Source organism: Arachis hypogaea, chromosome 19 (genome assembly GCF_003086295.3).
Source record: "Arachis hypogaea cultivar Tifrunner chromosome 19, arahy.Tifrunner.gnm2.J5K5, whole genome shotgun sequence".
Classification (NCBI taxonomy): Eukaryota; Viridiplantae; Streptophyta; class Magnoliopsida; order Fabales; family Fabaceae; genus Arachis; species Arachis hypogaea.
Window position 1 is genome coordinate 143,965,411 of NC_092054.1, and position 72,089 is coordinate 144,037,499.

Consider the following 72,089-nt stretch of genomic DNA (forward strand, 5'->3'; position numbering starts at 1 on the left):
GATGATATCTATCTAATGGGTAGGAATGTGTAGAATATGCAGTGTCATGTACTCAACCTATTAAACTATTATAATAATTATTTATATTATCAGAGTTTTTTTTAGATAAAACCTTTAGTTTCTCACAAATTCCCAATCAGTTGATTACCTTTCTTAAGGTCTATAAATCTATTCCAGTTTGTTACAATTCAATATGTAACACTTTAAAAGAACTTCCTCCAACTTACATTAAGTTATTCTTGAATGCATATTTTACTTATTGTTATCTTCATTGCTATTTTTTTACTTCATATATTCTTTTGCATCAAGTATTCATCATAACTACATTAGTCAGTTTGTTTCTTGATTGCATAGTGTATCAATGGCTAACACCAATCTTTCACATATCAAAGATATGGAGGTTAGAGTATTCTACCTAAATATTGATCCACTTTTCGGTAGGTGAATTTCCTTTAATGACACATTTCAATATTTTAGTTCTACATATATATTAGTTATATCTATCATTATTACTTATTCCCTTTGGTTTTTAATCTTTCTTTATGGTGTTTGTTCTTTTGTAGTCACTGCATGGAATTCCATCTCTATTTTATAGGAAGTTGAAGAACTGAAGATTGATGGTTTAGAGGTTATAGCAAACTCTTGTTGTAAATATAGTTACTAAACTAAGCAATCAATCTTTCTTACAAACGTTTTGGTTGTTACAAGTAACAAACCCCTTTTAAATTGATAACCGAGTATTTAAACCTCGGGTCGTCTTCTCAAGGAATTGCAGGGGGGTGTTCTTATTATTGGTTATGAGTTGTAAATTGGGGGTTTTGGATTAAGGTAAAAAGTTAGTCGAATGACAAGAAAGATAAAATAATAATAATAATAAACTCTTGGCAAGGTATGAAGAACTGGAAGTCCTATCCTAGTTATCCTTATCAATTGTGATGAGAATTGGATTTTTCTCCCACTTTGTTAACCTCTAACTATGAAGGTAAGTTAAGTGGATGAATTAATCCTAAATTCCTCAGGTCCTAGTCTTTCCTTGGGAAAGGCTAGAGTTAGTGGAACTCAAATTAATTCTTGAAGAATTTCAATTTTCAGTCAACACCTCGAGTCTGATAACTCAAGAGTCTCCAATTATTTAACCAAAGCCAAAATGGAAGATATCTAAATTAAATTAAAAACATTTATAAATGAAGCAAAGCAAAATTAAATCTGAAAATACCTCGAATTGCATTCACAAAAGAACTTAAATCTGACATGAACATTCATAAATTAAATTAGGAAAATAAATAAAAAGAACATTGAACCTGGGATTGAGAGTCACTCCTAAAACTAAGAGAAGTCCTAAATCCTAATCCTAAGAGAGAGGAGAGAACCTCTCTCTCTAAAAACTACATCTACTCCTAAAATTGTGAATGTGAAAGCTTGTTGATAAATGGATGCATTCCTCCACTTTATAGCCTCTAATCTGTATTTTTTGGGCCGAGAACTGGGTCAGAAACAGCCCAGAATTTGCTGGTTGCGAATTCAAACACGCTTATTTTCGTCACTGCGACGCGGTCGCATGGAGCACGCGGTCGCGTTGCCTAGCGTCAGGGAAACTATAGCATATTATATATCAAATCGAAGCCCCGAACGTTAGCTTTCCAACGCAACTGGAACCGCGTCTTTTGAACCTCTGTAGCTAAAGTTATAGCCGTTTGAGTGTAGAGAGGTCAGGCTGGACAGCTTAGCAATTTTTCCAACTTCTTGTATTCCTTCCACTTTTGCATGCTTCCTTTCCATCCTCTAAGTCATTCCTGCCCTATAATCTCTGAAAACACTTAACACACATATCAAGGCATCTAATGGTAATAAGAGAGGATTAAACATAGGAAACTTAAGGCCAAAGAAGCATGTTTTCAATCAAAGCACATAATTACGAAGGCAAATGTAAAACCATGCAAATAATATGAATAAGTGGGTAAAGAGTTGATAAAATCCACTCAATTAAGCACAAGATAAACCATGAAATAGTGGTTTATCAACTTCCTCACATTTAAACATTAGCATGTCCTCATGCTAAACTCAAGAGAAGCTAAAAAGATGAAGTATCTATATGAATGCAACTACATGCAAAATGTTTCTACCTACTTGGTTAAAAATAACTAAATTCTCCAAGACAAATATAAATCAGATTCCACTAATTCAAATCATACAAAATAAGGTACAAGTAAACTTGTAAGAAGATAGCTCATGAAAGCAAGGAACATAGAATTTAGCACTGAACCCTTACTGGTAGTGTATATCACTCTAACTCTCAAGTGTTTAGGGTCAATCACTCTATCCTTCTCTAATCATGCTTTCTAAACTTTGTTCTTCATCTAACCAATCAACATTATTTAATGTACCAATGCAAACATCATGAGGTCTTTTCAAGGTTGTAATGGGGCTAAGGTAAAGGTAAGGATATATGTATGGCCAAGTGAGCTATAATATGAATCTTTAATTAACCTAAATTTTTACCTAACATACATATACTCTATATAATTCTAATTCATGCCTAGCTACCCAAGATTCCCACTTTTACATCACATACTCATGTATCAACTTTTTCTTTTTAATTTATCACATGTGCATTGATTTTTTTCATTAACTCAATATTGGGGTAATTTTGTCTCCTTATTTATTTATTTATATTATATATATATTTTTTTTTCTTTTTCTCATTTTTTTAATCATAAAAGCAAACATAACTTATCAATGCACATGGATTTTTCATTATTTTTCTATTTTGGTTTTTCATGAGTAGGTTCCCAAATTTCCCATATTCAAATAAATTAAAACATGATACATTCCCTTATCAACCCATGTTCCCACAATTTCCCCACACTTAATTGATACACAATCTCTATCTTAAGCTAACCAAAGATTCAATTGGGATAATTAATTTGTTTTCTGCTTAAGGCTAGTGATGTGGTAAAATATAGAACAAATGGGGATTAAAAGGCTCAAAGTGGCTGACAATGGTGATTTAAAGGGTAGGCTTATTTGGGATAAGTGAGCTAAAATCAAACAATGGCCTCAATCATGTGCAAGCATGTAAATATACTAAATAATGGATATATAGAATGGAACAAAGCAAAGATTGCAATTATAGAGAAGAAAACACACAAGAATAAAATATTTATGGTTAAATAATATAACCATATAAATAAGCTCAAAATCTCACAGGTTGTGTGTTCTTTGGCTCAAAAACCATGTTCCACATACAACTTCAAACAAGTTTTAACATAAAAAATTTTTTTAATTTAAATTAGTGAAATTTTTCAAAGATAGGGTCTTAAAAAGAATTTTATTACTTTAACCAAGTAGTAACTAAATGCATAAAATCAAACAAATATGCAATCAAACATGCAAATGCAACAATGAACAAACAAATAAAATAAAAAATTTGGTGTTGAGTCAGAAAATAACTAACCCATGGAGATCGGTATCGACCTCCCCACACTTAAAGATTGCACCGTCCTCGGTGCATGCTGAGATGTGCAGGTGGATGGGTTGCTTCAACTGATGCTTTTCTTTATAGATTGTGCAGATTGACTTGCCTGTCTCCCCATGTAAACGTCTTCCGGTTCTCTTCCGGGTGGCCGTCCTGAAAGAAAAAGGGAAGAAGAGTAACCCAGAAATAAAGATAGGAAAATAAATACAGTATGGGTGGGTTAATGCCAAATAATAAGGGTCTCAATTACATGGTAGCTACAACATGCAAGTGAGAAAATAATAGAAGTCATGGCATGCCAGTGGTACAAAATGTACAACAATGGGGAAGAGAGTGGAAAAGGAGAAATAATATAAATTCATGTCAATGCAAAAGTAATACAGATATAAAAGATTGGCATTGATTTAAATAATATTACTCAATCAGAATTGAACAAGTCATTAAGCACCAAGAAAATACCAGAAAAGATGTAACAGTTGAATAAGAACATTTGAACACCAATGGTAAAATAATAAATTTTAGAAAAATGAAAGTATGCAAATAAATAAAATAAAATAAAAGATAAGAAGAATGAGAAGGGAAAGAAATAAAGTAAGAAAGAAAGAAGAAAGAAGAAAAGATAGAAGAAATTAGGATTAGAGAAGAAAAGATAAGAAAATTGGCACTAATCTGGATAGGTTGTGTGACGCTGGCAACGCGGTCGCGTGGTGCGCAATAAGGTCAGGCGACGCGGACGCGTGGGGCACGCGGTCGCGTGACTTGATTTGTGCTAGTGGCGCGAGTGCAGCCTCGCGGTCGCACAACTCTCTATTCGAAACTTGGTATTGCCAAAATCCAGGGTGACGCGGTCGCGTGGTCGACGCGATTGCGTGAGTGGCCATCATGGGATATGACGCGGACGCGTGAGCCATACGTCCGCGTGGTAAGGCGTGTGCGGTCAGCACCAGTCTAGCACCACTCTCGCACAACTTTCGGTCGTGCACCCTTCGTACGTCGATTTCCAGGTCACGCGGCCGCGTGAGTGACGCGGTCGCGTGGAAGCCATTTTTCCCACATGACGCGGACGCGTCAGCGACGCTGCCGCATCGCGTGCTTCTCTTTTTTTTTATGCATGAAAAATACAAAATGCAGTGTTAATATGAATGTGATGCAAAACTCCAGGTTCAATATAATAAAGTAAAATAAAACTCAAAAACAAATAAAACTAACTAAAAATAGAAAAGGAACGATCATATCATGGTGGGTTGTCTCCCACCTAGCACTTTTAGTTAAAGTCCTTAAGTTGGACATTTGATGAGCTTCCTGTTATGGTGGCTTGTGTTTGAACTCATCCAGGAATCTCCACCAATGTTTGTAATTCCAATAGCCTCCGGGATCCCAAACTAGGCACGTAAAGCCTTTGAGCAACTTCAAACAGATTCTTAGGCTCCCGGGTGTTGGATGTCAGAACAGATTCCAGGATCCCAAATCTTGCTTTTACACCCGTCTTCAAGTTGATTATCTTGATTCCATCTGGGTGGTTCAGCTTTAGAATTCTCACTGAAGCGTCCAAACAACTTCCTAGACCCATTCAATTGAGCTTTACACCAACCCTTGCGTTTAAACTTAAAGCTTCCAACCATAATGAACCTTGCAGGACAATTCTTACCACTGGCCATCTTCCTCTTACTCTGAATGTTACAAAGAGCTCTAAGTTGACCATCCGTCTCCAGTAGCCCATATTCAAGTGGAATTAGAAAGCTAAGGGATATGAATTTTACCCACTTGAATGTTGTGAAGGATGATAGCAACTTAGGGGGAGGTATTTTTAATGAAATTGCAAGCTCTACTCCCTTGTGCTCTTCTCTGATAATTACCACCTCTTTGCAAGCTTCTTCAATTTCAACATCTTCCTCTTGGTAGCTTTCTTCCAATTCAATTTCCTCTTCATTGCTTTCCAAGGGCATGGGAGGTTGTGCTTCTTCTTCTTGAATCTCCATCTCTTGATCAACCTCTTCCAAGTCTTCAACTGTGATATGCCTTGGAGGTTGTACACCCTCCTCAGCATCAATTTCAAACGTCTTGGAAGGGGGTTCTATGACTGGACTTTCCCATGGAGGTTCTGCATCTCCTAAGTCTTCAACCACTTCTTCTTCTTCAATAATTCCGGCTTCCTCCACTTGTTCCAGTACAAAGTCATGCTCCGTACTGTTCACTGGAGTTTCTAGTATCTCCTTCATGCTACGTTCTTCATTAGATTGCCCACATGAAGCCATGAGGGTTCCTTGAGTGTCCGAACGTCGGGAAGCTAATTGATTTATCGCTTGTTCCAATTGACGAATGGTTGCCTGAAATCGATCCACTGTTTCCTTGAAACGATCTTTTGTCTCTTGATGCACTCGGCTTTCATAAATAGGATCATAGTGCTCTTGGATTGATGGATATGGAGATGGTGAATATTGAAGTGGTGGTTCTTGTGAGTAATTGGGTTGGAATTGGGGTGGTTCTATATATGGTTTATATGGCTCATAAGGTGATTGGTATGGTGGTTGAGGGTTAGGGTCATATGGAGGTGAATGGCGGAAAGGGGCTTGTGAGTTTGGTGGTTCAAAGGTATGTTGGGGAGGTGGTTCATAAGCATATGATGGTGGTTGTTGATAGTCCATTGGAGGTGATTGTTGCCATGAGGGTCGATCAAATCCTTGTGGCTCCTCCCATCTTTGATTGTTCCAACCTTGATGCATGTTCTCATTGTAATTTCCTCTTCCTGCAACATAATTGTAACCAGACTCATAGCCAAAGGGGTGAGAGTTCATAGTAGTAAATAAAAATGAAAATAAAAGCAAATTCTAAATTAAAAGGTTATTTAAATTTTGAATTTGAAAATTAAATTTTGAAATTTGAAATTTGAAATTTTGAATTTGAAATTTGAATTTTGAAATTTGAATTTTAAATTTTTGAAATTTGGATTTTGAATTTTGAGATTTGAAATTTGAAAAATTTTTTAAAATTGAATTTTGAAAATTTTTAAATTTGAATTTTGAAATTTGATTTTTAAATTTTGAATTTTTTTAATTAAATAAGGAAAGAGAAAAATAATAAAATGACAACAAACTTAAAAATTTTTAGATCAAAACGAAGAAAACAACTAAGAACAACTTGAAGATCAAGATGAACACCAAGAAACATTTTTTTTGAAAAATTTTTAATAACTAAATAAAAACCAATAACCTCTTAATTTATGAAAAAAGCAAAAATAAAAATAAAAATAAAAATAAATAAACAAGCAAAAAGCAAATATTTACAATAACTAATAATAAGGCACATGTTTGCAATTCCCCGGCAACGGCGCCATTTTGAAGAACTGAAGATTGATGGTTTAGAGGTTATAGCAAACTCTCGTTGTAAGTATAGTTACTAAACCAAGCAATCAACCTTTCTTACAAACGTTTTGGTTGTCACAAGTAACAAACCCCTTTTAAATTGATAACCGAGTATTTATACCTCGGGTCGTCTTCTCAAGGAATTGCAGGGAGGTGTTCTTATTATTGGTTATGAGTTGTAAATTGGGGGTTTTGGATTAAGGTAAAAAGTTAGTCGAATGACAAGAAAGATAAAATAATAATAAAAATAAACTCTTGGCAAGGTATGAAGAACTGGAAGTCCTATCCTAGTTATCCTTATCAATTGTGATGAGAATTGGATTTTTCTCCCACTTTGTTAACCTCTAACTATGAAGGTAAGTTAAGTGGATGAATTAATCCTAAATTCCTCAGGTCCTAGTCTTTCCTTGGGAAAGGCTAGAGTTAGTGGAACTCGAATTAATTCTTGAAGAATTCCAATTTTCAGTCAACACCTCGAGTCTGATAACTCAAGAGTCTCCAATTATTTAACCAAAGCCAAAAGGGAAGATATCTAAATTAAATTAAAAACATTTATAAATGAAGCAAAGCAAAATTAAATATGAAAATACCTCGAATTGCATTCACAAAAGAACTTAAATCTGACATGAACATTCATAAACTAAATTAGGAAAATAAATAAAAAGAACATTGAACCTAGGATTGAGAGTCACTCCTAAAACTAAGAGAAGTCCTAAATCCTAATCCTAAGAGAGAGGAGAGAACCTCTCTCTCTAAAAACTACATCTACTCCTAAAATTGTGAATGTGAAAGCTTGTTGATGAATGGATGCATTCCTCCACTTTATAGCCTCTAATCTGTATTTTCTGAGCCGAGAACTGGGTCAGAAACAGCCCAGAATTCACTGGTTGCGAATTCAAACACGCTGATTTTCGTCACTGCGACGCGGCCGCATGGAGCATGCGGTCGCGTCGCCTAGCGTCAGGGAAACTATGGTATATTATATATCAAATCGAAGCCCTGGACGTTAGCTTTCCAATGCAACTGGAACCGCGTCGTTTGGACCTCTGTAGCTAAAGTTATAACCGTTTGAGTGCAGAGAGGTCAGACTGGACAGCTTAGCAATTTTTCTAACTTCTTGTATTCCTTCCACTTTTGCATGCTTCCTTTCCATCCTCTGAGCCATTCCTGCCCTGTAATCTCTGAAAACACTTAACACACATATCAAGGCATCTAATGGTGATAAGAGAGGATTAAACATAGGGAACTTAAGGCCAAAGAAGCATGTTTTCAATCAAAGCACATAATTAAAAAGGCAAATGTAAAACTATGCAAATAGTATGAATAAGTGGGTAAAGAGTTGATAAAATCCACTCAATTAAGCACAAGATAAACCATGAAATAGTGGTTTATCAGAAGTACAAGGATTTCTTTGGGGATATCATATTGCTATTTGATGAGAATGACAATCAAATTGAGTTGCGTATTATTAGAGGAGAATCAATTGCATATATTATTGATGGGATGCATAATATTATTAAACTATATGGTATTAAAAGTGGCGGTTCTTTGAAAATTGAATATATTACCCAAAAGTTCTTTTATGTTCTTAGGGTGAGGGATGACTTTGCCTTAAGAATGTTACCGTTAAAACGTAGTTACAAGTTTTCTTTGCATGTTACTGTATCTCTTAAGGCCATCGTTATTATTTTTTATGATGAAGAACAATTTTTTAAGCAGAATGATATAGCTGCTCACAAGAAAAAAAATCTGACAAGGATGGTAGTTCTTCTCAAGTGCCAACTCCCATTAAGGATAATGTATTAGAGCAGAACACACATTATATTCATGATCCGAATCATTCAAGTAACATTGGTAGCACTATGAAGCAAGCTTTTGAGTTTACTCCACTCTGCACCAATGATCCAGCTCATTCTATTGAGTCTTTGATTCCAATCAAATTTCATGATTTTTTTTTCCAAAGATTCTAATGATCGGGTTGTTTATCTCCCTAACCATCCTATATCTCATGCTGCATTGAACCGCCCTACATCTTTTGAGTTTCTCCCAAATCTCCAGCAATCCCAGTCGTTCGTTGTACAATTTATTGCTATACTTGATGTAAACGATATCCGTTTTGCCTCACTGGTAAGTTTTCATGCATTTTGTATATCAATATTTTTTTTTATCTCACTAAACATGTTGTTTGGTTAACATGTATTATTCTTTTCATCAGGCTTTACCTTCTGATTTTGCAAAGAATGCATTTCCTTCTCAATTTGATTATGTACGTTTACTTCAGAAGGGTGGATATGCTTACAATATGGTGCTGAGATGGTTTAAGGAAAAGGCTTATTATGAAGTTTTAATGACAAGGGCTTGGCGTGCATTCGTTAGGAACAACTTACTTAGTGTAGGTAGTGAAGTTAGATTCATTGTATCAACAGGGGATGAGAGAGTAATTTATGCAGAGATTTTAAAAAATTAAATTAGTAATTAGCATTAAGTCTTCTATTTAATTCCTAGATAGGTCTATTGTATTTATGCATGATTTCCTGTATTTAGTTTATGGCAAGTGGTTTAATCATGCACAAGTTTTATATTTTGATTAGATATGTAAGTACCATGTTAAGATGTTCATGGTACCTTAGTATCTAAAGATTGCTTTATTTTGTTGTAATCTACGACAACTATCTATCTCAACTTATAAATCCACCAATTTAGTATTTATGCTCATCTTCGGTATTTTATGAGTTTAGATGGTGTAATTTATAACTTTTTTATTATTAGTTTAGCTTTGAATCAGGTCCAGCTGCCTAATAATAATAGTATCTAATTAAAAAATGTTTTAATTGCAAATTTCCTTTGATAAGTTGTTGTCTTAATTTAGTTAATAAATCTGTGTCGATATTAAATTTTTCTTATGAAACCACACCTTAATTTGTTCTTTCGGATTCCTAATATAATTTCTTATTTTGGTTTTATTTAAGTAATAAATAACTGTACCATTTTTACTATGTGTCATACTTTGCAACTGCATAGCTTTAATATTTCTATATATCTTAATACTTTTTTTAATAATAATTTATTCATTTTTTATTTAAAATTAATTCCAATATTCTAAGAAATGGTTAGTCACATTTATGTTTCATTGTATTAACGAAATGCATCATGATTATGCTTTTTTATTTCTATGCACTAACTATTAGGTATGTGTTTGAATTAAAGTGTGCAAATTATAATTTGTATAAAATTAATTTTATAAACTTGATTTTGATAATTAGTGTTAACATGATTTATATTTGATAATTTTGTATCAAAATGGATTATAATAAAATGAATGTTGTTTGGATTATATTATTCAAAATTATGTTTAGACAAATTATTAAAGAAGACATAAATTTTATATCATTCAAATCTATATTATTTTAACACTCTTTAGCTATAATTTCTTTTGAAAAGAATTTAAATTTATGTATTGAAATGTAGTACTCTTTTGGTTATAATTTTTTAGTACTCTTCTTTAGTACTCTTATTGTATTTAATTATATCTTTTAAATAGAATTTATATTATAAAAGTTAACAATAATAAATAAAATATATACTAATTTAAGAACACAGTAAAAAATATACAAAGTCAAATAAAAAAAGGTTTTATCAAAAAAATATATTAATAAAAATGATGAAAAAAATTTATATATTGTATTTCATGTTCATTCCATCATGCATACATTTATACATGCCAAGGGAACTATATCTCCCTCTATGTAGTTCACTTTTTTTTTGCCACCTATATCTGTATTTACTTAGTTACACACGAAACTCATCTGCTGTATTTATTTGGCCATTTTTTTTTTTTTGGTTTCCCACGGTATCCCCCAACCCGACAGGCCAAGGACTAATCCGTCGCGGTACTGAGCTCCATTTAAGGGTTTGCCGCTGGCCAATGAGTTGCTGCATGCACAAGGCGGGATTCGAACCCCCGACACTTGCTTAAGCGGACTAGTGAGCTAACCACTAGACCAACCCAACTTGGTTATTTGGCCATTTTTTTCAGCAGTCAAAAGCAATCATTGTTTTAGTTACAACAAATCAGTGCCTCTATTTTCATCAGATATTCATGCATGCTTTTCGATTTCATCAACTTCCTAGTTTCAGTTTGATTTCCTCGATATTTTTAATTTGAATATAAATCTCAAGATTATGTTTGGCCAGTTTTATTTATTTAACTTATTTATTTTAATTTATTTTTTTATATGTTTATCCCGATGGGGCCAGCAGAATTTGTGATGTTTAGCCATCAATTAGCCATCATCAATATTTTTAATGGTGTGAGATGAAATCTAATGGTGTAGGATTAATCATTTTTTCTTTGATGGTTAAGTGCTGGCCAAATTTCAACAAAAGTGCTGGCCCTCTAGACTTTCTCTTCTATAAATTGTGCAATGCTATATCGTTTTCTGCATTCTTCACTATATTTCCATTCCAAAAGGTTGCATTCCTATTCACTAATAGTTGGTAATTCTTCTCATCACATGGCTCTTACTTCTGAGATAACTCAAGGGAGGTCATTTTTCCTGGAGGTATCATCTGAGATGGTAAGAATATGTGATCATAAACTATTATCATATTTATTAATTTGTTTATGTCTTATTCAATGTAGATCTTTTTTTGTTCAACCCCTTATATCACCACACTTTGTTGCTAATTTATGCTAACAGGACATGAGTGAGCTTCCAGTCACTTTCTACAGAAGATTTCAAGATGAGTTATCATCTTTATTATCTTTCACTGACTGTGCTGGGAACGAGTTGGAAGTTTTGATTGAAAAAGGCCCCCGCATTGGAATTATTGTTAATGGTTATCGTAATTTTTCTTCCTTTTATGGCCTTAAACTTGGCGGTTGGCTTAAGATTTCATATGTAGGCTCTAACCAATTCATAATAAATGAGGCCCTTGATCACAACATGAAGGTTAAGAATTTTTCATATCCTCTATTCAAGGTTTTTCTAGATGTTAAACCAACTATAGGTTCTGATCATGTCATTGATATAACTGTTGATTCTTCTCATGTTAACTCTGTTCAGGTTAGAGACACATCCTACAAAACTCACACTCCATCCTCTAATCAAGTATCCATTTTTGGTGATAGCACCATCTCTGATTTTTCCGTTGATAATCAAAGGCATGTTCCATTAGAACTTTATCAACAAGTTCTTAATACATCACATGTTGTTAACTCATCTCAAGTTCATTCATCTTTTAATGACAACTTGTGCGACAGAGCTAACTACATTTTCAATCAAACACATTCCCATAAAGATTCTACTCAGGTTTCCTTTTTTTTGTAATGATAGGTAACCTAGCTCTTCTCATGATTTATTTAGGACTAGATGTCATAGTGTATTGAGAACCATACCTTTTTCTATGGAGGATTCTACCATGTCTCTTGGGAATGAGCTATCTAACTCATTCAATCAATGCCTGTCTGTGCATAATATGAATCCAGCTAATCATTCCCCCAGTCCCACCTCCTCCCTCACGAATTCCACCTCCTCCCTCACAAAGTTCATCTGTTGTTTATTCAATAGTTAAGGTCATATCTTCTTATCAAGCCCACCATTATACAATGGTTAGTTTCTTTACTTCATCTAAATACTTTACATTCATTAATTTCCTGCTTTGGCTGATTTTATAGTTGATCACTAATTTTAAATCTTTGTTCATCGTCCAGTTGCTTCCTGCTAGGTTTGCTAAAAGAGCATTTCCCAAGAAGTTTGATTTTGTTAATGTTGTTCAACCCTCTGGACACTCGATAAGGATGAAACTTCGATGGCATGATATTAGGCCCAACGAGGTGTTCCTCACAAAAGGATGGCACAGGTTTTCCAAGAACCATAAGCTGGTAGAAGGCAACGTGTTGCGTTTTAGTGTTTCCTCAATAGATGAGACAACCATGTCAATTAATATATTAAGTCTTTGAAGTACAATAGATGCTCAGTTAGTGGATTGGGTTTACTCTTAGTAATTTATTTGCAGTTATGCAATGTTATTGTTCAGTTAATATTATGTTATTGTATTCGCATTTAATTTCAGTCCATGTTATTTTAGAGAGCCTTTGTTAATTCTGTGTATGGATTTTGGTCATGTTAGTTGTTTATCTAATGGATATTTTGAATATAAATTTATATTAACGCTAGCATGTTCTACTATTTTGGTTTATATACTCATCCTAATTTATTTTGCTATAATTGTCTGTATAAACCATTTTATCCCTGAAGATCCAGTAGTTAATTCCATGACTAATATTAATTATTATTAGTCATAATCTTTAACCTTTTGTACCAATTTTATAATATTATTTTCAGTATAGTTCACAACTTAATTTTATTTATCTGCACAGCAATTAAACTGATTTGATTTCAATTTTTGAATTAGATTTCCTAAGTAAAAATGATTTTAAAATTATACATGCTTATCTATCATTTGTATAGTCTTGATTTGATTGTATATCAATCCTTAATATTTGCTGTTATTTTTTCTTATGCAAACACTTTAGATTAGTTAAATCTGTCAGTGTTTTAATCTTTTAACAACTTTTACTCTTATTATATTTACACCACAAAGTTAATTTTTATATGCTTTATCCACTTACATGTTTATTATGTTGTTTGATAGATATTCTATTTTTTTCTCTCTTTTTTTTTTTTTCATTTATGCACATTATCTTGGTTACAGGAGTGGTATTAGTTTTTGCTTTATGTCAATTAAACTCCATTTTACTTTTTCCTTTGATCTTACCCATTTCCTGCCACATGTCACATCTTTCTACCGTTTTATTTTTTATTCATAGCTCTATAAGTGTTTTTTAGTTTTATACTTATATACCTTTTGAGACCAATATTTTTGTAGCCATATATGATTTCGCATTCAAATTCATTACATATGTATTAACCTGTGTTTTGCACCGTTATAGTAAAATACATTTTGTTACGTGTCTTCTTACATATGTTATAAATTTTCTTCCCTGCTTTAATTTTATTGGTTAATGGCATGCGCATAACAGCCTTTTTTTTTTCAAGGTAGTAGTATACTCAGAAAAAAATGCTCCTGTTTTAGTTCTTTTTAATATAATTTATATTATAAAAGTTAACAATAGTATATAAAATATATACTAATTTAAGAACACAGTAAAAAAATATACAAAGTAAAATAAAAAAAGGTTTTATAAAAAAATGTATTAATAAGAATTTTTAAAAAAATTTATATCAACATTGAGTACTAAAAATTCTATTAAAATAATACAATAATATACATCAGTGAATATAAAAAAAAATCTGAACAAAAATATTCATACTATTAATATGAAAAATAAATAAAAATAGATAAAAAATCAAAATTTAACAAAGAGTACATACAATAATATTAAAAAACTATTTATTTGTAAAGCATAACCATGTAAAAAAAAAGAGTTCTATGTGATCTTATTTAGTTTCACTTCATTAGCAAATACCCTGTTGCTTAGGCGGATGTGATTTTCTCATATTCGTGTTATTTGACTGCTTACTTTAATTTAATGATACACTAGATGTCTTTTTTTAGCTCTATAGTCCATAACATGTGTATTCTTCTTTTCTTCACTTCATCTTATGATTGTTGTTGATTTTATTTATTAAGATTTTCAATTTATCATCTCCTTTAGTTATCTTCCTACTTAACTTTCCTAACTATATTGATATATAATGTTGAAGCTAGTTAACGTAAAAGTTATCGATCTCATTAGAAATGGAAGAAGGAGATTACCAGATATCACCAAAGCTTGCAAGGGCAAATAGAATTTTTATAAGAAGGCAGAAGAGGGAATCAAATGTGGTATTTCAAGGTTATATAATCTACCTCTTATAAATTGTATCAAAAAACTGCATAGTAATTTTGATATTTTATATATTGTCCAAAATATACATCCATTGAATGCTATTTTTTTGATGTACAGAAGTTTCAAATAGAAGTATGTTACCACTCAAGAGACCTTCTGTCAATGGAAATGGATCTATGATGTCCCAAAATGAAAACATTCTACAAATGAGTAATGTATGTGCCAATGCATCAAGTTCAAATTTTTAGAATGCAACAACAACTCATGGTCTTGCGGTTTCTATCAATACTATAGAACACCACTGTCTAATATATCTAATGGTCAGCCTCTTTAAATTTCCATTTAAGTAGTTTTTAATGAAGGTCTTATTTTAAGTTTTTTATGCATTTAATTTTTATTACCTTCCCACATGTATACATTTTGCTAGCTCAACAAATTCATCCATCGAACAAGAGATCTGGTGTTCAAATTCATGAAAAGGAGAATACTATGTTGGATCAGATTGTTGTTTCCAATGATAGAGAAAAGGCGAAGCTTATTTCAAATTCATCTAGCAGTGATCCAGTTTCAGACATATGTGGTTTTAAATCTTCCTCTAAATTTAAGTATGGAACCAATGCAGAACCACGTTATAGGTATTTTGATGAATCTGATTTGTTTTTTTCTTAGTTCTTTTATGCTTTTACTTCCACGTTCTTCTTTAAATTTGTATTTTTTTTTGTCACTGCTCATTCACAACGCTATTGATTTAGGATTCATGTTTCTATTCATGCTTTAATTTATTAGGAATAAGTGTCCGTTGAACCCCTCGACAGAAACTTTGAAATCTGTTGCGTGTAGTACATGCAACATGTTTAATGAATCTCAATTAAACATTCATCATTCATCATCTAATTCAGTGGATATTTCTTCTATTCAAGAATATTCTAATGGTGAAGAATATGAAGGTCAAACATTATTTTTTTTATTTATTTACTTATATGGTATTTCTTTTTGGACATTTTACATATTAGTGAAATTTTTTTGTGTGCAGTAATCGATGGTTATGATGATATTGCCTTAGATGAGGATTTCGCCATAGAATCAGATGAGATGGATGTCAATAGTAAGTGATGGTTGGTTTCATTAGTGGCATTTATTATTGTATTATATATTTCAATTTAATTTCCTTCTTATATAGTTTAATCTATCTACCTATTTATTTGTCAGACCATTTTTACCAACATTTTGAGCAGGATGTTGTTGTCGTGCATGAGGAAGGTATGAAGATTAAATCTTAGAATTTTTTGACAGCTATGTGTGGCACCTTTTACATTTTTTCGTATTAATTTGTTTTTTGTTGTTGTGAAATTTCTATTCTATGTCGGTATAGAATACTGGGATGCTGGTGATCCTATTTATACATGTGTATTTTGCAATGCCAACATGTGGGATAAAAGAGGCTTAGTAGGACTAATGGCCATGCTAGACTGCATTTTGGTCTATGTTGTATGGATGGAAAGGTTGAATTGCCTGTTCTAAAGTTAGCACCTGAGATTTTACAAGATCTTCACTTTAAGGATGATGACATGTCGCAATACTTTAAGAAGAACATTCGATTATTCAACTCTATGTTTTCATTCACATCTATGGTTGGTAGAATAAACAATAGCATAAATAATGGAATTGCGCCACCCACATTCTTACTAAGTGGTCAGAATTACCATTGTGTCGGGAGTTTATTCCCTTCAGTGAATAATAGCCCAAAGTTTACACAGCTATATATTTATGATACAGATAATGAAGTAGAAAATTGAATTAATGCTGTTCGGTAAGTTTGCTTTTTTATTTTATTTTAAATTAAAAGTTGGAGGTTTATGCCACAAACATTTTTGTTTTGGTTTGTTGTTAATTTTTTATCTTTGTTGCAAAATTTTTTAAAAGGCAATCTGATTCTAGCAATGGTCTTGAAAGGGTCATTGTTGCTGAGCTAAAGAGTATGCTTGATCTCCATAATCCCTTGGCCAGTACATTTCGATATGCTCAAAAATGGTTTAAAGAATGCAATTCCCCTGATATAAGAATAAAGTTGATTAGGAGAAGAGATACTGATGGTAGGCGTTATAATCTACCAACTGCATCCGAGGTTGCGGTAATAGTCATTGGTGATATTGATGAGTCCTGTTTGGATAGGGATATAATAATTGAGTCACGCTCTAGCCAGCTTAAAAGAATTGATGTTCTTCACCCGCAGTACCTTACATTGCAGTATCCTTTACTGTTTCCGTATGCAGAAGATGGATACAAAATTGGAATTGAAACTTCCTATCAATATAATACTGATGGTTTGAAGAAGAGAAAAACTATTAGCATGAGGGAGTTTTTTTCATATCGGCTACAAATGCAGTCTCTCGATTCTCCTATTTTGTTGCATTCTGGTAGACTGTTTCAACAATTCTTAGTGGATGTATATACGATGGTTGAGGCTGAACAATTGAACTTTATAAGATTTAACCAACCAAAGTTAAGAGTTGAAAGGTATAAAGTCCTTCATGAGTCTTTGGTAAGCGGAGAAGCTGATGCTGTTGCAACTGGCCAGCGTATTATTCTGCCAAGCACTTTTACTGGTGGTCCAAGATACATGTTTAATAATTGCAAGGATGCATTTGCTATTTGCAAGTATGCTGGATATCCTAGCTTTTTTATAACAATTACTAGCAACGCTGAATGGGATGAGGTCAAGAGATTGCTTTCTGGAACAGGATTATCACCTCAGGATCGTCCTGATGTTGTTTCAAGGATATTCAAAATCAAGCTTAATAATCTAATCAGTGAATTTAAAAGTGGCATTCCTTTTGGCAAAATTGTTGGATGTAAGTATATTTTGTTTTTTATATGTTTTTGTTATTCATTAGTTAACATTCATGCTTCTTGAATCTATTATTTTTCATATTTTTGTAGATGTTTGCACGGTTGAATTTCAGAAGAGAGGATTACCTCATGCACACATATTGTTATTCATGCATCCTACAAACAAGCCAAAGTCTCCATCAGATATTGACAGGTTTATTTCTGCTGAGATACCTGATAGGCTCCGTAGACCAAGGTTATATGCCGCCGTAGAGAGATTCATGGTTCATGGGCCTTGCAGTCGACATAACAAAAATAGTCCGTGCATGGTAGATGGTCATTGTTCAAAATATTTTCCTAAGAAATTTAGGTCACGTACTGTTATTGATGAAGCTAGATTTCCAAAGTACAAGAGACCAGACAATGGTCGCACGATAACTAAGAGGAATGTTACCATTGATAATTCCTTCATTGTTCCATACAATCCGTATTTGTTGTTGGCATATGGTTGTCATATAAATGTCGAGCATACATGCCAAACTTCTGCCATCAAGTATCTGTTTAAATATGTGCACAAGGGCAATGATCGAGTAACTGCTTCTTTCTATCAGTCTTCTGTTGACTCATTCGCTGGACAGGTTGTGGATGAGATACGAAATTATTATGATTGCCATTATATATCATCATGTGAGGTAGCTTGGAGGATATTTGGTTATGATATTCAGATAAAGGAACCTGCAGCTATTAGGTTACCCTTTCACCTTCTTGAAGAGCATGCTGTTATCTTTAGAGATAATGACAATATTCAAGATATTCTCAATCGTGTAGATGGCAAGTTGACAAAATTATTAGCATGGTTCCTTGCTAATAGTTTATATCCTTTTGCCAGGTTGTTGACTTATAGTGAGTTCCCTAACAAGTTTGTATGGAGGGATGATGTTTGTATGTGGGTGCCACGAAAGCAAGGCTTTTCTATTGGTCGATTGACTCAAGTCCCGCGGGAAAATGGTGAAGATTATTACTTGAGACTTTTGCTTAACATACAGAAAGGATACACAAGTTTTGTTGACCTTAGAACTGTTGATGATGTTGTCTATGATACATTCAAGGAAGCATGTTATGCACTAGGAATTCTCCAAGATGACAAGGAATTTGTTGATGCTATATTGGAAGCAAGTTTGTGGGCATCAGGGTCTTATATTCGTGACCTTTTTGTTATTCTTCTTCTATCAAATAACTTTTCTCGTCCTGAATTTGTTTGGCAGTCATGTTACCAACAATTATCTGAAGACATCCTATATATTCATAGAAGAAATCACCGTTGTGAAGGTTGTTGTCATATTTCTCTCACTAAAGAGTGCATAATTATTTTTTTGCTATTGCATTTCTTATTTCATTTTAAGTAACTTCCATTACTTAGTTGTTTTATTTGTTGTTTGTAGAGCTACAATTATCAGATGAGCAGATATTGAATTTGACATTGGTTAACATTGAGAAAAGACTACAAGCAAATGGAAGATCTCTTAGAGAATTCTCTACACTGCCGTATCCTGATATGCAAAACATTGATGGTATTGATGATTGATTCTTAATGGATGAGATGAATTTTGATAGGAAATTACTACGTCAAGAGTTTAAGGATTCTTTGAAATATATTACTCACGAACAGAGGAATGCATATGATCGGATATTGAATGCTGTCACCATGGACCTTGGTGGATTTTACTTTGTTTATGGTTACAGTGGTATTGGGAAGACTTTTCTCTATCGCACGTTATCTACATCATTAAGGTGTAGTGGAAAAATAGTGCTAAATGTTGCATCAAGTGGTATTGCTTCACTATTACTCCCTAATGGACGCACTGTTCATTCTAGATTCAAGATTCCACTAAACATAAATTAGGATTCGGTTTGTAACATTAAACAAAGTTCTTCCCTTACTAAGCTTCTTGCTAGAGCCAGTTTGATTATATGGGATGAAGCTCTGATGCTTAACAAACACTGTTACGAGGCTTTAGACAAGTTATTGAAGGATATTCTTAGATTTGAGCAATCCTACAAACCTGACATGCCATTTGGAGGAAAGGTTGTTGTCCTAGGTGGTGACTTTAGGAAGATCCTTCCAGTCATACCTATGGGATCACGACAGGATATCGTGCAATTAGTTCATCATATCTATGGGATTACTGTAATGTACTAAAGCTACGCAGGAATATGCGTTTATCTTCTTCATCATGTTCTCAAGACAATTGCGAACATTTGGATTTTGCTAATTGGCTTATTCATATTGGAGATGGATTGGCTGGCGATTCTATAGATGGTGAGTCTGAAGTTTTGATCCCGAATGAGATTCTCATTGATGATACTGACACTGGTTTTGAAGAGTTCATACAGTTTGTCTATCCCATGTTGATATAACTTGACCAACACAGATTATTTCAAGGAACGATCAATTCTTGCTCCCACTCTAGAAGTTGTTAACGAGGTGAATAACAGTATAATGAGTCTTTTACCTGGCGATCAGAGGGTATATCTTAGTTCTGACTCTTTGTGTGTTGAAGAAGGTAACATGGAGTCTCAGTTAGACACATTTTCACCTGATGTGTTGAATGCTATTAATTGTTCAGGATTACCTAAGCACCAGCTATGCTTGAAAGAAGGTGTACCGGTCATGTTGCTAAAGAATATTGACCAATCTAGTGGTTTGTGTAATGGTATCAGGTTGCAGGTACGTCGTTTAGGTAATCATGTAATTGAGTGCATTGTATTGACTGGAGACAAAGCAGGTGGAGTTGTGCTTATTCCACGCATGAACATGATACCAAACAATGACACTCTGCCTTTTAGATTCCAAAGGAGGCAGTTTCCGTTAATTGTATCTTTTGCAATGACCATGAACAAGTCACAGGGTCAAACACTGGGCGTGGTTGGGTTGTATCTACCGACAACTCTATGTTGCTCTATCTAGAGTGAAATCAAAAAAATGTCTTAGAGTTCTAATTCAGAACAACGGTTCCATGCCCAGGGGTAATACTATAAATGTTGTATTTAGGGAAGTTTTTAACAATATAACTTGAATGGTATATCATATTTAGTGAGAATATTCTAGTTGTTTCATGCAACGACTTTAGTGAAAAGTGCTATATTTGATGTTGTAAAATAATTCGCATTCTTCGACATTTGTTTTCTTCTTCACCGACATTTCTTTTCTTCTTCAACTTCTTTTGTTAATCTATTCCCGTGCGTAGCACGGGTCCTTCCCTAGTCATGATGTATAGCCGAGTTATAACGGCGATATTACAAACTTTATTCAATCTAACAATCACTTCCCATTGAAGAAAAATATTAGTAGTCTTTGATTAATTATCTAGTTTGAGATTGGAATTAGGATGGCAGTAAAATTAGGTATATTTTTTTCTGTTATTTTATATATTATTAAGTTTTTTAAATTAAGATATATGATAAATATTGATGCCATTATATTGAAAATTTTAATTTTTCAAATTCCAAATTTCAAACAATTATAAATTCCTATATCTTCTTTGAGAAATTGGGTAATTTTGCTGATATTACCGTATGGTTTTAACTTTTAAGCGTTCCAATAATCCAATAACATAAGGTGTTATAAGCACTCACAAGCTATTCAGATCTACCACCGACAACAAAACTGGCCGATTGTTTTACCAACCCATGATTCCCATAGCAGACAAAGTTGACCCATGCTTAAATTCACACGTGAGTGAAACACTTGTGAGATCCTATATACTTATACCCTAATCCAAAGCAACCACATTGTCCAGCAAAAAGTTGAATTCACCAGCTTGATTCCCCCCAAATGGTGACCAACTCAAATAGCATGACTTGTTAAATTTCATGGTTAGCTTGACTTGTTTTTATCATGTGATTTTATTTCCTCTTTTTTTTTTTTGGCATTTCCTTTTATTTTTTATAAATTATTATATGAAATTGAAGCATGCATGCTTACTAACTGAATAAAAAAATTGTAATGTTTCTCGCATATTGGTTGCATGCATATTATCCATTTTTAAATTAAAATAATTAAATCGTTCTCAATGTATAAATAGTGACACATATCTAATTAATTTATAAATCTTGCTAATTTTGTGTTCTAAAATTATATTTTAAGAAGATCATAAAAAAATTATTTAATTAAAAGTTATTGAAAAGATTTCTTTTTTTTACATTTTAATACATTAAATATATAAAAGTTTTATGAAAATTTATTATTATACTCTTAAAATATATTTTTTAAAACATAAAATAATCAAATCCCTTGTATATCCACTTCAGAAGAAAAAGAAAAGGAAAGAAAAAGTGATATTTATTAGTAATACAAGTAGGAGAAGGAAACAAAATATGTGGTTCTTACAAGTTGGAAGTTGAATCTGTTGCTTCATTTGGACCACAAAAGGACCAAAAGGCCCTTGAGTTTACTTTGTAACCTTATCCAAGTTGCTCTATTGAAGTTTGGTTGGTGGCGGGTATTCTAGTCAAAGTAACATCACACAGTTGACAAGTTACACCCAATAACAACAATCATAAAAACCAAATCCAAATACCAAACTCTAAAATGATTCTAATTTATCCAATTAAATTAAAATATTTTATCCTCACAATAATTAATTTGAAAAATTATTTCCATAATATAGTTATAAGAAATTTCCAACAAAATTTCACAGGGAAATTAATAATACAGTATAAAAAAATTATTCAAATTTCAAAAAAGGAAAGAAAAACAAAGAAAAATCATATATTTTTTTTATTTATAATATTTTTTGTTTTTGGTCTGTTTCTAAGACAAAGTAGCGACTCGCCACAGACACACATGTCCAAAACAAAAACCCCAAGAAATTTCGAAAAAAAAAAAGGGAAACAGAAGAGAGGAGAGAAAATGACACCTTTTGTTAGTTCTTGAAGGTGAATGCTTGTTTTAATTCATACCCATTTTCCAAAATCGTAACTTTGAGTTCTCTGCTACGTTTGCTCCTTCGGTTGATCTCTTTTTTCAGCTATCTCCAGCTACCATGAGCTAAAGCACGATAAGGGTATTGCTTAAATCCTTTTTAATTCTTTGTCTTTATTTATTTATTTTAATGTAGATATCAGAGAAAATTGCGAATTTTTTGGTTTGAACTTGGTAGTATTTTCTATTTGGGTTCAGATCTCAATTGGGTTTGTGATTTTGCACTTGTTTTGCTGGATGCATTGTTCAGTGATGAGGAAATGTTAATATGTTTTGTTTTTGTTTTGTCTCTTACTTGGAATTATTGGGATTCTCATTTGTGCTATGTTTTTATGTTCTTATGTTCGTGCCCGTTAGTTTTTATTGTATTCTTGATGAAGCTGTGTTATCTTTGATTATAAGTTTGAAAACCAACACAATTATTGAACTGTGTAGTACTGTAATGATGTGAATATTGATTTATCAGCAGGAGATATTAGCCCGAACAAGGGTTTTTGATAGGTTTAAATTCTTTTCTCTTTATATATATAAACAATGTTGAGTAGTTAGTTCAAGTGAGTAAGATTTAGGTTATTAATGAGTAATGTTTATGTGTTCATCTCAGTGAGTTTCTCTCAGATCTGGAAGAGAAGCAGGTTGAGAAGTCCCATGTTTATCATTTATATTTCTTGTATTGAAATATCGATCAATGGATGCGATTTCATTAATTCATTTATGGTCAACAGTTTTTCAGTTAGGAATAGTACTTTTTCTAGGATTTAGATTAATAGGACATCTTCGATTGTTAGATCCAGATTGGTTTGATTGCTTTAGCAACAAGGATTTCTCATGGGAACGCTTAATTCTAGTTGAAAATGAACTCTGTTTGGACAAGTATGTATAAGGTTTTTTACTTTTTTACATTTATCAGATGCAGTTTAGAAGATGTAAGAGGTAGCTTCAATATAATTCTCTTCTCTTAGTGTAGAAGTTGGCATCCCTTTATTTGAACTAACTGGAATTGAATGACAATATGCATTTGTTAAGCCAAAAGTTTGAGCTTGCAAGGTCCCGAACTTGAACACATAGTAGGTACATGGTGAGGTCTTGTCCATGTTAACTTGTTAAAAACTTGTCATATACAGGTTGTGTCACCGACATATTCGATAATACTAAAGTTTGAGATCATAATCTTTAGATAAATGATATCACATCTCTCATTTGCCGACATTTGAATGAATGTTGGTGAGAATAGTTGGTGAATTAATTGTTCATTTTACTTTACTATTGATGCTTTATTCCTAGTTTATTGTTGTGAACAAATACAAAGTACATTTCTGTTTTCATGCAGAAGCAGTAAATGTGCGAAAGTATTTTCCAGATCCTCTGACATTCACACGGCAATAACTGTAAGGAAACTTGGAGGTACTTATAGTCTTTACAAGGAAGCAGTTATTAGTGTATTTATTGTATAATTATTGTGGGGAATGGTCGTTCCCTTCGGATGTGATGGAGGTCTGCATTGAAAGTTCCCATTCCAATGGGAAACAAATCTTGAAGCATTCTAAATCTGCAGATGAAGCAAAAAGATCCGGTGATAAGGCCAGCTTAAGTTCTCATTCCAATGGGAAGCAATCTTCCACTTTCATTAATCATGGTAAGTTTGTCATTGCAATTAGAACAATATTGAACTTAATTGGTTATTTTCCCTTTAGGTATTGGATTTCAAGTGTGAGTCCCACGTCAGTTACGGCTGGATTAAGTGGGCTCGATTAGTGTAAGTCCCTCCGTGTTCCTCCCGAACATTATGTAAATCAGATAGAATATTGTTCAAATACCTAACTCATTGAGAAATAGTTAGAGGGAAGAAACAAGAAAAGAAATAGTAGTAGCCTTGTCATAATTTTCTGTTTTCTTTTTCCAATTTCAATTTTCTGAACCTTTCACCAATGATTTTATTTATGTTTATATTTAATTCCTCTAAATTTTTACTTAAAACCTACTGTTGATTGATATATTATGCAGCTGCAATTGCTTGGCATGAGAATAGAAGGAAGTGGATTGGTGATAAGTCTCAAAATCAACCAAGAATAGCTAAGGAACCCGTTATTAGGTATACCTTATAGCCAATTCCTTTTTTCTTTTGTGTTAACAATTGGATCAACCATTCTTATCATAGATATGATCAAAAGCTTTTGAAGAGTTTCATATGCTAATGGTTTTTAGCTAACATATTACTTTGGTGTAGCTTATTGAGACAACTGTTGAGTTATTTTAAATATCTTCATTGCAGTTGGTCAACATCATACGAAGAGCTGCTTTCCACTAACGAACCTTTTTCAGAGCCGATACCCTTACCGGTATGAATCTAGGCAAAGCATGAAAAATTGAAAATGTGTACCTATGCATTCATATGGATGTCAAAATGACTAGGGAAAAGTATACTAAATGTCCCCAACGTTTGCCCCGAGTTTCGATTTTGTTAAAATTTGACACATTTATTTTTCCAAAGGAAAAGTATAGGTAAACAATGAAAATATTAAACAACATGAACAATGGATATATCGGATGTTCAATTCACTATGTGTACGGATGGTTATTCTAATATTAAGATTTAGGTGAGTAATTTGGAAATGTAGTGTGTTTTACTTGAATTGGACTAATTTTAGAATCCATTGTTCATGTTGTTCAAGAAAATCATTGGTTACCTAGTATAACCCTTTTCCAAATTTGCCGATTTGCTTCTCATCCTCCGAATCGCTCTCTCGTCCTCCGGCCAACCATTGCCACCACCAATAACAACCACACAATGACACCAAGCTTCAGTAAATGAAAATATACTGAAGAAAGAGATGCTACAATCTTACTGTTTCGACGCATAGTGGTAGAATTGAAACCATATATATGATTAGATAATAGCAAGTAGCAACCTATATATACAAAGGAATGATTCAATTGTCTCGCTCATGCAGGAGATGGTAGATTTCTTGGTTGATGTTTGGCTTGATGAGGAAGGCTTCTTTGACTAGATTGTTGGCAACTTCTTAGATACATGAATGATTGGCGACTCAGAAAAAGAAACTGTGTAAAGCCTTTCTAACCTGTGTTCTCACTTCACTTACTGATCAATGATCATGATATGTTTTAGAGAGGGAAGGAGCTAGTTCTTGAGGATCTTTATAGTTTCACTCTTGAGGGTTGATGGGTTATTATTATTTTCCCCAATTGATCTAATACCAATTCCATTGTTTGATGATGGGAAATGAGTAAATATATATTCACATCATGTATCTATTCAGTTTATTTGTGTCTGATGAGCCATTAGCTAACATACAAAACATGTTCATGATGATATTAAATCCATTTTGTAATCAATACTTCTTAAACATGCTACCTTTTTCTTTTGCTTTTTATTTATTTATCTTTTTTTTATATAAATATTTCTATATAAATATCTACTAATTATTATAAACTTTTGATAAAATAGAAAAGTAAAATAATGACATATTGAAAAAGACATGCTAAAGTGCTCATCGAACCTGATCAAGCTCTAACCTAGAGTTTTATTGTCCTTGTGAGTAAGAATCTAAATTCTTAGATGAAGTACAAGGGAAGGAAGGTGATGAAGATAAAGCTTGCAAGACTCATACTATATTAGCTTAAACGTGCAAACTAATGATCATTAATTCATTATCAGTTTTAGCTAACTTTTGCAGTTGCACGTTTCAAGTGTGTTGCATGCATTTTATGCTAAACTATTTAACCTCTCATAGTTTCACAAACTAGTACATCAATCTATTTTTTAGAAACTTAACTCTATTTACCTATCCACTATACCTAAAAAGAAAATTGAAATTAGCATAAAAATGTAAAAGAAATTATGATATTCATACTTATGATAGATATTCAGACTTCAGAGTTTAATCCTGATTTATTAATAATATCATGATTTTTTTTAATTTAAACAAGGAACTTAATACGATTTTGTTAAGCAAACAAAATTCCTTCTCTCTTAAGCAACCCCCCATGATAGCTTAGTTATACTATATATTCGTCATTCGATATTCTATTAGTAATGTTTTTCCTTTTAAAATTTATTAAATACAATATTTTAGTGAAAAGAATATAAATTTAAATTTTGATACACTATTAACTACCTTTATCATTAAGTGTACCAGATTTAATATCACATCAACAAAAATAACTAATAACTATCTTTAACATTATCCAAAAAACGAATATAAACGCATCAATATTAATCGGTAAATTCTTTATAACTAATAGTACTTTAGAATAATTTGATATTTTGATGCATTACGGAGGGAATAATGTTCAAGGACGTCAATGGCTGAATGTCAATGAAAATTTCACAGTGCATGAATGCATGATGATGATAATGATGATGGCATACATGCTTCTTAACTGTAACTAACAGTCCATCCTCTCTCTTTCTCTCTCTCTCTCTCTCTGGTTCACAAAACCTCACTCCCACGCAACGTAGCAACACTCTTCCTTTATAATCAGCTTCCCACAAACGCGCTGTTTTCTCTCACACACACACTTGTCTGTCTCTCTCTCTCTGAAAAATGGTAACCGTCACGCGCCCTCTCTTCCTCCTCGCAGTCGCTGCCGTTCTGCTGCTCCTCTCTCCCTCCGCCGCCAACATCGCCGACGATCTCCGCCTCGCTGGCGACTCCAATTTCCCCTCCAATCAGGCCAAGAAGCTCATCAGAGATCTCAACCTCTTCCCTCGTGAAGATGCCAACATCATTCAAAAAGAATCTCCTAACAGGGACAGAAATGCGAAGATCGTCGAGAAGCCGTTGAGGTTCCCTAATTTTGTGTCAGGAGGGATCTCCGTCGACGATTTGGGCCACCGTGCTGGCTATTACCCCCTTCAGCATTCTTATGCAGCAAAGTAAACTTCGCTTTCCTCTTCAATTTTCAATATATCGTCTACGACGTAATTTTATTTGAACTTTTTTTTTTGGCGATTAACTTAGTTAATGTTATATTTGGTTTTTCCTTCACTGTACCCTATGTTTTTTATGCTGACATATGATCCCTAGGGCCCAGTTTATTCGTTGTTATTTTGTGTTTGGCCTTATGTTATGTTTGGGGTTTAGACAATAAGAATTAACAATATAAAAGGGCATATGAACGTGTTCAGAATTTGAAACACACTCTTATTTGAATGAATTAAACAAATGATTAAATGAACATCGAAGTAAAGGAAGAAGGAAAACTCATAAATTGAAGATTTACTGCTTATGTAAATTCGTAATCTTCTCCATGTTTCTGTTAATGGAATACACTGGTAACAGGGTATAGAGAATAAATGTTGAAAACTAGTGATCACATATTGTGGAATTCTATATTCTGTAATGTATTCTTCTAATAATCCTTCTAATTGCTAAATAATAAAAATATTGAACGCTTTGTATTTTGTAAATGTGCTTAATAATGTGAGACCATAGAAGATAAAATTAACGAAGAAAAGATATTTTCCTTGTTTAAAAGTTAGGAGGATGATTTGTTTTAAGAGGATATAGCTAAAACAATATTCGTTACTATGTTTCTGCTAGTTTATTTGACAATTTTGGATGTCACAGGATGTTCTACTTTTTCTTCGAATCACGGAACAACAAGAAGGATCCTGTGGTGATTTGGTTGACTGGTGGACCTGGCTGCAGTAGTGAGCTGGCTCTGTTTTTTGAAAATGGTCCCTTCAAAATTGCTGACAACATGTCCCTTGAGTGGAATGAATATGGTTGGGACAAGGTATCACATGTTTTGATGTTTGTTGTCTTTCAACTGCTATCTATGGTGTTCTGTACATGTGATCACTAGCTTGAGAATCGAACCCTGACTAATTGCTTGCTTGATAACCTTGCAGGTATCAAACCTTTTGTATGTTGACCAGCCAACTGGGACTGGGTTTAGTTACAGCAGTGATAGTCGTGACATTCGTCATGATGAAGATGGCGTGAGCAATGACCTGTATGACTTTTTACAGGTACTTGTGGTTACTCTTTAAGTATTAATTAATGCAAAGTTCCTTGAGCTGTTGTGGGGAATACATTTCATTAGTTCTGGGACGGTGGTAGTGTTTCTGAACTCCTTTTAGCGTCACATAGTTTCTGTTCTGAGAAAAAGAAAAATTTGCTAAGTTGCTGCCGAATTTGTATGACTTATGAATACCTGGCTTGTTCTGGCTTTGGTTCACCAATCATATTCTGAGCATGTTTACAATCTTTTCCTTGTAGGCCTTCTTTGCAGAACATCCAGAGTATGCAGAAAATAACTTTTATATCACAGGTGAATCATATGCTGGGCATTATATTCCAGCTTTTGCAGCTCGTGTCCACAAGGGAAACAAAGCTAAAGAAGGAACTCATATTAACCTGAAGGTTCGTAACATTAAATAATGAGCTATTATTACTATCAAACGGTAAGAAGAATCGCTTATCTTATTTGAAGTGGTTAAACAGGGATTTGCCATCGGCAATGGGCTTACTGATCCTGGAATTCAGTATAAAGCTTACACAGATTATGCACTGGACATGGGCTTAATTCGGCAGGCTGACTATGATCGTATAAATAAAGTGATGGTTCCAGCCTGCGAATTGGCAATAAAGCTTTGTGGTAATTTTACATGTGACATACTTCCATTCTCCTCTTTAACGGAGCATTGTTTCTTCTCATGTTTATATGTTAAAGGTCAGGGTTTGCTTGGGTCTAATGGAATATAAATTGCTTTTAGACTTAATTTAAAACGATAAAACTACATTGTTTTTATAATTAGCATGTGGTGGGGAAATACTTTCTGTGATCATGCTATGTAGTCCTATGAATCAATAAAATGTGCACAGCCACAGCCTATGTAAATTATATAATTTTGTCTCTTAAAAGTTTGTATTATTATAATTTATATACTGCAATCATTTAATCTTCAGACATAAATATTTGTGGTAGTACTTTATAACTATCTTAGCGAAATCATCTTACTTTGTTTATATTATAAATTGATATTCTATAATAAGAGCTTTGATTTTTCATTTAAGATTCAAAGACCAATTTCATTCCCTCAATCTTATTGTAAACCTATGGCTTGTTTAGTTGTTTCTACTACCTTTTTGCTTAATATTTGTTTTAATCCTTTCAGGAACTGATGGAAAAATCGCATGCACAGCCTCCTATTTTGTATGCAATACAATATTCAGTTCCATCTTGGCACGTGTTGGTGATATCAATGTGGGTAACACAGTTGCTTCCTGTTCAATATGGCTTAGATTTCAAAAGTATTTTATATTGTTTACTTGATAAACCTAAAATGTATTTTATATGGCCGTCTTGAACAGACTTTTTATAGTTATTTTCTATGTTGCTTCTGCAGTACTATGACATTAGAAAGAAATGTGAGGGGAACCTTTGCTATGATTTTTCTCCCATGGAAAAGTTCCTGAACCTAAAAGCTGTCCGAGATGCACTTGGGGTTGGGGATATTGATTTTGTATCTTGCAGTACTACAGTTTATCAGGCTATGCTGGTGGATTGGATGAGGAATCTTGAAGTTGGAATTCCCACTCTTCTTGAGGATGGAATTGATTTGCTTGTTTATGCTGGAGAATATGATCTCATCTGCAACTGGCTCGGTGTGTGCCCATATGTAACCGCATTTTAAATCTGTCCTGAAGTGTAATATTTCATTTTTTAAGACATTTTTTCAATGTCTTGTACTGATTGGACTTCTCTCGGTCTTATGAATTCAATGAGCAGGTAATTCAAAGTGGGTTCATGCAATGGAATGGTCTGGCCAGAAAGAATTTGTAAACTCGCCCGAAGTTCCCTTCACTGTTGATGGCTCAGAAGCTGGAATATTGAAGAATCATGGAGCTTTAAGCTTCCTTAAGGTATGTCTCACTGAGATAGTTGTGTTGTGAAACTCTCAATAATTATCTAGGACAATCTCACATACTATATGAAATACATGTACAAATGCAAATGCTGATTCAATCAACTTTGATATTATGTGTAACAAAACAAACAGGTGCACGATGCGGGTCATATGGTTCCAATGGACCAACCAAAGGCTGCATTAGAAATGCTGAAGAGGTGGACTGAGGGAACCCTCTCTAAATCCGGAGATGATGCGCCAAAAATGGTTGCTGATATGTAATATCTTTTTCATTGCAATCAGTGTAGCAAAAGGGTAGATTAATGACCATCAACTATTTGTATATGCTGCTTTGGATGTTAAGCCTTTTCTCATGCCATAACTTCATAAGGAAAAAGCACCCATTTCTGTGTATAATCCTTAATTTGTTTCAATTTTTTTTTTGGTGTCTTCGAAAGAAACTAGAACACGGGAGCCAAAAGAAAATACAAAACAAGAATCAAATAGGCACTACTAAGTCCCTACGGAGAACGTCTCCTGATGTCAAGGCTCCAGCCACTCCACCAAATCAATCCTATCCCCAAGTCCCTTTTTTATCTAGCAGGTCAGCAACTAAATTTGCTTTCCTTCTTACCAGGCGAAGATGAACTTTCCAATTCAAAGCCAGCAACTCTTTAACTTTCAATACTAGATCATCATCAGTGTTAGTCGGCGGATCAGAATCAAATTGAAGTCTTAGATCTCCATTGAGTCAGTTTCGATTATGACCGACTTGAACCCACACTCCCAAGTAAGAACCAAATCCCTCCAAAGAGCAAAAAGTTCACACCTGAAAATTTTCCAATTAGGGAGACATCCTGAGCAACCTTTTTTCCAAGTTCCATTTTTATCCCGAAGAAGACAACCAAATCCCGCAAAATTGTGCTCATGGAAATTGTTAGCATCACAATTTATTTTGACCATATCTTTTGGAGGAGGAGACCAAACCACACTATCCTCAGGTTCATGAAGGAGGCGGTTTGAGCGGCTAAAATTTTCCAGCTCCTGAGCAAGTCTCCTGGCAGAGAAGACAATCTTATGATCAGACCACTCCTCTTCGCGATTAAAAATTTGCTGATTTCTATGACGCGAAATCCACCATATACCAGCGAAGAAAGTGAAATCACCTAGCACAATCCGGCGCCGAAAAATATCCAAAGGGTTCACTAAACCAGTCATAGATCTGCCAATGCCAAACAAGGACACACCCAGAATGGACCACACGTTTCTAGCTCGATAACACTCAAAAAGCAGTGAAAAGCCGACTCTTTCTGACCATTGCAGCGAGGGCAGAGATCCGACATCGCCATCCCGCGCCGAAATCGAAAGATGTTGTGCCCAAGGCTTCCTAGATGCAGAGCCAAACAAGAACCTTCAACTTTTCTGGAATTTTTAGCGCCACAACCAGTTCCAATTTATGTGGGTATCCCAATGATATCTCCTTTGCAAGAGCCAAATATATCCCTCTTTTGTCCAGTATGTTTTGGTGGAGGATGAATACCACCACCATCCAGGGTTACCACCAAATGTGAGGAGTCAAACCAAGAAAGAAATTTTTAATATCTAGGGAAAGAGGAGTGACCAATGAATCCAAATGTCAGATAAAATTAAAACAAATATCCTCTAACTTACTATGAATATATGAAATGTGGACATAAGGGTAGGGGTGGAAACGAGGCCAGGTTTTGCTCTTAACAGGTCTGGCCTGTCATACAGTTGATTGGCCTGAGCCTGGCCTGCAGCTAAATACTAGGTCTGGCCTGTTATTTAGCCTGGCCTGGCCTGAAACCTGTTAAAAGGTCTAATAATTTTTTTTTTTTTACAAAAATAAAAATATTATTTAAAAAAATTATTTTTTAATAAAAATAGTTATATGTAATATGTCATATATTTAATATTTATAAAAAATTTTAAACTTTTAACATATTTAAAATATACACAAATATTTATAATAAAATATAATAAATTTAAAATATCTCATAATTTTATTAATAATAAATAATTATTTATATATTTAATTATATTTTAACAGGCCCAGGCAGGCCTGATAGGCCTATAAGGCTAATTAGTGACCCTGCGCCTGGCCTATTAATGTATTAAGGCTTTTAAAAGAGCCTGGGCCTGTACCTATTTTAAAACAGGCCAGGCTGCAGGTCCCTGGCAGGCCGCCTGGCCTTTTTCCACCCCTACATAAGGGAGAAGTTATCCAATATAACCAAGAGGACTCCAGGAATCATGCCAAACAGATTGATGAAGGGAGCCTATGCACCAAGAAAAACCATCCTTCAAAAAATTAAGCGCTAAAGCGATACTACGCCAATAGTTAGAAGCATTTTTGGGAATCTTAAAATCCAAGCTATAACAACGCTTTAGGTATTTTTTTGAAAGGAGTTTGACCCATAATTTATCCTTACAGAAAAGAACTTGTCAGACCAACTTACCTAACAAAGTCAAATTCACATAGTGAGCATCCCTTAAACCAAGGCCACCAGCTTTCTTGGGAGCAATTAAGAGTTTTTCATTTAACTAAAGGAAGTTCCTTACCATTGCTCTGACCTTTCCATAAGAATTATCGAGTTATAAAATTAATTTTCTCGCAAGCATAAGAAGGGAAGAGGGATATTTGCATCTGATAAATGCGAATAGAAGTAATAACAGATTTAATTAAACAAATCCTACTAGTTTTATTCAAAAGCCGACTTTTCTAACTCGCAAGTCTACTTCGAATCATTTCAATAGCATCATATGCCCCTCTTCTAAAGCCATGAGAATGATTAAGATCAACTTCAAGATACTTTTTCAAATTCTTAGTAAATTTGATATTAGAGATGCTAGTAAACATGCACTTGCAAATAGATGAGATATTCTTTGAACAGAGAACCTTTGATTTGTGGAGGTTAACTTTCATGCCGGAAGCCTTGTAGAAAGTGTTGAGAACATCCATAATCAATTCAACTTGAAACTTTGTGGCCTTGCAAAAGAAGAGGAGGTCATCAGCAAACATAAGGTAAGAGATAGACGGTCCCCTCGAGAAACAGCTACCAGAGACCAAATTTCATTTGAAACTTTAAGAGCAATTAAGCAAGCTAACTGCTCTATCCAAATCAGAAAAAGGTAAGAAGACATGGGGTCTCCTTGCCTTAAACCACACTTAATGCAAAAATTTGTAAGCACTACAAGAAAAGCGCTAAATACCGTCGGATTCATCAAATAAATCCACTGGTAATAAAGTTACCGTCGTCCTAAAGTTAACAATATAAATGTCGCCGAAAAACTACTTATCGGTGGATTTTTTTTGTCCGATGCTAATCACCGGCGAATTTTCCGTCGATTTTTTCAATAAATTTGTCGAGACTGAGTTGATGATTAAAATCCGACGGTAACTTTGACGCCATTTCACGTGTTTAGGCGCCATCCGACAGTAAATCCTATAAAAATATTTTTTTTATTTTTTATTTTTTTGGCACAGTTAAGCCATAATTATAGTCAAATTAAAACTCTTGTTAACAAAATTGTTAGCATAAATCTAAATTTAGCAAAAATTAACAAATTATTTTATTAAAAATAAATGGTCTGAATACAATAAAATGTCACATAAGTAGAATACAATGAAGTAGACAAAAAAAAAATGAAATCCCTATAGATCCCGGTAATCGTCATCGTCATCGTGGTGGTCCCCCTGCTAAGGTAGTGGAGTAGGCGCTAACGTCGGTGCTCCACCAGCAGCGTTGCTATTGGAACCAGCAGTGAAGCTGCCTCCAGCACGCATCTGCTAGTTGTACTCCTCCATCTGCTCTCGTAACCGATCGAGTTGCTCCATCTTCTCCGCCATGTCCGAACTGATGGCACAGCTCCTCCCACGCGTGCAAGAAGGTCGTTGTACCTCTGCTCAGACTACTCCGCTTGCTGGTGAAGCTCCTGTGTTAGTTTCTGCACCTCCTCCCTCAAGTCAACAACTTTCTAGGGATCGGCAAGGCTGGTGGCAGAGGCAGAGGAAGCCGCCAACATGGAGGAGCAGAGGCCACTGGTAAAGAACGAACCAACCCGAAGCGGCAATTATTGTGGGTTCAGAGGTGGTCTCGCGCCAAATCCTATCAGGATCTACCATTGAGGTCTCGGAGCCGGCTTCATCGTTCCCACTAGGCAGCTGAGATTGCTGGGTCGCAGCCTCCAACCTCTGCGTGTAATCCTCCTGTGTCACACACATCGTGATTAGGATAACAATTAAATAATTGACTTTAAGCCAAATAAATTTGAAACTTAGGATTAATTTAAACTCACATAATAGGCCGCTTGACGTTAGGATTTTTGCCAGTAAAGAATTTCATAAAAACAGTCGCGTTGTAGATATAGTCTCTAAACCGACAGAAATTCCTTCGTACAAACATTTTGGTTGTCACAAGTAACAAACCCCTTTTAAAATTGATAACCGAGTATTTAACCTCGGGTCGTCTTCTCAAGGAATTGCTGGGAGGTATGTTCTTATTATTGGTTATGAGTTTGTAAATTGGGGTTTTGGAAGTAAGGAGGGAATATGTTATATGACAAGTAAAATAAAATAATAATAATAAAATCTCTTGGCAAGGTATGAGAAATTGGAATTCCTATCCTAGTTATTCTTATCAGGTGTGAAGAGAATTGGGTTTTAATCCCACTTGGTCAGCCTTTATTAAACAAAGGAAAGTTAAGTGGACTGATTAGCTTGATTATCAAGTCCTAATCAACTCCTGTGGAGAGACTAGCTTTAGAGCAATCCTAGTTCAATCAGAATCTGCCAATTTTAATCACTTGCTGAGTTTGATAACTCAAGAGTCACCAATTATTTAACCAAAGCCAAAAGGGAAGAAATTCTATTTGAATGAAAATAATTTGGATAAATCGAGAACATTAATAAATTAAAGAGAGCAATCATAAGTCTGAAATACCTCAAGATATATTAAATAGAAAATCAATCTAAACATAGAGAGTCATAAACAAAATTGAGAAAAGAAATAAAAGAACATTGAACCTGGGATTGAGAATCACTCCTAAAACTAAGAGAAGTCCTAAATCCTAATCCTAAGAGAGAGGAGAGAACCTCTCTCTCTAAAAAACTACATCTACTCCTAAAATTGTGAATGTGAAAACTTGTTTATGAATGGATGCATTCCCCCACTTTATAGCCTCTAATATGTGTTTTTTGGGCCGCAAACTGGGTCAAAAACAGCCCAGAATTCGCTGGTTGCAAATTCAAACACGCTGATTTTCGTCACTGCGATGCGGCCGCATGGGCCACGCGGTCGCGTCGCCTAGCGTTAGGGAAACTATGGCATATTATATATCAAATCGAAGCCCCGGACGTTAGCTTTCCAACGCAACTGAAACCGCGTCGTTTGGACTTTCGTAGCTAAAGTTATAACCATTTGAGTGCGAAGAGGTCAGGCTGGATAGCTTAGCAATTTCTCTAACTTCTTGTATTCCTTCCACTTTTGCATGCTTCTTTTCCATCCTCCAAGCCATTCCTGCCCTGTAATCTCTGAAAACACTTAACACACATATCAAGACATCTAATGGTAATAAGAGAGGATTAAACATAGGGAATTTAAGGCCAAAGAAGCATGTTTTCAATCAAAGCACATAATCAGGAAGGAGAATGTAAACTCATGCAAATAGTATGAATAAGTGGGTAAAGAGTTGATAAAATCCACTCAATTGAGCACAAAATAAACCATAAAATAGTGGTTTATCAACCTCCCCACACTTAAACAATAGCATGTCCTCATGCTAAGCTCAAGAGAAGCTATAAAGAAATGAAGAGGAATGGTAGAATGTATGAAATGCAACCTATGTATATGAATGCAACTACATGCTAAGATGTTTCTACCTACTTGGTTAAAAATAAAAAAATCTTTCAAGAACAAATATGAACTGGATTTCACTAATTCAAATCATAAAAATGAAGCACAAATAGACTTGCAAGAAGAAAATAGCTTATGAAAGCAGGGAACAAGGAATTGAGCATCGAACCCTTACTGGTAGTGTATACACTCTAATCACTCAGGTTTTTAAGGTTCGATCTCTCAATTCTCTACTAACCTTGCTTTCTAAGGCTTGCTCTTCATCTAAATCAACACAAATTTAATGCACAGATACATATATCAAGAGGTCTTTTAAGGGTTGTAATGGGGTTAGGGTCAAGGTAGGATTGTATTTGGCCAAGTGGACTAAAATCTGAATCCTTAATTAACTTAAACTTTCTACCTAACTTAAACAATCCATGTAATCATAATACAAAATCTAACTGTCCATTAACTATGTTTTCCACATATTCATGCATTCAAATTTCAAGTACAGTACATATGCATTGCTTTCAACACTTAACTTTGGGGCATTTTGTCCCCTTTTATTTATTTGCTCTTCTCTTTTTTTTTATTATATATTTTTTTTCTTTTCTTTTATTTTATTTTATTTTTTATTTATTTATTTATTTATTTTTTGCATATGATTAAATTATTGAATGCATGAACATGTCCTAAACATTTCTTTCACATTTTCAGAAAATTCTAACATACTCAATTCTCAAACCAAATGTTTTCAATCCCACTTTTCCCCACACTTAATTCATGAGCACTCTCACTAGTCTAAGCTAACCAAGGATTCAAATTAAGGACATTATTATTTTTCTGCTTAGAGTTAGTGATGAGCTAAAGTAAAGAACAAAGGGGTAAAATAGGCTCAAAGTTGGTTTGCAATGGAAAATAAAAGGTAAGGCCATATGGGTATGTAAGCTCTGTGAAACAAAGGCCTCAATCATATAAGTGCATGTATACATCAAACCATGGAAATATAGAATTAAGCAAGACAAAGATCACAATTTTAGAGAGAAAAATACACACTAAAACAAAATTTTTGGTTGATAAAATGCAACCAATTCAAATAGGCTCAAAAATCTCATAGGTTTTGTGTGCTCGAGTTCTAAACTATGTTCCAGTATAATATCTCTTCAAACAAGTGTAACATTAAATTTTATTCAAATTAGTGAAATACTCTTAAAAGGTTTCTTGAAAAAGAAAATATTACTTCAACCAAGTGGTAAAGTATGCATAAAATTAAACAAACAAATATGCAATCAAACATGCAAATGCAACAACTAACAAGGAAAATAAAACATTGGTGTTTGAGAAGGAAATACTAACCCATGGAGATCGGTATCGACCTCCCCACACTTAAAGATTGCACCGTCCTCGGTGCATGCTGAGATGTGCAGGTGGAGGGGTTATTCCAACTGATGCTTTTCTTCAAGGAATGTGCAGATGGACTTGTTTGTCTCCCCTTTTAGAAGTTTCTCCTTTTTTTTGTCTTCGGTGGCCAGTCTGAAAGAAGAGAAAAAGGAAGAAAAGTAACCCAAAAATAAAGATAGAAAATAAATAAAATATGGGTGTTGATGCCAGATAATAAGGGTCTCAATTACATGGTAGCTACAACATGCAAGTGAGAAAACAGTAGAAGTACATGACAAAGCAAAAGTGCAAAAATTTACAACAATAGGGAAAAGAGTGTGGGTAAGGAGAGATAATATAAATTCATGTCAATGTAAAAGTAATACAGGTATAAAATATTTGCATTGATATAAATAATATTATCTAATAAGAATAAAACAAGTCTCTAAGCACCTAAAATAATTCAAGAGAAGATGCAACAGTTAAATAAGAAAATTTTAACACCAAAGGAAAAATAATGAATTTAGAAAAGAGAACAAAAGTATGCACAAAATTAAGATGCAATGAATGAAGTATGCAAATAAATTAAGTAAAATAAAATAAAAGATAAGAAGAATGAGAAGGGAAAGAAGGGAAGAAGAAGTAAGCAAGAAAGGAGGGAGGAAAAATTAGGATTGGGGAAGAAAAGATAAGATATTTGGCAAATTAGGATAAGCTGTGCGGCGCAAGCGACGCAATCGCGTGGGGCACGCGGTCGCGCGGCTTGCGCTTAAACTGATTGACGCGGTCGCGTCGGTCACGCGGTCGCGTGACCCGTTTTATGCTACTGGCGCGAGGGCAGCCTCGCTCTCGCACAACTCTCTGTTCAAAAATCATTAATTTCCAAATATTGGGTGACGCGATCGCATGGGGCATGCGATCGCGCGAGTGGCCACTTAGTAGGATGTGACGCGGCCGCGTGGGGCACGCGGTCGCGTGAGATGGACTGCGTGTCCAGCGCCAGTCCAGCACCACTCTAGCACAACTTTCGGCTGTGCACCATTATTACGTCGAAATCCTGGTCACGCGGTCACGTGGGAGGCCATTATTCCCATATGACGCGGTCGCGTCAGCGACGCAGTCGCGTGGGACGATTTGTGCTATTGGCACGCCTCCAGCCACACTCTCGCGTGACTCTTTGTTCAATTTATTATTCTCCCATCTCATTGCGACGCGGACGCGTCAATGAAGCGGTCGCGTCGCGTGATTTTTTTTTTAATGCAATATGCAGAATGCAATGCTTAATGTGAATGCTATGAAAACTTCCAGGTTCAATGAAAATTAAAATAAAATAAAAACAAACAACATGAAATAAAATTGAAAAAGAAACGATCATACCATGGTGGGTTGTCTCCCACCTAGCACTTTTAGTTAAAGTCCTTAAGTTGAACATTTAGTGAGTTCCCTGTTATGGTGGCTTGTGCTTGAACTCATCCAGGAATCTCCACCAATGTTTGTGATTCCAGTAACCTCCGGGGTCCCAAACTAGGCGCAGAAAGCCTTCAAGTAAGTTAAAGCAAGTTACAAGGCCCCAAGAGTGTTGATTTCTAGACTGGATTCCGGGGTCCCAAATCTTGCTTTTGCACCCGTCTTCAAGTTGATTATCATGATTCCATTCGGGTGGTTTAGCTTTAGAATTCTCACTGAAGCGTCCAAACAACTTCCTAGACCCATTCAATTGAGCTCTACACCAACCTTTGCGTTTAAACTTAAAGCTTCCAACCATAATGAACCTTGCAGGACAATTCTTACCACTGGCCATCTTCCTCTTACTCTTAATGTTACAAAGAGCTCTAAGTTGATCATCCGTCTCCAGTAGCCCATATTCAAGTGGAATTAGAAAGCTGAAGGATATGAATTTTACCCACTTGAATGTTGTGAAGGATGATGGTAACTTAAGGGGAGGTGTTTTTAATGAAATTGCAAGCTCCACTCCCTTGTGCTCTTCTCTGATAATTACCACCTCTTTGCAAGCTTCTTCAATTTCAACCTCTTCCTCTTGGTAGCTTTCTTCCAATTCAATCTTCTCTTCATTGCTTTCCAAGGGCATGGGAGGTTGTGCTTCTTCTTCTTGAATCTCCATCTTTTTATCAACCTCTTCCAAGTCTTCAACTGTGATATGCCTTGGAGGTTGTACACCCTCCTCAGCATCAATTTCAAACGTCTTGGAAGGAAGCTTTATGACTTGAATTTCCCATGGAGGTTCCGCATCTCCTAAGTCTTCAACCACTTCTTCCTCTGCAACTATTATGGCTTCCTCTGCTTGTTCCAATACAAAGCCGTGTTCCTCATTGTCCACCGAAGTTTCTAGTATCTCCTTCATGCTTTGCTTTTCTTTTGATTCTCCACATGTAGCCATGGGAGTTCCTTGAGTGTTCAGATATTGGGAAGCTATTTTATTCACTAACTCGCCGAAGGCGGCCGCAAAATTTTGCACACTCTTATTCATCCTTTCTTGCCTTTGAAGAATAACACGAAGTCTGTCATCCGTTGGAGGTTGGGGTGGATATGAGGATTCATTGGTTGGGAGAGAGGGTTCATAATAGGAAGGTGGTTCATCTTGATAATGATATGAAGATGGTGAATATTGAGGTGGTGGTTCATGAGAGTAGTTGTGTTGGAATGGGGGTGGTTCTATATATGGTTCATATGGCTCATAAGGTGGTTGGTGTGGTGGATGTGGGTTAGGGTCATATGGAGGTGAATGGTGGAAAGGGGCTTGTGAGTTTGGTGGTCCAAAGTTACGTTGAGGAGGGGGTTCATAGGCGTATGGTGATGGTTGTTGATAATCAAAAGAGCGCTCACCATAGCCATTGCCTTGATATGCATCACGGAATGGATGTTGATAGTCCATTGGAGGTGGTTGTTGCCATGAGGGTTGATTAAATCCTTGTGGCTCCTCCCATCTTTGATTCTTCCAACCTTGATGCATGTTCTCATAATAGTTTCCATTCCTAACAACAACATTGGAATCAAACTTGAAGCCAGAGGGGTAAGAATTCATAGTAGTAGGAGAAAATAAAAATAAAAACTAACAAAAAGAAAATATTTTGAAAAAATTGAATTTTTGAAAAATAAGATAAAATATTTTTATAAAAAATATTTACAATAACCAATAATAAGGCACACGTTTGCAATTCCCCGGCAACGGCGCCATTTTGACGTTAGAATTTTTGCCAGTAAAGAATTTCATAAAAACAGTCGCGTTGTAGATATAGTCTCTAAACCAACAGAAATCCCTTCGTACAAACGTTTTGGTTGTCACCCTTTTAAAATTGATAACCGAGTATTTAACCTCGGGTCGTCTTCTCAAGGAATTGCAGGGATGTATGTTCTTATTATTGGTTATGAGTTTGTAAATTGGGGTTTTGGAAGTAAGGAGGGAATATGTTATATGACAAGTAAAATAAAATAATAATAATAAAATCTCTTGGCAAGGTATGAGAAATTGGAATTTCTATCCTAGTTATCCTTATCAGGTGTGAAGAGAATTGGGTTTTAATCCCACTTGGTCAGCCTTTATTAAACAAAGGAAAGTTAAGTGGACTGATTAGCTTGATTCTCAAGTCCTAGTCAACTCCTGTGGAGAGACTAGCTTTAGAGCAATCCTAGTTCAATCAGAATCTGCCAATTTCAATCACTTGCTGAGTTTGATAACTCAAGAGTCACCAATTATTTAACCAAAGCCAAAAGGAAAGAAATTCTATTTGAATGAAAATAATTTGGATAAATCGAGAACATTAATAAATTAAAGAGAGCAATCATAAGTCTGAAATACCTCAAGATATATTAAATAGAAAATCAATCTAAACATAGAGAGTCATAAACAAAATTGAGAAAAGAAATAAAAGAACATTGAACCTGGGATTGAGAGTCACTCCTAAAACTAAGAGAAGTCCTAAATCCTAATCCTAAGAGAGAGGAGAGAACCTCTCTCTCTAAAAAATTACATCTACTCCTAAAATTGTGAATGTGAAAACTTGTTTATGAATGGATGCATTCCCCCACTTTATAGCCTCTAATCTGTGTTTTTTGGGCCTCAAACTGGGTCAGAAACAGCCCAGAATTCACTGGTTGCGAATTCAAACACGCTGATTTTCGTCACTGCGACGCGGCCGCATGGGCCACGCGGTCGCGTCGCCTAGCGTCAGGGCAACTATGGCATATTATATATCAAATCGAAGCCCCGGACGTTAGCTTTCCAACGCAACTGGAACCGCGTCGTTTGAACTTTTGTAGCTAAAGTTATAATCATTTGAGTGCGAAGAGGTCAGGCTAGACAGCTTAGCAATTTCTCTAACTTCTTGTATTCCTTCCACTTTTGCATGCTTCTTTTCCATCCTCCAAGCCATTCCTGCCCTGTAATCTCTGAAAATACTTAACACACATATCAAGGCATCTAATGGTAATAAGAGAGGATTAAACATAGGGAATTTAAGGCCAAAGAAGCATGTTTTCAATCAAAGCACATAATCAGGAAGGAGAATGTAAACTCATGCAAATAGTATGAATAAGTGGATAAAGAGTTGATAAAATCCACTCAATTGAGCACAAGATAAACCATAAAATAGTGGTTTATCACCGCTCGTCAGCAAATCTCTCCTTGTTAGCCTTTAAAATATGGGTATACTTGAAGGTCTCCGCCAGTGTCGCCTCACGGTCTAACGACCTAGACTACAAATTAATATATCAACTAATAAAATAAATGAACAAATTAAACAACTAATTTAAGTAACTACTAAAACATTAAACAATGACAAAATTCTTACCTGTAAGAACCCGATTTTCGGTAAGTAGACTTTTCTATCTATTTTAAAATTTATCCTTTAAAATCCTAAATTCCGACCTAATAAAAAAATAGTGAGGCAGGCCCAATGGTAAAAAAATAAAAAGAAAAATTTAAATAGAAAAATACCATTAATAAGGTCAAAATTAACTTTATGAGGGTAATTAATCTCTCTAAGTCAATTTGACTAGTTGTTATTAAATATTAGCTTATCAATGACTTATTTTTTTACTAGAGACTTTTTAAGCCGGAAAAACATTTTTAGTAACGATTTTGCGTATGCCAAGAAAAACTCTAGTAACCGAAAACCTCGGAATCAGTGGTAAAAAAATTTCTACCCAACTAAATGTGTCTCAAGATTTATATATTAGCCATCCATTCATGATTTACTCCTTTAAGAACAAATATTAGCCATTAATTATTTTACCGCATGGTAAAAGTTATCCAAACTGAATTTCTGGCTAGTATTCCGCAAATGACTCCTAAAGACCTCGAATCCTCTTGCTTATTTTTCAAGCAACACGCCCCTCCCTCTCAGCCTCTGGACCGAGATTATCTCAGCCTCTCACCCCTTTCTGCTGTGTTTTTAACCCTGAGTAACTAATTGCGGATAAGCTCTCGACACGCAAGCGCTGACCAAGCTTTCTCGTTTTCATGCTCCTTCTTCATTAAAGCCCATCCCTTGATCACGAAAATTTCAGCCTCTTTTACCATCATAAATTCAGCAAGACTTTAATTTTTTATTTAAGGAGGCATTGGTCACAAAATTCACAAACACTTTATGCATTTTGTTACTTTTTACTGTGTTTTAGAGTGAGAAAGGGAGAGTAAATTCTGCACTACTCCTCCATGTCACAGTTCTTATTTCTCATTGTTCATACATTATTCTTCAAGTGTTCTTCAAGGACTCAAGCCATATAAATACAAATCTTTACTCGTTTTCGCTAATTGTTGTGTTTATACCGAAATTTTGGCAAGGTAGACTCTTATTCATTCTCCTTTCCTTTTCTATTCATATAAACTCTAAACTCCACTTGAATTACCCATGGAGCACACCTAAAGAGTTAGAGAAATTTTAGCTCAAAATGGTTGAATTTTGACGTTTTTGCGATATTTTCGGCCAAAAAATGAAACTGCACCATCATTAGCTGTGCTTCTGTCCTTGTGTACATATTTTCTAGTGTGTGAAAGGTTTATAACTGAATTAAATAAGAGGTAAGGGTTAGGATTAGTTAGAATATGTTTGTGCTTGTTTTCGGTGTTTATATGGAGCTATTTTGTGTTGAATTTGTGCTTATTTTGAAATTCTAAAAAATCTGTGAGCTATCGCTATTTTGACTTGTTAAATATGTGTAATATACTGTATAATTACCTTTGGATTTTGTGTGGTACCATAGAAGCACTTGGGGTTTAAGTTTCAAGTCTTAAACATCACAAAAGTAAAGAAAAAATGTAAAAACTGTACTTCTGAAAATTTTAGTCACTAAGAGCACAAAAATTATGGTAAAAAAAGACTTTAAAAGTAATTAGAAAAATAGTTTTAATCCTATGAAATAAGTAGGTAAAAATAAAACGGTGTTATGGCCATTTTCGGATAAAAAGGAGGTTAAAAACATAATATAAACAAGATATAAGTAAAATTTTGAATTTAATAGGTTTAGGGGTCAAATAATAATTGTATAAATTATTTGGATCAAAATTATATTTAAAATAAAGTTTTAGGCCTAAATAAAAGTTTTAGTAAAAGTTAGAGGTAAAACGGTAAAAAACGGTAATTAGAGCAAGCAAATAAATTAATAAAGGATAAATTGATTTTTTAAGGTCCCTAATGGTAAAAATTAGTTTTTAATAAAAATATTATAAGTAATTTTGGCCATAGAAAACTATTAGGATTAATCCAGTAAAATTTTGACGCTAAAAAGTTTAAACGGTAAAATTAGAGTACTTAGGACAAAAATAAAATTTTTAGGCATAAAGCACAAAATAAAAATAATTAATTAACTTAATGAAGGAAAAAATGTCTATTAGAAAAAATATGAAGATATAATGGTAAAAACGTCATTAAAAAACTAATGAAAACGGTAAAAGAGAAGTTAAGTAAAAAGGACAAAATGGTAAAATGTGACAACGATGAGATATTTTAAGAAAGGACCGAGTACAAGTTTTTATAAAAAAAAAGGGCAGAGAAGTCCCTTAGAAATAAATTTTGTTAAGATGTGCTGCAAAAAAAAGAAACTGTAAATCTCAAGGTGCTAAGAAATACCTGGCAGAGCATACTTCCATCCCACCTGGCTAGAGACTATATGAATGTGGGGACGTCCACCATATGGACTGCTACTCACTAAGAGCACCTTGTATTTTTGGGCCATTCTTTATTAGTGTCACAACTGTATTTGGGGAACCGGTGCGCGGCTGACCAAATGGAGTAGCCATATCCGGACTTGGGCCGAGTAACATCGGGTTGTGGATAGCCAACCGACGCATGAGCTCATGACCTGTGCAGGACCAGACATGCATCATACTTGGTTGCTTTATTTCTCTGCTTGTGACTGCTGGTGCGCGGAATTACACTTCGCACAATTGAACCAGCAAGTGCACTGGGTCGTCCAAGTAATACCTGAGTGAGTCAGGGTCAATCCTACGAGGATTGTGATTTGAATCAAGCTATGGTTATCTTGTAGATCTTAGTCATGCAGATGGAAAGATTTATTTGATTGTTTAAATGCATAAACAAAAAATAAATAAAACGTTACTCGGTTGATGGTGAATGCAATAATAAGATGGTTAAGGCTTGGAGATGCTTTGTTCTTCCGGAGCTATCCGGTCTTACTATCTTTTTTAACTATGAATGATTTCTTCTATAGCAGGCTGTATGTGATCAACGCCTTTCTTAAGAGATCGCCAATACTCCTCCAGATCTGAACCCCAAGGTTAGTGCGGATCCAGTCTGATTGAGGGTGAAGCTCCTGAAGTTCATTCTCGTTAGTGATCCTACTCAAAATGCCACAGACAAGGTCGAATCTTCCGGATCAGAGAATGCTGCGCCCTTGGTTCTAGCCTTTACCACAAAGACTCTAATCTCCCCGTACTCGGCTGAACTGGTGTCTCGAGAAGTCCCCAACGAAGTCGTGAATTAGCCGTCTTAGAGATGTATAATCAAGCTAGTGGCTCATCATTGTCTGATGAAGAACTCACTCTGAACCCATGTAGAATGAGATAACCTTGTGCCGATTTAACGCATTCATGATGATGAAGAACGAATATACATATTAGAAGAGAGAATCAAACACGTATTGAGATAGAACAGTAGTACTTTATTAATCCATAAAACTCAGCAGAGCTCCTCCCCTCAACCTAGGAGGTTTAGAAACTCATACTGATAGAAAATACAATCATAAACGTGTAAAGTGTCAAAAGGCCCTTAAGATTGTAAAAGTTTTCAAATAAATACTAGACTAATGACTCAGGATTACATAAGAAAGGTAAAATAGTCTTTTAGTGTGAAAATCCACTTTTGGAGCCCACTTGGTGAGTGATTGGGCTGAGCTTGATTGAGATCCATGTGCTAGGAGGCCTCTAGGGCGTTGAACACTGGCTAGGGGTTCCTTCTTGGGCGTTGGACGCTGGTCTCTTCTCCTTTGGGCGTTGGACGCCAGAATAGAACAGGAGGCTGGCGTTGAACGCCAGTTTTGGGTCTTCAATTCTGAAACAAAGTATGAACTATTATACATTTCTGGAAAGCTCTGGATGTTATCTTTCCATAGCCATTGAGAACGCTCCATTTGGACTTCTGTAGCTCCAAAAAATCTCTTTCAAGTGCAAGTAGGTCAGATCCAGACAACATCTGCAGCACTTTCTCTGTCTCTGAATCAGACTTTTGCTGCAGCTCCTCAATTTCAGACAGAAAATACCTGAAATTGCATAAAAACACACAAACTCAAAGTGGAATCCAAAAATGTGAATTTTGCACTAAAACTTATAAAAACTTAATAAAACTTAAACAAACATACTAAAAACTATATGAAAATGATGGCAAAAAGCATATAAAATATCCGCTCATCAACTGCTTACTTGTATATGTGACTATTATACTATTATATACTTGTGATTGCATTTGTTTGTATGATTGATTACTGTTGTGTCCTTATAAACGATTAGATTTAGGCTGCAGATCCCCTCAGGTTTTTCATATAGTACCCTGCTGGGAACCTTATGTTCTCACTCCCTTTTCCCATTTTCGCAGATGGGGACCGGCGTGATCTTCTTTGAGTACTCGACATACGGCAGCTACATAGACCTCGCGATGGGGAGCGCGGTATTTTGGAGTAGTCTGCGTATACGTACCTACTATCTTGCCGATCGTCCTTTTTTCTTATCCTTTGCTCAGCCAAGAGTTTGATCCTGACATGCCCTATGGCACATTGCTATCCGAGCTTCACCTCAAAAGAGGCCAGTGTCCTTTTCTGCCTTATCCTCTGAACATGGTAGAGAAAATACCGGAGTCCCCGATCGTTGACATACCCGAGTACCCACTATGGTTCAACCCTGAAGAGGATCAAGTGGTTCCCGATATATCTATGCCAGATGCTCCACTGCCATCCCCTGCAGCTGAGCCAGGTTTGATAGGCCAGAGATTCCCGAGAGCTTTGGGTCTGCACTTTCATCAGAGTATAGCCCAGAGGAATGGATCGTTCAGATGATGGAGGACCTATACTCTAGTTCTTTCGAGACCGGGGAGGAGGACTCCACTAAGGATGCGAGCAGCAGCAACATCACGAGCACATCGAAGTGATATCCTCGTTTCAGCATAATATGTCAATAGCTTCCGAATATACAATTTTAGTAGCAGCAGCAGTAGTAGTAGTAGTAGTTATGGTAGCAATGGTCCTTACCCTCGCTCTACATAAACTTTAAAGGGCTAGCTCTTTTGTATTTATTTAATAATTAGATGGGGTTCCAGACTAGGGTGACTCTTGTGAGTCGGGGCCTGTAAGTATAAATAATGGATTATGTACATATTATAATAAGCAATTAAGTATGAACTTGGGTTATGTAATAAGCTAAGCCTACGGGCATTTCATGTATGCTATGACTATGCTTTGATATGCTTATATGTTCCTTGTATTATCTGCTTGACTTACAACTCTTCTGATATACTCGACTAGATACGCGATTTTCGACTAGTACTACACACTCATATGTATATACTTAATATATGGACTAGAGTCCCTAAATTCAGCTAAATAGTAGCACCTAGCTACTAGCCTTGGTCATGACGGGCTAGAAGTTAGGCCGTTACATTACCAGTCCATTCTTCGTCTTCAGGAAGGTCGCCGACCTACCCGTATACTTCGACGACCTGAGCGAAGCTCTGCTAGTGACATTCGTCAGACGGCAATGCTTAAACCCCTTATCATGAGCAAAATAGGCCTCCAGTTCCTTCTTGATGGCTAGACAGATCCACGACATTAGGTGGTGGCATCCTTTGCGAACGTCGCTCATCATCTGCTGAAAATATTTAGCTTCTCGGTAGTCGTAGATCTTCCTGATCATGAGATTTTGCTCCGCATCCCATATGAATTTCAACTGCATAAAGTGATTCACCAAAATTAGTTAGTTGGAATAAAATACAATTCAAATATAGTTAATTAATTCAACATTATTGGGCTCTTACCTTCCACATCTGAAATCATTAATCTATGGTCTTAGTTGGAATCTGCATGTAGGTTGGCCACGGATGGTCGTACATCGACTTAATGACGTCGGAGATCTTCTGTGTGCAAGCATTGAGGTTTGGTGCAAACCTAGCAAAGAAAAAACCTAACATTAACAATTACATAAAAATAGATAAACTTAAGATTAACAAATGTAAGATTAAAAATTGTATGTACTCACGCCTACATGCCATCGGGCCAAATACTTAGCCAGATAACGGGCAGTGGTGGAGGGGCATCCTACTGAGGGGGAACTGGAGGAATCACCCACCTCGGGCTCTGTCGTCATTGGATCTGCAGGGGACGTAGTAGAAGGAGGCACGTAGTTTGGGTTTGGAACCATAATAAATTACTGGTCTGCTGGACCCACCTGTGATATCACAGGGGTCGATGGGGTAGTCGGAGTAGAGGGCGATGACTGGGCAGTCCTTGGGAATTCGGTGGAAGCCCACCCTCTACCACGACCATGTGACCCACTCGATCTATCTCTGCTACCTCTTGTCAAGTCTGCACAGCGAAAATATTACTAATACTAATCAAAACACAATTAAATTCACCAACTCTAAACATATTAATACACTCAATACAGTAAACATATTAATAACATAACAAACACCAATAAATAATAACATAAGAAAAAAACTCAAGAAATAACAAATTATTATAACAAATATGAGAAAATGTATGAATAACAAATAACTCAAAACACTTAAAATAAGAATTTTAAGGAAGAACCAATTCATGTCACAATTAACACAAATATCAATCAACCCTAAACATAATTTTAAGACTTTCAAAAATATAATTTTAATTTTTTAATGTCACTCAAAATCTTATAAAAATTTCGACAGAGTCTCCCCTAAAATTCGTATTTCTCCACTTTTCAAGTGTTCCATCCAAACCAAATATGCATCCAAACTAACATACAAGAGTTGAATAAAACCTTAAACCCTAACTTATTCAAACAAACCCACCAAACTAACACTAATAGAATAACAAACTAATGTGTAACACACTAAATTAAAAAATTCTGTTTCTAATTTTGAAATAGATGTCATGGAAAAAGAGAGTGAGAATGTACCTGAATCTGGAGCAGTGACGAAGAGGCTGGGTAGAGAGAGAAATAGAGAAACAGCGAGAGAACAGGGCTGGCGACAGCGTGTCTGGAGCAGTGGTGAAGGGGGCTAAGCTGGGCTGGGTAGGGAGAGAAATGGAGAAGAGGGTTTGAGAGAGAGAGGGGGGGTTGAGAGATAGAGAGGGTTTTCGAAATGAAGGGGGAGAGTTCACACTCTCAATTTTAGACTGATTACCGTCAAACTCACCGTCGTATAAATTCAACAGTAACCCACTGTGTGTCACCAAAACACAACGTTTAACCAAAATGTGTTACCATCGAAACAATCCGACAGTAACTCCGACAAAAGAGTTTACGCATATTCCGTACCTTTTTCCTCCAAATATTACCTACGAATTTACCGTTGGATAAGTAAATCTTCCGGTAACAATTTGACGTAACAAATTTCACAACAAAACCCTCCATAAATCTGTCGGTAAAACTGACGGTAACTCGAGACACTAAATCCAATGGTAAATCCGACGATGCTCAGCGTTTTTCTTGTAGTGAAGTCTACTGCCATTCCAAAGAAGAGAGAGAGACGAGAGCAAACACAGTTCATAATAAGTCTGATAGTGCTTTGAGGGAAACCAAAACTGCTTAGAGAATGCTCAAGAAACTGCCAATCTATCTTGTCATAAGCCTTTTTCAGATCAATCTTGAAATTTAAAGCACCTTTCTTGAATTTCGTTCTCTTCATAAAGTGCAAAATTATTGTGCAATGATGATATTGTCTGTGGTTCCTCGCCCAGGTATAAAAACCCTTGTAAAGGGCCTATCACCTCCTTGAGAAACGGACGAAATCTATTAACAAGCACTTTTGTGATAATCTTATATACCACATTATACAAACTAATAGGCCAAAAATCCCTCATGTGGTTAGGATTTTCAGTCTTGGGAATTAGAACAATCAGTGTCTCAAACATAGATAGATCAATAAGTTCTCCGGAGAAGGCTCTCTAAACATTATGCCAAATATCGTGAGCAATAAGATCCCAATATTCCTTAAAAATGAAAGCTTGGAAATCATCAAGCCTAAGAGCTTTATAGGAATTCATTCCCGTCACAGCATTCTTCAACTCAACAAGAAAAACGTGTTCAGTAAGCCGATTGCAAGCGTTAGAGCTCAACTGAGGGAGAGAAATGTCCCTCCAGAGCATCAATATCAACTTGTTCTCGAGAACAGAAAAGACCTTGGAAGAACTTATTTGCTTCGGCTTTGACTATATCATTCTCAATGACCCAAGTTTTACCATCCAGAAAAATACCATTGATCCTATTTTGTTTTCTCCTTATGAGAGTTTGCAAATGAAAAAATTTGGTATTTCTATGATTCTAACACCGAATTTTATCTACTACTCCCTGAATTTTTGATACCAAAAAATCTTTTTTTGAAGAAGAACTTTGTTATATTCTTCATTCAAACTTCTTTCCTCTTCCCAAAGCGCTGAAGAGGAAGAATTCTCTAGTTGAGACTGAACATGCTTAATCTTGTCTTTCAATTTCCTCTTTCTGACAAAAATATTGCCAAAAATTTTTTTATTAAACTTGGTCGCCTCCTGTTGAACCTCCCAAAGGCTAGAGGTCACCAACAGAGAGCCTTTCTTCCAAGCATTCTTTATTATACTAGCAAACTTAGGGTGAGTTGTCCAAGTAGCTTGAAATCTAAAAGATCTTGGTTCAGACAACTTTTTAACAACTCTGGTTTCGAATGAAAATGGGACAATGATCCGAATGCAATCTATTAAGCACCTCCACATAAGTTTCTCGAAAAAAAAATTACACCATTCAAGGTTGGCTAAAGCACAATCTATTTTTTAGCAAATATCCATGCCACCACATGGCCTTCTGTACCAGGTAAACGATCTCCAAATAGCATCTAGGTCCATTAAGTCACAATAATCCACTATTTTGAAAAAGAGAGTAGCTCTTTGGGCATGAAATTTCCCCCCTTTGACCATATTTAAAAGTAGAATATCATTAAAATTCTCCGCAACAAGCCAAGGACGGGAAACATTATCAGCTAAAGATTTGAGAAAGCTCCATAACTCTGTCCTCTAACCAACAATAGGGCTGCCATAAACAGTGCTGAAGCACCAACTACTGCAACCCCAACAAATTTCAATAGTACACACATTGATTATGAATACTTCAAACACAACACTGATTAACTGGCAATTAGGTTAAGACCCAAATTCTGCCACTGTGACCTAAAGCTTTAGAGCAACCAATAACATAATAGTTAAGCCCAGCTCAAAAGGATCTAACTTTATCAAAGACAACATGAGTTTCTAACAAAATAAAAAAAGCTGGACTATATTTTCTAATAAACTTTTTGCAATGAACTCGAGCCATTTTATTAAAAGCTCCTCTGACATTTTACACTAGAAAATTTAATTCAAAATTATCCATAAAATAAATAATGGAGATAAAGAGGAACCAACCACAGATTATTCCATGGGCATGTAAAGCTGTTCCTTACTAGAAGGTGCTTCTGGCAGTCCGGCTGCATGCGTATTTTTTTGTCAGAACTGCTTCCGTTGTCGGAGAAGCTTGTAAAGACGCGGATCTTCTTCTTTTCCTAAGATAAATGCTTGTTTGGGTGAGCTTCTAAGAAAAGATCTTTTTTCGAGTTATATTTTTTTAAAAGATTTTATGGAAAAGTAAAAGTAATTTTATGTTTGGATATCTCATGCAAAAAAATATTTTTATCTATCAATTATGTTTGGGTATAAAAGTACTTTTTTGTTTATTTATTATATGAAAAATATCTTTTTTTAAAAAAAGATGTTAATTACAGCTTCTCAAAAAAGATGTTTTTTTTTTTATTTTTCTAGTGTTTTTACTTTTATTACTAGAAATTTGCCAAACACGCTAAAAATAAAAAAAAATTTCAATAAAAAAATCTTTTTTTAACAAAATAATGGCGTCCAAACAAGCATAAAAAACTGATGGAGCTGAGGATTCTATCCTTTGATGAAGTACAACGCCACTTTTTTTTTTGGTCTGACCTTTTTTTTTTTTTTTTTTGGGTCGGTGAATTGGACAACCCCCAATCCTAGGTTACACAACACACACCTACACACCCACTCACACACCCATTAAAGGTTCTACCACTACCCAGCTATAGCCGGGATTCGAACCTGAGATGTGGCTTCTGTGAGGCCAACATATTGGCCTTGTTTAATATCACCAGTCTTGATTATTTTTTGATTTGTTGCTATATGGGTCAAGCCCAATGGATCTTCTGGATATTTGAAAGATTTTTTTGCACTCTTTTTGTTTTTTCTATTTGAAACTTGGACCCACTCTCCCTTCCCAACCAATTCCTTTGATTTAGGAGGATTTTCATGCAACGTAATTATTTGCCTCTCTTCCAATGCCTCCAATCCCTAATTATTTGCCTTACCATTATTATTCTTATCAAATTTAAACATGCATTGATTCCGATTCTGATCCAGTTCACTTTCTCTACCCTCTGCCAACGATACAGATTGCGGCGGCACCGTCATAGTCGACTCCACATCCTCTTTTACACCACGATCCTTGGTGCAATCCTCCTTAACATGGCCAAAGCAATTGCATTTTCCACAAATAAGATCCAAGTTTTCTGAATTTGGCTCCATCAACGATGATTTCAGAGACCACCGGGAGACCCAAGTCGATCTAAACACATGCTCGTGCAAACTTTTCTCTTTCCGCTTCTTTTGTAGCTAGATCAATTTTGATAGGTGTCCCTAGGCCCGAAACTATTCTCCTCGTAGCTCTTTCTTGAAAATAAAATATGTTCAAGCCTACAATGCATATCCAAACTGGAGTGGAACCAAAAGATTTCTCATTTGGTTAAAAGGTAGTAGACCATGGTTTCACCGCCACATAATAGCCACCAATCATCCAAGGTCCACCTATCAGGATCTTGTCCCTATCCTCTGCTAAGTCACACTTCATAAGAAAGTATCCAAACCCCCACATCCATGATGTCATAACCCCCTTTTAGTTTTCATATGCTTTTCAACCAATGAACAAGAGCAGTGCAACTGAAGTGTTTGCCGAGCACTTTGATAATAATGGAATCTAAGTAGGGCTTCGCCAAGACCTTCCGTCTTTCTTCAGAGAAAGTAACGACAGGAGGAGAAAGATCCCCTTATTTCCCAAACATAACTGCAAGTGTCTCCATCCAAAGAGTCGTCAACAACCAAAGCTTCGGTTGTAACTTTTCTACTACTTTTATCCCTAAAGGAAACTTTGGATCCCTTAACCTCCCTCCATACACCGGAAGCACCCACCCTATCATTCTCCCCCTTATTACTACCGCTGGCATGATTGGAATCCTCACTATGTTTTCCTCTTTCATTGTTATGCTCTCTCCGACGCTCGCACCTATTCTCACTTTTTTTTCATTCTGACATCTTTCATTTGCTACAAGATATTTCATTCACTGTGTATAGTCCTTTTACTTAAATTTTATTTAAAGAGAATTTGATCAATAATTTTAGTCTAACTGATACTTCTATTAATTAATTTTTGTTACTAACGGTCCTTAGTGTTTTTTTCTCTAATTTTTTTTTTGTCGAAGAATGTTTCTAATTTTATTTTATCAATAAAGTATATGCGAGTAGCTTTTGGGTCTTATTTAAAGTGATTGAAAAAATAAACATTTTTATATTTCAAATGTACTGAATTTGTCTACGTATATTTATGTTATAAAATAATATAATATTATGAATTAATAATTTGAATAACAATTATATTAAGTCTACATAAAAATTAATTTGATGAGTAAATAATATTTTTGTTTGAATAATTTTCAAAACTACACATAGTTACCTTTTATTACACTCCAGCAACGAATTTAATATTTTTACGACATAAAAGTACAAAATCATCTAAAATTTTTGTATAAGTTTTATGTATACCAAACTTACTATTCATATTTCATAAACATGAAAACAGCTTTTTTTTAATAAATAAATAAATATGAAAAAATTTTAATTACCAAAATACGATAATATTTTAATTATCAAAAGAATCGGTTTGAAAAATGCTAAGATTTGCATGTGTGTCATTGTTGAGATATCACCTACAAAATGGATAAAACTTTATTTCGTTGAAATCAACAACGAAATGAGAGGTAAGGGAGATAAAAAAAATATATATATATATATACAAAAATTATTTTGTGAGTAAATAAAGGTTATTTTTATTTAGTAGTTTGTATGAAGTGAGTATGGGATACTGTGTGGTTTATGAGTTTTCGTATACTCTTATTAAATTTTGTCCAGAAATTATGAGACAACAAAATTTATGGCGAGAATTGTAGAAGCTGAAAATTTCAGCGAAGATTAAGATTTTTTTCTGGAAGAGCTTTCATGAAAAGCTTTCAGTGCTGCAAAAACTTCATCATCGCATTCCATTGATTCAACTCACCTGCCAAAAATGCTTACAATTTTTAGAAACAATCAATCATTGCATCTTCTATTGTAAAAAAATCAATGAAGATTTGGTCAAAAATGGGTTTACCGGCTATTAAAAGGAGCACACTTTGATTTCTATGTTGAGTAGAACTTGAGAATGGGAGTCTTGCGTACCCAACCCAATAGCTCCTCTCGAAGGATGATGATGGTGATTTTGAGCTGGTCCTTATAGAAGGTTAAGAACAGGTTCATCTTTGATAATGTATCAACTAGTGTGGAAAAGATAATGGCGTCGACTTTGAAGCTACCGAGAGAGTTTCAACAAATCCCTAATTCCTAATTAATGAGCACTTTACTTCCTTTTATTTCTCTTATTAAATTATTATATGATGTTACCTCTATAGTAGAGCGTTAGAAGTCTCCTGTTTCTTTTGCTTATTCTATATATGGACACCTATATATTTCTTTCATTTCATGAATGAAATTATCTGACTTTGAAAAAAAAAATCATTTTTAAACACTTCTTGTTAAGTATGGAGTGCTACATTCTTTGTTAATTCATCAAATTTTAATTTTTTATTTATTATATTTATAAGAATGGTCTAAATTTAAAAAGTAATCTATTAATCAGGTTAACCATTTTTTTATAAGTTTTGAATTTTTTTTTGCAGATTTTAGATATTGGACTGAAATCTAAAACAAAAAAAATATATAAATATTAAAAATACCGCGTCTGTCCAAAAGAAAAAAAAGCTGGGTTTTGGACTTGAAATAAATAATGCATAAAAAATGAGTTGAAAATCTATACATTAAACCTAATAGAATTACAGCCATGCAATTATTAGAATCTCATCACTTCAGACATCTACAACTAGCAACATCAAGTAGCAGCGGATAACATTGCCAACTCAAAGAACAATTTGGTTTCTTAGCAACCATTCCAATTTAGGAAAAGGTGGCGAAAGATACATGGCGAATCGAGGTGTCTTTTTGTCGCTAGCGGAAGTCTAATGGAGTCGGCTGGCCATGGGCGTTGAGAATCAGTGCGGCCATGGCGTTTTTGAGGAGACAAGGGGTTCTTCTTTAGGATAAGTTTTGTGTTTGCAGTTTAGTCAGGCAGCAGCGATGACGGCATCTCCCTCTTCGATGGCAGGCGATTTTTCGGACTTGAGAGGTCATCCATAGCAGAGGCGGAAGGGAGTGGGTTCAAGAGCCTTCAAATTTGTCGCTGGCCAGAACGATCGTCGGAGTGCCTCCAGCCAACGGTAAAGATATTTGAAGTCATCAAAACGAAAATAATGGAACAACGAAGGAGTTCCATCAAGTTCCGCTGAGTATTTTGTTGGTGTAATGGTTGTTCTGTCTCTGAATGGGGGTTGGATTTCTTTTTTTCTTTTTTTTCGGTCTATACCAACTTCTTCATTCAGGCATGACAAAAAAAATTAATAATAATAATAATAATAATAATAATAATAATAATAATAATAATAACTATTTTTAACCATAAAAAATTTTACTATTGACAAAATTAACTATGAAAAGACTAAAATAATTTTATATCTATGAAAAATGAATTTTATTAGACAAAAATATCTAATAGTTAAATTTAAAATTAATTTCATTAATTTTTTTCAAAATTTTTAAATTATCATTTTTATCATCTTCAACGTTTTTACTACTCAACCCATTCCAATCCAATCCTTCAATCTCTTTCACTTTTATTGTCTAACATTCCAAAACAGACCACAAATTTCCTTGAACAAAAATCAAATACTTCAAAATAGTAGTAGATATCATGTAATAAGTGTAAATAAAACAAAACCTTTATTCACTTACGTTTTATTATTGTTTTTTAATTTTAAACCATATATTTTGTATCAGCCATTCATATAGTTATTAGAAGTCACAAAAATTTTATGAAGATCATAACAATAATAACTGGCAGATTCTTCACATCAAGTGACGTCGCCTTCTCCTCTTCCCCTCCTCTTCCCCTTCTCTTTATTTTCCCTTTGCTTTCATTTTCCTCATTTCTTTCTCTCTCTTCTTTGTTACTATGGCGGTAACTCATTTTATCGATATTTTTTTCTCTCTCTTTTCATTTTTTCTGTTTCTCCTTTATTCAGTGTGTATATTTTTTTGATGGATTTAAGATTAAAGCAAATAGATATGACCTATTATTTAGTATTTTTCAACAGATCTATTTTCTTTTATCATAATATTTTGATTTTTTAAGTCATATTTTATAATTTTATGTTATTACTAGTTTTTTCCTACTTGTTAATGCTTCTTATTCCCTGAAAAATAAATTTTTTTTTTATTTGTAGAAGGAAAGAACTTGAGAATTTTTATTTTTTGATATTTTCTCTTTTTATTAGATATAATTTATTTTTATGAATATAAAGTTAGTTTAATTTTTTTATGGTTAATTTTATCAGTAATCAATTCTATAATAGATAGAAATAATTATTTAACTCTGGAAAAGTCTAGGGGCTAGCAACTTTGTTAAATTCTGGCCAGCATGTAAAAGTGAGCCATTGGATGAAATCTCACACCAATCTCACACCATTAAAACCATCATTGATGGCTATTTGATGGCTACAAATCACAAAAGTTGCTGGCCCCCTAACATTCCTCAATTATAGAAGGTACACGTAAAATGACCGCTGTGATTTCACTAGTGCATGCATGAAATGAACATGGCTCGCTTTCACAAAATGAATCTTTCTTTAGGAAGGAACACATAATAATTAATAAACTTAGTGTTTTGTCGATTTTTAGCAAATTGATGGTGGTTTAATATCTAATGATCTGGGAGTGAAACCTACTCCTCTTTGTGAGTATCAATTTTATTTTGCATTAAAATTCATGCCTTTGACAGTGACGAAGTAGAAGGAACCAAGCTTTACAGAAATTCAAAGTGAACAATAAAATTTAAATGACTTGAATAAAAGGAAAATGAAATTGCAGAAAGAAAAAGTGTTTGGAAAAGTGAAGGGCAAATTAAAAGGTAAAGACTGGAAAGAGTAAAAGTTGTTGAATTTAAAGGAATTGAAATGACATTGTAAAAAAGATAAATTGCATGGATATAAAGTAACAGGAAATTTAAATGGAAAGTAAAGACATAGAAGGAATCCTTTAAAGAAAAAGACTCTTGACTGACTCAGAAAGTCGCTGGGATCTGAGTGAGTGTGAGTGTTTTCCTGAAAAGATTCCAACCGTTATTCCTTCGATCTTTCACGTATTTATGGAAGTCTTCGACCAATCAAATTTAGATATAACTTCCACGTCCGTCAATCTTTGAATAACTATTCTCGCTCTCTTTGAGTCCTAGTCGATCAACATTCTCTCCTTTATCGATTGACCATCCTTGATGACTCCACCTCGAAATTCACAACTTTGTTATTTTTTCGACTAACAAATTACATTGCTGACCTCTTCTTCGATACAGTTGACCACAGTCGAGTCTGTCACTTCGACTTCCGTATTTGTATCAATCGACTAATAGAGAGTACATAATAGAGTACGTAATTGGCTTCAATCCAAAGTTAATTCTAACATGTATTTGGAGGTTGATTGAAATATTTTTTGGTACTTGGAAATGATCGAAGCCTATTATTGTTGAACATTGGCTTGTCAAAAAGTTCAATAATATCTTTATCGAAAATATTATTTTCGATATAACAAATGCCTCCTAAGTATTTATTTTTTCTACTAGAAGGAAGAAAGTATAAATACTTACTATTATTCAATATTTTTAACGATGGTACCAGTCATTTCTTCCTCTTCTTCCTAAAATTTTCCTCGACATAGTTAATCCATTTTAGGAATAGAGTTTCAACTGCTTTATCTCGATCGGTCGAAGTAGAAGGAACACGACGCAACTGTCGACCACTTTGGTTATCACCAATTCAATCTTGAAAAATGGTATCTCTTCCACGACCTCGATAAAAAATAACTACATCGAGCCTGTTGCGGTCGGTATTCTCTCATTTTCTCATTCACCAACTCTTGCCAATTCTTGATCCATCCAACCCCAATAGCATGGGATCGGCAAAACGAAGGTGAATAATTATCCTGTGGACCCTGAAAAAATTGAGTCTAAGTGTCTAGTTTACTCTTCTTTGTCGAAATTGGTTTTCGATGGCTTGATCAATTCGAAATTGACTCAAAATAATTTTTTGATCAACTTTATATATTGTACAAATTTTCACAAATATTTTTATGTAGTACATGACAAAATATTAGTGAAGCATCGTGTCATTCTTGAAGAATCAAGGATAATAAAATGGATAAAGATATCCCATATTTCAACCATGCTTTCTTTTTTTAATCTATCGAAGAAAAATTATCTTCGATATGAGAAATGCCCCAAGTATTTGTTTTCGACATCTTGAGGCAAAGTGGCTGTTTGTCAAACTATTAGATCTTCGATATTTTGTTGAATAATTTTAGCCGTATTCATTTTTGATACCCCATCGAATTTTTTTTATGACAACATATTACCCAAATTATGGTAATTTTCATTTTTCTTCTCGGATCATTGTGATCAGAGAGTTGTCATATTTGATGATTCGAAAATATCATAATCAAATTTTTTTTTTTCAAATTTCAAACTTCACAATTTTCAAAGTAAACAGAGAAGCTTTTTCTTATCTGAAATTTGATCAACTTTATAGAGTTTCAAAATTGAATAAAAAATTTTTTCTCTTTTTCACAGTTATATCTAACAACTGTCACCGCTTCTCAAGAACTTTTTTTCACAGACATACTTGTACATACTTTAATAGAATACGCAACTCTTTCTAAAGTGTTCTAATATGCACCTGAAACTTGATAAGTTCGAATTTGTCGAACATTAACTTGTCAAAGAATTCAACAATATCTTGTCGAAAATATTATTTTTGACGTTTTTTTTGCTAGATGGACAAATGCAAAAATACTTATCATCATTGAATATTATTTTGGACAAACTCATATTCAACCATTTCTCTTTCTTTCTTCTTTTCTTCTTTTATTTTTTAACTTGTCAAACTCTCTCAGCTAAATAGGCTAAATCAGGAATATGCATATTGAGTAATTTTCGACGCATATACAAGCTAAGACCTTTGATGGCTATTTTGACGATCTTGCTTTCAGGGACCGACACATAACATCAATTGCGAGCATTTTTTAATCGAATCATATAGTCATTTATCGATTCTCCATCATCTCGTTCTATTGCAAGAAAATCTGTCAACGAGACATACAATTCTGCTCTATAAAATTGAGCATGAAAAGTATTTTTCAATTGTGCTCACGTTAAAATCAAACTGGATCTCAAATTTGAAAACCAAGTGAAAGCATTTTTTGTTAATGAAGCAGGAAAAAACTCATTCTCAGGTTTTCATTATCTGTCAAATTTCCTAATTCGACTATATAGCGAGCTATATGCTCGACAGTTGACTCTCCAATCTCTCCTGCAAATTTTGTAATTATTTTGAAATTTTTTACACCCATTGGCACTTCTGTCATTTGCACTACAAAAGAAAAAAATAGAAACAAAATATGGTCGATGCGTGAGACCCACGTTGATACCCATTCCATTGAGGACATCCTCGACAATCCTTGTCACCTGTTAATGATATCCACGCTGTGTATGAAGTCTATTTAAAATTTCATCAGCATTTTGATCTGGTCGAACGAAATAAGAGATATTTTCTTTCCTTTAAGGATTGTTAAATACATTCTCCTTATTATATCCTACGTTCTCATGGATGTAAGTCTTACGTGTTCAAATTAGCTTAATTCGAATTAGGCATGGATATGGTGTTAAGGTAATTCGAATCAAAGCGGATTCGAATTATACATACAAGGTCAGTCCTACTAATTTGAATGGGTCTATTACAAATTTTTATAATATCCTTAATATTTCTTAAGTCATTTAAAATAATTTTTTATAGATAAAATATTTTTTTAATTACTATGCATGGAATAAAATATTTTTTTAGGAGTACTATAAAATTTTGTAATGCCCCAATAACTTAAGTAAGTAGATGATAAAAATATATTTTTTTAATTTTTAAATTATTATTGACTATGTAGGGTATTTTATTTAAAATTTGAGTACATGCATGTATTTACCTAAGTCACTAGGATATTATAAATTTTTATAGTACTCCTAACATCTTTTAAACTATTTCTTAAAATTTTTTTGCATGGAATAAAATATTTTTTGTGATATAATTTAAATAAATTTATTAAAAAATTAATAATTTAAAATTAAAAAAATTATATTTTATTCCATACATTAGAAAAAAACTAACTAAAATATCTAATTATGAAACTTCTTTAAAATATTTATTAGCTATCAATTCGAATAATTTGGCCTATAAATAATTTGGCCTGATGAGAGAAGCGTGGACGAAGCGAATCGAACCATAGCAATTGATAGGCCGAGGAGCCCAAATTATTGATAGAAGGAGTTGGATGCGCCGCGGAGAAAGAGACAACAAGTTATTGATAGGCCAAATTATTCGAATTGATAACTCATAAATATTTAAAAAAAAGTCTAATGTTTAGATATTTTGTTAGCTTTTATTTAATGCATGGAATAAAATATATATTTTTTAATTTTTAAATTATTAATTTTTTAATAAATTTATTTAAATTATATCACAAAAAATATTTTATTTCATGCAAAATAATTTAAAAAAATAGTTTAAAAGATGTTAGGAGTACTATTAAAATTTATAATGTCCTAGTGATTTAGATAATACATGTATGTACTCAAATTTTAAATAAAATACTCTACATAGTCAATAATAATTTAAAAAATTAAAAATATATTTTTATCATCTACTTACTTAAGTCACTGATGCATTACAAATTTTTACAGTACTCCTAAAAAATATTTTATTCCATGCATAGTAATTTAAAAAAATATTTTATCCAAAAAATATTTTATTACGTGCAAAATAATTTAAAAAAATGACTTAAAAAATGTTAGGGGTATTATAAAAATTTGTAATAGACCGTCCGAATCAGTAGGATTGTCCTTGCATGTATAATTCGAATCACTCTTATTCGAATTACCTTAACACCATATCCATACCTAATTCAAATCAAGTTTATTCGAACTAGGTAAGGCTTACACCCATGCATAATTCGAATTGGATTACTTCGAATTACAAAAATCTTTGCTAATTTGACTTTGTCTAATTCAAATTATTATTCATTTTTCTAATTCAAATCGAACTTATTCGAATTATATAAAAAAATACTTTTGAGTGATGAGATAACATTTTTTGATTTAGTAGAATTAGATAATTTTATTTTTCATTTAATTTAATTATGTCATTTGCTCTTTTAATGAATCTCTTTTTTAAAATGGAGTCAAGTTCATTTCAAGCATAGATACGGACAGTGAAAAGTTGTTCCATGATTTTGGGTGTACCTTCCAGACACGACACCTCTTTTGCCTTTGCAGTCTGCAACTCCCATTTCGTGACTGTTTTAACGAAATAATACATGGAAAATGTTAGGGATTATTAATATTTATTATTTTTTGTTATTATTTAATTATTAATTCAAATTTTTTTAATTTAGTAATCTAACAATATACTTTATTCCATATTTTTAAATTTTGATAGCCATCTAGTATTTTTTGTAAAATTTTATCGATTTTGTAAGCGTTATGCAAAAAATGATAAATATGCACAGTTCTATCATTTTTTTGAATTGGTGTGTATTTTGATAATTAAAATATATTTTGTATTAAGAACAGCTCAGGAAAAACTCAATCTGTTCTGATGGTAATTAGTGACTAAGAGACGGGGATTGAATCTTAACCCTTTTTTCTGAATATTACTTTCTGACTTTTAAAGGAACTTCAGGAGATATTTCCACTTTTTGTCTCATAACAAGTCAAGAGACATTTTCTTTTTGTCTCGTAACCAGTTAGGAGATTTTTTTCAATTTTGTCTCCAACGCAACAGAAACAGAATAGGAGTAGAAGAGAAAGAGAGAATCACATCCAGAAGTGTCTTGGTTCAGTTGCTAAGTGCAATGCAGCCTCCATCGAGTCTCCAACACAACAGTGACGAAATTTTGCTATAATCATCAGATTACATACACCAATTCTTCCCTAGGATCTATCCAATCCTATCTGGGATAAATCCAGATTCTATCCTCAATCTGAACTTGACTTGGACTCCTACCAAGCTTTTAACCGCAAAGTGCTAGCCCAACTTGCAAGGGAATCCCCACAGGATCATGAAACACAACAAACCAATGTACAAAGAAACTCTGAGACATCTATGACTTTTTCTTTAATTTTGCTCACTGTTTTTTTTCTCTCATTGACTTTTTCTTACAAGCCTCACCATGTTTGCCTTTTACCATGAGACTCAGACAGACAAAACTAAAGAAAAGAAAACAAAATAAAACTCATTGAAGGAGAAGAACTCTGTTAGCTTAGGGTAGCTATGAGAACTCTGTGCTTTCTCTCCTTGTCTCAACCCTTGGCCGTTCACCCTTATTATAGAAGGGGAAGCTTCCAAAGTTGAAACCGGTTCAACCAAGCCAGCAACATCTTCTCCAACAAACAGCAGCGGTTCGGGCAGAGAGAAGAGAGAGGAAAAACCGAAACAGAACCAACATGCATGTACCTCTCTCAACCCTTCTCATCAAGATCCTCCATTCTGAGCCCTTGATCTTGACTTTGACTCCAAGAAAGAACTCTGACCCTTGATGAACCTCTAATCCTTGACAGCTCCTTCCTTTTCATATTTGCTTCTTCCTCTTCGTAGCTCCAGTAGCTACCTTCTATCTTAGAATAACAAAAATAGAAATAAGCTTTACCCACTGAGATCTTCTTCTCTGACCGAAACGAATCTTTCCTATTCTTGGCATGGAAGATCTTTCCTATTCTTCAATGGAAAAGATCTAGCCACACCATGCTTCGGATCTTTCTTTTTCAAAACACATCATCAACCTAGCCTTTTCTTCTTCTATAGCTTCACTGTCACTTTCTTTGATAACTTGTATTTTTTTTTTCTATTTGAAGTGACCGAATGAAAAGAGAGAGAAGAGAGAGAAGAAACAAAACATTTAATGTACAATTAAATAAAATTGAATTGTGAATTTTGGTTACCTATATGAACATTTAATCAAATTGGATTTTAAGTTCCAGTAACCAATGCATGCATTAAATTGGATTGAAATTTGAATTCCACCATCCAAAGAGTGTGGGTAACCGAACCACTTCTCTTTCAATTCGGACCAGGGCTTTGTTGCTTTACAAAGAGTAATTATTTTGGGCTGTACACTGGTTTTCTGGCCCAGTTAGCTTTGCTATCCCTTTTAAATAATTCATCCACATAGCATGGAACATTTTTGCACAAAGGTTGATCATTCTCATCACATTGGGCTTATATTACTTTTTAGCCCAAATAGAAGACTTGTTCTAATTTCCTACACACTAACAGCAACATTAATCAACCAATTGGAAGCAAATATTAAATTAACAATTTTCTAATTAATATTTTTAATTATGTTTGATCATCATAATAATTCAAGTTTTCCAAACTCAACAATCTCCCCCTTGATGACAAACATTATTAAAAATGAATTGCAAAGAATTAGAATTAAAAAACTCCCTTGAAGAATTGGCCGAATCCTCCCCCTTTCAATTGATCAAATTGCTCCCCCTTAACAATACTAAAATCTGCTTTGCATATTTTCTTGAATTAAGATGGAGGCACTCTCATATAAAAAAATGGACTTTGAAGAGTTCTGCGCCGCTGCCATCAATGTATACCAGCTGCATCTTATTGTCGACATTCTTTTATCCTTTTCTTTTCTGCATCTGATTGAGCCTTTTCTTTTCTGCATATAAATTATTCATGGCATCTAATGCTTTTCTTTAATTTTCTGTTTTACCTTTTAATACAGTATTGAGAAGCATCCCCCACATCAAACAAATTTGAAAAACTGGAATAAATATGGTTGGTAGAGACAGAGATCGTAGCCGTGGCTGTGGCTGTGGCCGAGGCCAAGGCTGAAAGGGGAGGCCTAGGCTTTCTACCGGTCACCCCCCTTGACTTGCATGCGGATCCATACACTCTTATTGGGTCATCATCAGGTACGACTGCTCCGACCAATGGGAGACCGCCACCTATTGCTACGACTACCCCCTCTTGTCAGGAGCCTCAAATACACATGATGCCTACTTCGAGTGTGCCAAGATCATGCACTCAACAAGCCAATGAACCTTCCAACACTGCCTCATATGGTGTACAGAGTGATCCAGCTATTGTAGCTCCCAGTCGAGCAGAATTTTGTGGGGAAAGACAAACCACATCTAATAGTGCCCAAGATACTCAGGGTCAAGGAACTTCCACTGCTACTGGTCACTCTAGCACAAGTGCTCCCAAGCTTAGATATGATGGTGCCAAATGGTTTGTTATTTGCTTTAAATTTTATGAATAACATGTCTCATTTTTACTAAGTAATACATCTTTATCATTTTTTATTTTTGATGTAGTTGGCACCACCTAAGCCTGGCTTGAAGCGTATTTCTCAGGTTTTTAAGAAAAACTACAACAAGTCTTGGCTGAGTTTTGATGAGGCAGCTGATGATACTCAAAAAATATGGTGGACAGAATGGAAAGCAAATTTTAATTACTATATTACAGTAATTAACTCAATAAAATTATATGGCTGAGTTTTTAAGGACCTGGATGTTTTCACTGCACATGCTAATCTCATTAATTAATTACTAAAGTATATGTCATAATCTGTTTAATTTAGACGTGATGCAGGACTAATTTGTTGTTGATACATTTTAATTTAGAATTTCAATACCATATTATATACTATACCATCTGATTTACATATATATACTTGCTGGCTGCTTTTGTTAACATGTATGAGAGATTTATATATAATTATTTGTTTAGTCCTCACCATTATTCTTAACCAAATCATTGCACCTAAAAATTAGCTAACATAGTTGATATAATTGGTCAAAAAATATGTATCATAGTATGTAAATATGTATCATGTATGTTATATAATAACAAGATGTTATTTCTTTTTTTAAAATAGAAATGCTTTGACATTCTTGATATGGAAGAAAATGATATTTATAGGTTGGAGGTTTAGGGCTGCCAAGCGCTTAAGAGGTATGCTCCATGCCATTCGCAAAAAAGGTGCCCGTCCATATTGGATCCCACCAGAAGTTTTTAGTGAATTGATGAGACGTTATGACACTGATTCCTATAGACAATTACAGACAAAAAATACAGTTGCCAGGAAATCAACTCGAGATACCTCTCTTCACACTACAGGAGGCACCACCTTTCCAAAAGCGAAGTTACGCTTGGTAAGTTACTTATAGAACCCTCTTTTTTACTTTATACTATTAGTTATCATCATAATTTATACTATCAAAATTTACCTATTCATTGAGCTATATATGCTGCTATGCTGTTTCAAAACATGTTAATACATTCAAATCCTACTCTCTTAACAATTTAGTCTTTAAAAGTGTCTGGTAAATAGTCATAACATTGATGAGATTCTGTAATTAAATCTGCCCTAGACTCCATGTCTCTCTGCTTCAAATTGCATGGGTATCTATCTCCTATGGCTACTTGCCATCATCAGAATACGTCACATGAAGGTTTATTATATATAGGAAAAGAAATTGGGAGTAAAATCTTGTGAAGATATATAATAATTAGAATTATGCTAGTGAAGTCATTTTTTATGGGACAATGCGCTGACTCATCCATTCTTTACCATTGAATGTTGTCTAAGTGGGTCCCATAATGGAAGATATCCCATAATAAGTGAGTTCACCAAAGGTTTTTCTACTAATTAAGACAAACATGATAACAAGGATTAAGATGATAATTGTTGAAACTGGTCGATGAAACTTTGCTTCTATGTTGGTAGCCAGATGCACTATAAAAAAATAGAGTTATTTTAACATTTTATTTTTTAATATTATAATTAAATATTAAAATTAATATATATTTTTGACAAATATCACAAATGTCAAATTTTTTATGTTTTTTTGATGAATAATTTGATTGTAGAAAATTACTCCTCAATTTTGATACTCATTTGTTTTCAATTTACTCTACTATTTTTCTTCTTCTTTAAGTTCTGTTAATTTTGACATCACACTGCTCTCAGTTTAGGATTATACTACTCATTCTTTATCTTCAAAATCTCAATTTATTCTTTAGTTTCAAGATCTCATTTCATTCTTTGTTAAAATTTTTTGTTAAAAATATTTTATAGTCAATAAGTGTCAAAATAAATAGTATTTTTGACAATTAATAAGTATCACAGAAAATATGTTCTCAAAATTTTCTAACAAATTATTTTTGACAGCCAATATTTATCAAAATAAGATTTAAATTTTTTTCACAATCACTTATATGTTAAAAATACTATTTTTGACAAAATTTTTATTAACATATTTTCATAGTTAAAATAGTGTCAAAATTTATTTTTTTGACAAATTTTAATTTTCTTTTACACATTATAACCCTCAAAAATAATCTATATTGTTGTAGTGATGGTCCAAAATCTTAAGGCCTGGGAATGGTTCTTGTTAATCTCTCTAACTGGTTTAATATAACCTCTAACATGTCACTTGTTGCATACCTTAATAATTTAGAAATGTTACTGTCTTAAATGTCAGCCTGTTCTCAAATGTAACTTTTCTTTTTGTACTTTGTAAGCCTCGGCCACCCGTTTTTATTCTTATATCAAATCACCAGCACTTATTGTTTTCTGAACACTTATTGATATATATGTCACATACGCCAATCCTTGCTACATTTAAGTCTGTTCCAATGATTAGGGGGATGTTGTTTCTATTGGTATTTGCAAGCCTTGTTCAAACTGTGTTTGATATGTGTCTTAGTTCAGTACATCATCAATTGTACACCCATATTTGTTGATAATTTGGTTATATTAAGTAAAATTATTCGTTTAGAAGATCATCATGTATGGATGAGTTTTTTGAGCACACTCATACTTCCAAAGAGGATAAGACTCAATGGATTGATGAAAACTCCCGAAAGACAAAGGTAACTTACTTTCATTGTAATATTGGACTTATTTTTTTTACATATTCCTTTAATTTTTGCATTATTGATACTTATGGTAGTTTATCAATCATTTCTCTTCATTGTAGGATATATTTCAAGAGCGTATTTTTCAGGTTGAGCAAGAATGGCAGACTGCTATAGAGGATGGTGTAACTGATCCACCGCCTGTCTCTGAGAAAAGCATATGGATTGAGACAGTGGGTGAAAAACGAAGAGGTAGGGTGTATGACATAGGTGAGGTAAGAGATTCTTTCATAGTGCAACCTCGAGTTGATGGGCCAACCACGACCAGCAGCACTGATATTTTGGATCTTAGAGAACAAATCGCAATACTCAATAGAGAAGTCAAACAACATGCCGCTAAATATAGAGAGCTTGAAGACCGCTACCAAAGGGAGAAAAGAGAGTGGCAACAGACTGTTGAATCCTTGCGTGATGATCTTAACACCAGTAACTCACAGATGGATCAGTTTAGTCATCAATTGAGCAGCTTGACTAAGTATGTGAGGGCCATGGGTCCTAGTAGTTCTAGATCACGTGTTCTCCCACCTCCTCCTTTTACTTTTCCAAACTCTCAGAAAAGCACAGCTCCAACCCCAGCCCCAGGTAGAAAACTCTCACCTATTTTGCAGCAACCAGGACAACCACAGAGTTCTCAAAGGGAGGATGATTCTGACGATCTTGATGACTCAGATGATTATTTAGACGAGTATGAGTAGGTTATTTAATTACTTTACTTTGAATATTTTGTATTATTAGTGGATTACAATTTAAACGAATATAAGTCTAAGTTTAGTTATTTATCTTGTCTTGAGCCTTTATGTTAGAGGATTATTTATTATTTTGATAAGTTTGTAAACTCATTATCTAAGTATAAATTTTATTTTTATATTTAAAATTTTATTTGTCTTGTTATCTAATATTCTGTATAAATTTTATTTCTATATTTAAAAGTTTATTTGTATTAATTGTTTACTATTTTTCAAATAGAAAAAATAATTAAAACATATAACTATTAAAATTGATGGTAAAGCTGTCGCTTTTTAAAATTAAAATAGACAAAAAAATATATAGACGAAGAATTTGTCGATATATAGATAATTAAATCGAGGGCAACTATGTCGATTTTTATTTGATTTTATTTATCACATTATAGACGAAAATATTGTCGATTTTCTTGAATCAAATATCGACAGAAGTGGCGTCGATTTTATATAATAATATCGACGACAACGTGGTCGATTTTAGTAACAATGTAAAATTCTCAAACTCATATTATAGACAAGAAAACGGTCAATTTTATTAAATTATTTTCGATGGCTAGGCAAGCTGTCGATTTTATTAAAATTTTGAAAAATCGACAAGCTTAATAGCGACCATCTCCACCGTCCATTTTGCCATCAAATTTTGATATTATCGACGGCTTAGCCGTCGATTTTAACGATGTTTCTTGTAGTGTTTTAATGAATCAAATATCGACGAAAATATTGTCGATTTTGAATAATAATATCGACGGCAAAACTGTCGATTTTATTAAGCAGGTAAATTTTTCAAACTCATATCATAGATGGAAAAATTGTCGATTTTAATGAATTATTATCGACGACATGGTAAGCCGTCGATTTTGCTATCGATTTTTAATACTGTTGACATCTTAGCTGTCGATTTTAATAGTATTTTTTTGTAGTGTTTGAACCCTCACTTTTTAAAGAATTTAGAGCTCTTGACTTTAAAATTTAGAATTTATAGTTTAATATTTAAGATTTATGATTTAAAATTTATCATAAAAAGGTCATTTCAAAAATTTTTTTTGATATCGTCTAAAAATAATCGATTCTCTGATTGAGCTCTAAATTGAAATATACTAATTTAATTAATACGTTAAATAATTTAGATCTGATATGAAAAAAAAAAATTACCATTTGAATAATAACTTATTATTGCTAGTTTTTCAAGGATATTTTTTAAAAGTTGTGTCAGCTACTTTTGGTAAATCAAAACAAAAATAATTTTCAACCATAAGCACAATCTACAAAAATTATATTTGATAAAATTGTTTTTAACATTCAAAATAATTAAAATAAACAATATAATAAAAAGTAAGAATAAATATAAATATTTATTAACATATAAGATTATACTAAATTTTTTACTTTAAAAAATATAAACTAAATTTAAAAATATCTTTATATTTTTAAAATTATTTTTTATTTTTCAAAATTAGAAGGACATGCACGTTATCATCAAATAGTTGCTTGTACTTTTAAGTATCCAAAAAACTTTAAGTAGACCTTAGGTCCAGTTTGGATAAACAGTTTAATTAACCTCCTTTTAAAAAAATAGCTTAAACAATAAATGACTATATTAAAAGTAGCTTATAAATAAGTTATTTTATATTTAGATTTTTAGTTCTAAAAGTGCTTATTTTAAAAGAAATGTGATAAAAAGTAATAGTATTATAAAAGAAGTCATTTTTTTAAACTTATCGATAAATTCCTAAATAACTTTTTAAAAAACTGCAATTTAGTTTTAAAAATTGCACTAAACATTAATACTGTTGTGATAAGAATACCTGATGTGAATGCCCATTTTTCATGAGACTTGGTTTACCAAGGGTGATTGCATTTAATTATGTTTAAAAAATAAAGCTTCCTTGTGCTTATAAGTAACAACTTAGTATGAAGCATATGAAATCACATCAATAATAATCACAAATATTTCTATCTGTCTTTCTTTATACATTACACTATAAATTCTCTTTCTTTTATTTCTCTGAGGTTTTAAGTTATAATATCTATAATATTAGTAAATATATAATCACTTCTATTATAGTGAGATAAGAGAATATTTATATTTCTCTTTTTTATATTTATTTCTCTTCCTTATTTATTTATTTTACAACATGTTATCAGTACGAGACTCTAATCAAATTTTAAAAGACTACATGTAACAAATTTTTATTATGTCGAAACTCTCTCATGTTGAATTTAATGCTCTTGATATATCTGGAAACAACTATTTTATCATGGATACTAGATGCTAAAATCAATCTTGATTCAATGGATCTTAGAGATACCATTAAGGCTGAAAATAATATATCCTAGAAAGATAAAGTCAAAGCCATGATTTTTCTTTGTCGTCATCTTGACGAAGAATTGAAAAATGAATATCTCACATTAGAAGATCCTGCAGATCTGTGGAAAGAGCTTGAAGAAAGGTACAATTATCAAAAGACGGTGATACTTCCTCAAGCTCGATATGAATGGACGCACTTGCGTCTACAGGATTTTAAATCCATAAATGAATATAATTCAGTAATGTTTCGAATTACCTCACGAATAAAATTATGTGGGAAAAGATATATAATAATGATACGTTGGAGAAAAGTTTCTCAACCTTTCATGCCTCGAATGTGCTCCTGCAGCAGCAGTATTGAGAAACGGGATTTAAAAAATATCCTGAGCTAATTTCTTACCTTCTTGTTGCTGAACGCAATAATGAGTTGCTCTTAAAAAATCATGAAGCGCGCCCAGCTGGCGTCGCCCTATTTCTTGAAGTAAATGCAGCAAATTATAACCCCTAAATAGGTAAATGACAAGGTTTTGGTAACAAGAAAAATTATGGAAGGAAAATGAATTATGTTCACAAGAAAGAGTTTCACCAGAAGTGGGATAAAGAAAGGAACAATGGGCAAAATAAATCAATTGAGGATAAATATTTCTGTTATAGTAAAAATGGCCATTAGTCACGTACCTGTCGCACCCCAAGGCACCTAGTCGATCTTTATCAAGCATCTTTGAAAAAAGACGACAAAGAAAAGGAAACATTGTTTCAAATGATGTTGAAAATTTCACCACTCATTATGATGTATTTGATTTCTTTGAGGATCTTAAAGGAAATATTGGTCATTTGATCAATGATAGAATAGTTTAATGTGTGTGTTTGTTAAGTATTCATGTGAATAAATAATGTAAGAAACTTCTTGTTAAGTTTTATGCATTTGAATTTCAAGTGTCATATATATGAATAATGTTTGATAAAATATTTATGTTTATGAATTTCAAAATTACTGAATGTGCCAAGATAATAATAATAAAATTTTTAGTATATACTATACTTCTTAGAAAAAATATTTTCAATCAAGGAAACGATTTTACTGCGTAGGTATTTCTACTCATTTTATTATTTGTTTCTGAAAAGAATGGCAAGGATATATATTGAAGATGTTTGCCTTGCGGATAGTGCAATTTCACACACCATTTTCAAAAGTAATACATATTTTACCCATCTTGTC

The 72,089-nt window shown here is 33.9% G+C and overlaps 3 protein-coding genes across 4 annotated transcripts; all 3 read left to right on the forward strand.

Moving 5' to 3' along the window:
• Positions 1-14,601: 14,601 nt before the first annotated feature.
• Positions 14,602-19,106, forward strand: LOC112778952 (uncharacterized). The gene is made up of 9 exons (XM_025823213.1): positions 14,602-14,698; positions 15,120-15,327; positions 15,479-15,639; positions 15,726-15,797; positions 15,902-15,952; positions 16,065-16,194; positions 16,616-17,544; positions 17,633-18,850; positions 18,964-19,106. Exons 1-9 carry the CDS (start codon positions 14,602-14,604, stop codon positions 19,104-19,106), a joined length of 3,009 nt encoding a protein of 1,002 aa, XP_025678998.1.
• A 3,004-nt stretch (positions 19,107-22,110) lies between these two features.
• On the forward strand, positions 22,111-25,872 carry LOC112775023 (uncharacterized). Of its 2 annotated transcripts, none has more exons than XM_025818492.2 (5): positions 22,111-22,587; positions 23,836-24,141; positions 24,510-24,597; positions 24,778-24,844; positions 25,457-25,872. In XM_025818492.2, the coding sequence occupies exons 2-5, from the start codon at positions 23,994-23,996 to the stop codon at positions 25,511-25,513; spliced, it is 360 nt and encodes a 119-aa protein (XP_025674277.1). In that variant the 5' UTR covers positions 22,111-22,587; positions 23,836-23,993; the 3' UTR covers positions 25,514-25,872. The 2 variants fall into 2 exon arrangements, with proteins under 2 accessions (XP_025674277.1, XP_025674278.1); XM_025818493.3 differs by having other exon boundaries at positions 22,364-22,587; positions 23,842-24,141.
• Positions 25,873-26,555: 683 nt separating this feature from the next.
• On the forward strand, positions 26,556-30,798 carry LOC112775021 (serine carboxypeptidase-like). The gene is made up of 9 exons (XM_025818491.3): positions 26,556-27,402; positions 28,097-28,265; positions 28,381-28,500; positions 28,751-28,894; positions 28,976-29,129; positions 29,650-29,738; positions 29,881-30,139; positions 30,264-30,397; positions 30,535-30,798. Exons 1-9 carry the CDS (start codon positions 27,071-27,073, stop codon positions 30,661-30,663), a joined length of 1,530 nt encoding a protein of 509 aa, XP_025674276.1. The 5' UTR covers positions 26,556-27,070; the 3' UTR covers positions 30,664-30,798.
• The last annotated feature ends 41,291 nt before the right edge of the window (positions 30,799-72,089 follow it).

Coding starts and splice junctions, on each gene's coding strand:
- LOC112775021 (XM_025818491.3), top strand. CDS start 27,071: ATGGTAACCGTCACGCGCCCTCTCTTCCTCCTCGCAGTCGCTGCCGTT. Junction 28,895..28,975: donor GAACTCATATTAACCTGAAG/GTTCGTAACATT, acceptor GTGGTTAAACAG/GGATTTGCCATCGGCAATGG. Junction 29,739..29,880: donor CACGTGTTGGTGATATCAAT/GTGGGTAACACA, acceptor TTGCTTCTGCAG/TACTATGACATTAGAAAGAA.
- LOC112778952 (XM_025823213.1), top strand. CDS start 14,602: ATGGAAGAAGGAGATTACCAGATATCACCAAAGCTTGCAAGGGCAAAT. Junction 16,195..16,615: donor TATGTTGTATGGATGGAAAG/GTTGAATTGCCT, acceptor ATTTTTTAAAAG/GCAATCTGATTCTAGCAATG. Junction 18,851..18,963: donor AAGAAATCACCGTTGTGAAG/GTTGTTGTCATA, acceptor TGTTGTTTGTAG/AGCTACAATTATCAGATGAG.
- LOC112775023 (XM_025818492.2), top strand. CDS start 23,994: ATGGAGGTCTGCATTGAAAGTTCCCATTCCAATGGGAAACAAATCTTG. Junction 24,142..24,509: donor TTCCACTTTCATTAATCATG/GTAAGTTTGTCA, acceptor TATATTATGCAG/CTGCAATTGCTTGGCATGAG. Junction 24,845..25,456: donor CAGAGCCGATACCCTTACCG/GTATGAATCTAG, acceptor TCGCTCATGCAG/GAGATGGTAGATTTCTTGGT.